We start from the raw sequence: 59,639 nt of genomic DNA, 5'->3' as shown, positions 1-59,639 counted from the left end.
TGTTGCACTCCAAAAATCACATGATCAACCAACTAATTCCAATGGTGTGAAAACCACAACAATTGGAGCTGATGGATTTGTTGTAGCCTTCGTCTGCCTTCACAGTTGTTGAGTTCAGAATCTCTTTGCCTGCCTGTTCCACCATTGAGGACTTGGTTGGATTGTTCCTTGTCAGGGACCTCTCCCTCGACCTCACCACCATGGGTGGCCCTACCAGGAGCACAGCTCCAGATGGCATCGCTCTCGGGATCTCGACCACACAAGCTTCTCCACCACGACAAGGCGACAATCCATGGAGAAGCCCAAATATTATGGGGCCCTGAAATGAATATAATCCAGAATCTGCACTTTAATCATGTGAATTGTTTGATTACAAATTTAAAACTGTGGAGCACAGGGGCAAATAAAGGAAAAAAAGTGTCTTTGTCCCAAACATTATGGAGGGCCCTGTGGATCAGTCATGCAGCCAAGTGTGAGGTGTTGCCTGTTAGGGATCAAATGTAAGGGGACTGTGTACAGTTAATGGTAGGACTCGTGGAAGCATTAATGTGCAGAGGGATCTGGGTGTTCAGCTCCACACCTCCTTGCTTTGCCTGACTTCATTGGGTAGGGCATTAAGTTTGAAAGTTGGACAGAGCAGAATAATAGTTCAGCATGGATTAGAAGATCCGAAGGGTCTGTTTTCTGTGCTGTAGTGTTCTATGGTTCTAAGGAAATTGTGTTGCAGCTGTATAAAAGTTTGATTAGGCTGCACTCTGAATATTATGTGCAATTTTGGCTTTAATTTTTAAAAAAATTTAGACATACACCATGGAAACAGACCCTTCCGGCCCACAAGCCTAGCTGCCTAATTATACCCCATGAACCTACAAACCCCGTACATTTTGAATGGTGGGAGGAAACCGGGGTCCCTGGGGAAAACCCATGCAGACATGGGGAGAACATACAAACTCCTCACAGACAGGGCAGGATTCGAACCTGGGTCATTGGCGCTGTAACAGCATTGCGCTAACTGCTAAACGTGGATAGGTAAAGAACAGGTTTTCCGGGATATTGCTTGGATTTTGGGGGGTGGAGGGGGGAAAGGAAGGTATGAATAAAAAGATGTTGGACAATCTTGGGTTATTTTGAATGTCAGTGGTTCAAAAGACAAATGATGCTTTTTTCCACTAAAGGTGGGTGAGATACAAACCAGAGGACATGGGTTAAGGGTGAAAGGGGAAAAGTTTAGGGAGAACATGATAGGCAACTTCACACAGAGAGTGTGTGGAAAGAGCTGCCAGCTGAAGTGGTGAATCGGGGCTCAATTTTAACATTTGGGGTTTTGGACAGGTACATGGCTGGGAGGGGTATGGGGGGCTATGGACTGGGTGCAGATCAGTGGAACTAGGCAAAATAATGGTTCGGCACAGAATAGAAGGGCCAAAAGGTTAATAAAATTATGAGGCATTGATAGGGTAGACAGTCAGCATCTCACATATCAGAGGACATGTGCTTCAGTGATGGGGAGAGGGAGTTTAAGGGTAATGTGCGGGGCAAGTTTTACACAGAGAATGGTCGTTATCTGGAACAGACTCCCAGGGGTCGGCACAGAAACTTATATGACAGTTCAAGGGTTTTCTAGATAATGGTAACGTGTTTAGTGGCCGATACGTGATGCAACAAACAGATGCATCGTGATTCTTGCGAGCTCCAATTGAACAGGTACTTAAAAAGAATTAGAGTAGTAGACAGGAAATTAAATGAGAGATAATGCAAAAGTTAGATAATGAATCATTATTATTAAAGGAAGTGTTCCAAATGTTCAGACAGCTGCACTTTCGGAGCACTCCCTGATTAGTGTAACTGGTCGAGGTTCAAGAGTCTGATGGCTGTTGGCAAACCTGGTTTTGAATGTGGCTGTGCTGGTCTTCGTATAAACATGATGATACAGGGAACAGTGGGACGTGCATAAAGTTGGAGTATATATTGCTGACCTGTGGTCCAAACACTAGGTTGCTGTACTGTTCGATGGTTATGTTCGAACAGTTACAATCATACATCCTCTACACCTCCTCTGGCAGCTCATTCCATAGACCAACTGCTGTAGAATACTACAGCACGTATACAGGTCTTTCAGCCCATCTAGTCTGTGTCTAGTCCACTGACCTGCAGTCAGTCCATCCCTCACCCAACCATGGACCTGTTCAAATTCATATTAAACGGTAAAATTGAGCCCAAATTCCCCACTTCGTTTGGCAGCTAATTCCACACCTCCACCACTCTCTGTGTGAAGAAGATCCCCCTCATGTTGCCCCTAAGCCTTTTCCCTTTCACCCTTAACCCTTTATTCCCTCGAGTGTAGCAGAATGAGGAGAGATTTGATTGAGATATGAAAAGTCTGATGGGTATCGATCACGAGATATCGGAGCAGAAGGCAGCCCATGCAATGCGCTCCGCTATTCTGCCATGAGCTGATCCATCCTTCCTCTCAGTCCACTCCCCGGCCTTCTCCCTCTAACCCTTGATGCCATGACTAATCAAATACCTGTCAATCTCTGTCTTAAATACGCCAAATGACCTCCCTTCCACAGCCGCCCGTGGCTACAAGTTCCACAGACTTATCCCCCTCTGGCTGAAGAAATTTTCCTGCGTCTCTTTTTTAAATGGATGCCCTTTTATCCTGAAGTTGTGCCCTGTTATTCATGAATCCCCTACCATGAGAAACAACCTTGCCACATCTACTTTGTCTAGGCTTTTCAACCAGGCCTTCATCTCCTTGTCTCCCATTACAATTCCTCCAACCTCGTTGTCTATGGGTCCGAAGTGTACTTTGGTCACTTTTGCTCTTTATATATTTTAAAAAGGTTTTGGAGTCCTCGTGGACATTACCTGCTCTCCTCCTTTCATAATTCATCATTTCACACGCTTGGTGTGGAGGTGAGCTCAAAACCTTTACAGCGCCAGGGATCGGGACCGGGGTTTGGATCCCGCGCTGACTGTAAGGAGTTTGTACATTTCAGCCCATGAGTCCGTGCCACCCAATTTGCACCCAAATTAACCTACACCCCTGTTATGTTTTGAATGATGGGAGGAAACGAGCCCCCGGGGAAAACCCACGCCGACACAGGGAGAATGTACAAACTCCTTACAGACAGCGCGGGTTTCGAACCCAGATCCTGATCATTGGCGCTGCAAAGGTACTGCACTAACTGCTATGCCAACTGGGCTGCCCATCTTTCCGATTATCTAATATTGTTGCTCACCAGCAGAATCACCCCCCATCCCCACCTCCACCCATCTCTCTGCCTGTCCTTCTAAAACATCGTGTCTCCTCAGACATTCAGCTGTTAATAATACTCATCCTTTAGCCACAACTCAGTCATGAGCTGTACATCGTACCTTCCAACCTGTTTCTGTACAGCACAATCTCCACCTTGTTTCGAATGCTGCCTGCATTTAAGTATAATATTTTGGACCAGGTTTTGAATGCACTGCATCTCTAAATGTAAGCAGGTTTTTTTCTACTCAGGTTAGGAGAATTAAAAACTGGAGGAAATGGGTGAAGTGTGAAAAGGGAACACTAGGAGGAACTTCTTCAGGCAAAAATGTGGCGAGGGTGTGGAATGAGCAGGCAGCTGAATTGATAACTGCAGGCTATATTTTGACGTAAAACAAAAAATGTCGACAGATACATGGATAGAAGGGATATAGAGGGATACGGGCTGAGTGGACTTATTTAAAATGCCCCTACCACAGGTGAGGTGTCGGAGGATTGGAGGGTAGGTCATGTTGTTCCATTGTTTAAAAAAGGCTCCAAAAGTAACCCTGGAAATTACAGGCCGGTGAACCTGATATCAGTAGTAGGTAAATTATTGGAATGTGTTCAAGAGATTGGGTATACAAGTATTTGCATCGATAGGGATAGTCAACATGGCTTTGTGTGTGGTAGGTCGTGTTTAACCAATCGTGTAGAGTTTTTTGAGGAGGTTGCCAGGAAAGATGATGAAGGAAAGGCTGTGAATGTTGTCTACATGGACTTTAGTAAGGCCTTTAACAAGGTCCCACATGGGAGGTTAGTTACGAAGGTTCAGACGCTGGGTATTCATGGTGAAATAGTGAACTGGATTCGACAATGGCTGGACGGGGGAAGCCAGAGAGTAGTGGTGGATGATGCTACTCAGACTGGAGACCTGTGACGAGTGATGTGTCTCAGGGATCAGTGCTGGGACCATTGTTGTTTGTCATCTGACATCTCCCCTCAACCTAGTTCCACTTACCTGAGACAGGTGTCTTCTGGGATTGGCCTTTGCCACCCTAGGAAAAGTGCTACTGCTCAACCTATCTATGCCTCTTATGCACCTCTATTAAGTCGCCTGCTCAATAATCGGCGTAGCACACTCAATCTTTCCTCATAAGACATGTTCTACAATCCAGGCAAGGTCTTGGTTGACCTCTTTAACAACCTCTCCAAAGCTTTTGCATCCTTCTTACAATGAGACAACCAGATTTAAGCGTAACACTTTAAATGTGGTCTAACCAGAACTGAAACATTACCTTGCAGCCCCTGAGCTTGATCCATTCACTATACACCTTCTTAATTACCCTATCAACTTGTGCAGCCACCTTGAGGGGCCTCAAGATCCCTTTGTTCCTCCACCTTGCTCAGAAACCTGCCACTAACCACAGACCTTTCAAGTTGCAAAATACACCACTGTTCCAGATTACACACCAGTTGGGACGATTTCAGCCTGCCCAGCCCCATCTCAAGAAAGTGGCCTTCCCACATCTCATGGATTCCCCTTGTGTGAAACTTCTGTTTTCACCCCCACTTCCTACCCCCTCCCCCTCCCCAGTCTCTGTGGATTGTGCTGGTTTTATCCCAAATTTGAGTGGATGCTAGATGGGGTAAAGGTGGGTGAATCAGACTTGACGCTAGCTCCCGGCCACCTTTCTTCGACTCTGCTGGTTGTTTGCCAAGGCCAGAGTGAATTGAGCAAATGCACAAACGTGCTGGAGAAACTCAGCAGGACACATGCAGCGTCTCGAGGAAGTAAAAGGCAGCGTCTTTTTGGGCCTGAGCTATTTGAGCCCTTCAGTGGTGCTGAAAATAACAAGGTGTGGAGGGGAAGGGGAGGATCGCAGACTAGCAGGTGGTAGGAGGTTGTAGGTGGGAGGTTCGAGCAGGAGCGAGGTACAGGGCTGAGGAAGATGCTCTCATTTAGGAGAGAGGAAGGAAAGGAGCTGGGGAGTTGGAGAGACAGAGCGAGATTGGGAAGGGGGTTCACAGAAATTGGAGGTCGATATTGATGGCACCTGGGTGGAGACCTGCTGAGATGCAAAGTAAAGCACTGCCCTCCAATTTATGACGGGCCTCAACCCAACAATAGGTGAGGCCAAAGACAGGCATGTTAGTGTGGCGATGGAGTTTCTCCTGAAAGTGGTTGACCACTGGGAGGTCGTTCACTTGCAGCAGACAGAGCGAAGGTCTGCAATAAAGCAATCCCCTAATCCATGCCCAATCTCCCGACGTAGAGCAGGGCGCATTGTGACCTCTGGATGCAGTAGATGGTCCCTTCAGATTCACAGGTGATTGAGGCTCTGAATGGTGGTGTGGGTGCAAGTGTTCCACTTCCTGCGGTCACAGGATGAGTAACAAGAGGGCAAGGGAGTGATCCCTGTGGAAAGCGAGAGAGGAGGGGAAGAGGGGTGGTGGTGGAGGCTGGAACAATGGGCATAGACTCTTCGACAGGCAAAGGATGAAAGAAAAATGGAGGGTTATGAGGTAGAGAGGGTTCAGGTTTTTTTTGTAGGAAGATAAAGGTTGAACAGCATCGTGGGCTGTGATGTTCTGCGTGTCTGCTAGTGGGATCCCACTGTGGGTAGCAGAAATTGTGGAGAATGATGTGTTGGACCTGGAGAGCATTGCGTTGGCTGTGGAGGGTGATGCGTTGGACCATAATGTACCACAAATATTCATACAACTTCAGTTGATTTGCTGTGAGGAAATATCTAATCAATGAATGTTCAAAGATAAATAAGTTAGTGGGAATAAAATAATAACATATTTTTCCATTTCCAGTTCCCCAGTATGAAGAAGTGTTTTGATTTCCAAGCTCACGAAGGGGAAGTCGAAGACTTGGATATTAGTCCAGATAATAAGGTTTGATTTCCAGTGAATTCCTTCCTCCGATCAGAGGGCATCTTTCTCAGCCATCGGCCACTTTCCCCATCTCCTTCACTCCATTTGTTTCCTCCCTCTCCCACCAGCCTCTGTGCTCCTTTCCTAACCCTTTATTCGGGCGACTGTGTTGATTCCTGGAGGTGGTGCATGCTGCCTTCAACTTTGAAAAAAATTAAACTGGAGATTTCCTGAGGCCTTGACAAGATATTCCCTTGTTACACCTGCTTTTTGCTCATACCTTGAAGAAGGGCTCAGGCCCGAAATGCTGGTTTCATATTGTACCTCCTCTGGACGCTGCAAGACCTGCTGAGTTCCTCCAGCATTTTTGTGTGTTTGAGTCATAAATTCTTTCCTTTAGGGTCCTTTCCTCTCCCTCATCATCCTCTTGTTTTTAACACCAATTCCTTGGGATTTTCTTTAACCCTGCTCACCAAGGACTTCCATGGCCCTTTTGGCCTTCCGAATGTCCTGCTCGAGTTCTCTCCTGCAATCCTTATATTGCCTGGAGCCCCTTCCCGCACCTAGGAGACCAAAACTACAAACAACATGTGAAATGCGACTTCATTTGTCTGTATTTGTCCATATCCCTCCAAACTCCTCAAATCCATACATCTGTCCAAATCTCTTGTGAAAGTTGTAATTGTGTTCCTTCGACATTTCCTCAATCCGGATACAGCCCACCCTCTGAGTGAAAAGGTTGCCCCTCCGGTTCCTCCTAAATCCCCCTCTCACCTGAGAGAAATGTTCTCCAGTTCTAGAACCATCACCCTGGGAAAAAGACTAAGTGTTCACTTGGTTCCTGTTACTTATGATTCTATGAACATCTGTAGGATCTGCATTCAGCCTCCCATCGTTCTAATGAGTAAAGGTCCAGCCAATCTAATCGCTCCATATAACTGGCAGCCTCCTGGTAAAGCTTCTCTGCACCCCTCCATATGTGTCCTGTAGCTTGGTGTCTGGAACTGCACGAAGGACTCTGTGTGGCCTTGCTTTCGACCCAACTCTGTACCCCACCCAATGAAAACAAACACAACTTCTCCACCTTGTCCACTGAGTTGGTAATTTGTACGTGGTATTCCTTGGCTGCCATGATCTTTCCAAGATTTGAGAGAAATATTCTTGCAAAAACCCAACTATCTCTTGTGGCTCCACACAGACAGCTCTGTTTAATGAGATCAATTCTCTCCTGCCACCCTTTTAATATCCCTGTGGAATCTCAGGATTTTTCTTTATCCTGCCTGCCAGCTCCATTTCGTTTCCTCTATTTGCCTTTCTGATTTCCTTCTTAACCAAATTCCCACACTCCTTGTATTCATCAGGGGATTTATTTGATCCAGAATGCTTAAATCTGATGTAAGCCTTTTTCCTGATGAGGGCCTCAATACCATCAACCAGGGCTCTTTAAACAGATGTTTTGCCCTTCACCTTGACAGGAACATTCAGTGCCTGAACACGAGTGACCTCCCCTTTAAAAACATCCTATTTCCAGCTGTCCCTCACCTGAAAACATTTCTCTCAATGAACATTCCTGCCTCATTGCCTCAATGTACAATGTGTGGACCCGTCTTCTCTCACACGGCATTTCCTCCTACTTCATACAGATGTGCTGCTTTAACACTCCAACCTCCGTATCCTCCATGTTGAAGCTCTGTCTGACTTCTAAAATACTTTTTGTGAATCTCTTAATCCCACTTGTCAAAGCCTTCCATCACCCTCTTAATTTTCTGGTTTATATCCCCCTGTAACCCAAATGGATACCAATTTCTTAGACTTTATGAACACTTCCTGCCCTTCTCTGATCAAACCTTCAATATCCTTTGTTAACCGTGGATCCCAATACTTACCATCTTTTACTCTTATTCTTATGGGGACATACTGATTCTGAACTCTTATAAATGTAGTTTCCTCTCCCTATGACAGGGAGATCAAAGGCTATGAGCAGAGTTCCTTGGAGTGGCAACTCGGCTGCAGGTTAGCGAAGAAAATGCTTGGCCTGCTGGCCTTCATTGGGTAGGGTACAGAGTAGAAAGATGGTGAACATGTGAGTCAGCTGTACATGGCACTGGGGAGACCACAGTATGGGGGGAGTTTTGGTGGCCCAACTACAGGAAAGGCATCGATAAATTGGAAAGGGTGCAGAGGAGATAGAGCAGTGTGTTCCTGGGACTGGAGGAGATAGTGGCAGGGAGAGGTTGGATCGGCTGGGTGAAGGATGCTGAGGAGTGATCTTTGAGAAATTTACAAAATCAGAAGGGGCATGAATTCTCAATAGGTGATTCCAGAACAAGAAGGGCATGGTTTAAATTGAGAGGGGAAAGATTTAGGAGAGACCTGAGAAGGAATTACTTCACTCAGAGGGCGATCTGTATCTGGAACAGGCTGAAAGAGGAAACTAGAGAGAGCATAGCTACAATATTCAAAAGACATTTGGGACAGAGTTATGAATAAATCTGAGGACCTTGGATAGGTATAGACCAAGTTCAGGCAAATGGGATTAGCGCAGAATACCATCTTAGTCAGCATGGACCAGTTGGGGGAAATGACTCTGTAACTACCCTGAAGCTCACCGGACTGCTTGTCATTGTTACCAGTCACTTCCTCCACAGAGAGGCCAATCATTTGCCTGTCCTCATTCCCACAGATCAGCACCGACCTTGGTCAGACTTTCAGCATATTGCTTCAGAAGACCCTCTTGAATGCAAAGTCCAAGAGGTGAATAGCATGGAAACGGGACCCTTCTACATCAATGCTGATGTTTTTGCCCATATATGGTAACCCCATTGTCTCACATAAAGTCTGGATTCTTCCCGATTTAAATGTCCCCATGTCTTTTAAATGCAGTGATTGTATCCGACGCTTGGATGAGTTAAATATCGATTGCTTCCCGCTCCAATTCTCTTCAATCCTCCTCCCTTTCACTTTGACCTTGTGGCCTTTTATTTTAGATACCCACTTGGAGACACCAACTACTAACTGCAGGTCCACCATCCTTGGCGCTCCTTCCCCATTGCTCGGTCAAAATTCTGCAATTCATTGACTAGACCACTGAGAAGAATAGTTTTGAATACTAATTAATAATGCTGTGTTCCCCTGGACAGATAGTAACTGTGGGGCGAGACTTCAAATGCTGTGTTTGGAAGAATGACCAGTTCGTGACAGGATTACGTTGGAATGAGAACATGCCTCAGATTACAGACAAGATGTACCGATATCAGGCATGCAGGTGTGTATTCCACCATTAAACCCAGTACCCGTGTGTACACGGGAAATACTGCAGCTGATTGCACACAGGATACTTGGCTTTACAATGGAGATAAGAGTGTAAAAGCAGGGATGTTGTTTCTTTTTGTTATAAAGGAGTTTGGTTCTTACCTGTGTGCAGTTGTGGACATCCCATTTTTTAGTTGGAATGGGGTAAAATAGTATGGAAATTCACCAGAATGGTTGCATGCTGTACCATTGTAAGAGGACCTGTGGTACTGAATGTCAGAATGGGAGAGGCTCCATCACAGGTGGTACTTCTTTTGCTGTTGCATTCTGTCTGACACACCTCTGGTTGCTTACAGCCTCACGCTCTGTTGTTTGCAGATTTGGAAAGGTTGAGGATAATAAGGAAGCTCTCCGCCTCTACACTGTGCAGATCCCACACAAGCGAGAACGGAAACCCCTTCGATGCTACATCAGCAAATGGGATGGAAATAACTTCTTGCCGCTTCTCAATCGAGAGTGTGGGAATGAGGTGGTCTCTACAATGTCAGTCAGGTACAAAGGTGGTGGGCATGAGGTAGTCTCTACAATGTCAGGTACGAAGGTGGTGGGCATGAGGTAGTCTCTACAATGTCAGGTACAAAGGTGGTGGGCATGAGGTGGTCTCTACAATGTCGGGTATCTAGGTTGTGGGCATGAGGTGGACTCTGCAATGTTGTGTACGAAGGTTGTAGGTATGAGGTGGTCTCTACAAGGTCGGGTATGTAGGTTGTGGGGATGAGGTGGTCTCTACAATGTCGGTCGGATACGAAGATTGTGGGCATGAGGTGGTCTCTACAATGTTGGGTACGTAGGTTGTGGGCATGGGGTGGTCTCTACAATGTCAGTTGGGTATGAAGGTGGTGGGCATGAGGTGAACACTACAATGTCAGGTATGAAAGTGGAGGGCATGAGGTGGTTTCTACAATGTCAGTTGAGTATGAAGGTGGTGGGCATGAGGTGGTCTCTACAATGTCGGTTGTGTACGTAGGTGGTGGGCGTGAGGTGGTCTCTACAATGTCGATCGTGTACGTAGGTGATGGGCATGAGCGGTCTCTACAATGTCGGTTGGGTATGAAGGTGGTAGGCATGAGGTGGTCTCTACAATGTCGGGTACATAGGTTGTGGGCATGAGGTGGTCTCTACAATGTCGGATACGAAGTTTGTTGGTATGAGGTGGTCTCTACAATCTCGGGTACCTAGGTTGTGGGCATGAGGTGGACTCTGCAATGTTGGGTACGAAGGTTGTAGGTATGAGGTGGTCTCTACAATGTCGGGTATGAAGTGGTGTGCATGAGGTGTTCTCTACAATGTCGGGTATGTAGGTTGTGGGCATGAGGTGGTCTCTACAATGTCGAGTAAGAATGTTGTGGGCATAAGGTGGTCTCTACAATGTCGGGTACCTAGGTAGTGGGCATGAGGTGGTCTCTACAATGTCGGGTAAGAATGTTGTGGGCATGAGGTGGTCTCTACAATGTCGGGTCCGAAGGTTGTTGGCATGAGGTGGTCTCTGCAATGTCGAGTATTAAGTTTGTGGGCATTAGGACATCTCTACAATATCGGGTACGAAGGTGGTGGGCATGAGGTGGTCTCTATAATGTCGGTTGGGTATGGTTGTGGGCATGAGTTGGTCTCTACAATGTCGGGTACATAGGTTGTGGGCATGAGGTGGTTTCTACAATGGGTTCACAGGTTGTGGGCATGAGGTGGTCTCTACAATGTCGGATACGAAGTTTGTTGGCATGAGGAGGTCTCTACAATGTTGGGTATGAAGGTTGGGCATGAGCTGATCCATTCTCCTATTCCCCAGTCTTCTCCCCATAACCTTTGATACCCTGACTATTCACATATATCAATCTCTGCCTTAAATACACCCAATGACCTGGCCTCCACGGCCGTCTATGGCAGCAAATTCCACAGATTCACCATAAAATATAGAACACTGCAGCGCAGTACAGGCTCTTTGGCCCTCGATGTTCTGCCAATCCATATATTCCATTTAAAAAAGTACTAAACCCTCCCTACCCCATTTCCCTCTATTTTTCTTCCATCCATGTATCTGTCTAAGAGTCTCTTAAATGCTCCCAATGTTTCAGCCTCGACCACTACCCCTGGCAATGCATTCCAGGCCCCCACAACTCTCTGTAAAAAAACATACCCCTGACGTCTCCCCTCAACCTCCCTCCCTTCACTTTGTACACATATCCTCTGGTGTTTGCTGATCCCGCCCTGCGAAACAGGCAAAACATAACCTTATTTCTGCCTCTCAGAATCTTGTAGACCTCTATCAGGTCTCCTCTCATCCTTCTATGCTCCAAAGAGAAAAGTCCCAGCTCTGCTATCCTTGCCTCATGAGACTTGTTTCCCAACCCAGGTAACATGCTGGGAAATGTCCTCTCAAGGTCCCTCTGTTCACCCATACTCTCAAGTAACCGACCACTAACCCTGGCCTCGGCCTTCTGGTTTGTCCTTCAAAATGCATCACCTCACACTTATCCGGATTGAACTCCATCTGCCACTTTTCTGCCCAACTCTGAATCCTGTCTCTATCCTCTTGTAACTTTCAAGAACCTTCAGCTTCATCCACAACTCCTCCAACTTTCGTATCATCTGCAAACTTACTGACCCATCCGTCTGCCTCTTCATCCAGGTCATTTATAAAAATCACAAAGAGCAGGGGTCCCAGAACACTAGTCACCGACCTCCAGGCAGAAACTTTCCTTCCACTACTACTCCCTGCTTTCTTCCTACAACCCAATTTTTTATCCACACAACCAAGGTTCCACTGATCCCAAACCTCATGACTTTCTGGATGAGTCTCTTGTGTGGACCTTGCGAAATGCCTTGCTAAAATCCAAGTCGACAATGTCTGTCGCCCAATCCTCATCAATTTCTTTTGTTACCTCCACAAAAAAACTCAATTAGACTCATGAGGCACGACCTTCCCTTCACAAAGCCATGCTGACTATGCTTGAGTAGACTGGACTTCTCCAAATGCTAATAGATCCTATCCTTATGAACCCTCTCCATTAGTTTACGTCCCATTGACGTAAGAATCACTGGTATAGAATTCCCAGGATTCTCCCTGTTACCTTTTTTAAACAAGGGGACTACATTTGCCATTCTTCAATCCTCCGGCACCTTCCCAGGGCCAAAGAGGATTCAAAGATCATAGCTACTGCCCCACCCAGCTATCTCTTCCCTCCCTTCCCACAGCAGCCTGGGGTTTATCACATCCGGCCCCGAATACATATCAATCTTGATGTTTTTACGAAGATCCAACACTTCCTCTTCCTTAATCTTATTGACCAGCACACAGACCTGTTCAATTCCAACTTCACCTTGATCAAGGTCCCCCTCTCTTGTGAATACTGACATAAAGTGTTCATTTAGGGCCTTCCCAACCTCCTCTGCCTCCAGGCACATGTTGCCTCCTTTATCCTTTAGTGGCCTCACCTTCATTCTCATCATCCTTCTGTTCTTCACATACACATAGAACGCCTTGGGGTTCTCCTTAATTCTACATGACAAGGCCTTCTCGTTCCCCCTAAGTCCTTCCTTAAGCTCCTTCCTGGCTACCATGTACTTCTCGTGACCCCTTCCTGTTTCCTGCTTCCTATATTTAATGTTTGCTTCCTCCTTCCCTCTTGACTAGTTGCCTGACCTGTTTCATCAGCCACGGTTTCCTTTTCCCACCATCTTGTCCCTGTCCCAGTGGGACAAACCTATCCTGAACCCTGCCCAAGTGATCCCTAAACTTCCTCCACGTTAATTCTGTGCTTTCACCCTGAAGCTTCTTTCTATCACTACCTCTGCCTCCTGAATGATCTGGAGTCCATCCAGCTCCAGCTCCCCAACTCGGTCTCCCAGGAGCTGCAGCTGGATGCAGCTCTTGCACGAGTAGTCAGGGACACTTGTGCTCTCCAGGATTTCCCACATCCTGCATTCAGAGCATCCATTGCCCGAGCTGCTGTCTCCATTAACTCTTCCTACCTTAAAATCAAAGACCTTACCTCACTGGAATCAAACTGGTCCTCAGCCTCCGCTCGCCAAAGCCTCTAATCCCACTCCTTCACTGGGCCTTGTACACACACATACTGGCTGTTCTTTGGCTAAAGAAATCTCTCTTCATTCTGAAGTTGTGCCCTCTTATCCTACCCCTGAATATGGGAGACAACTTTGCCACATCTAGTCTGTCCAGGCCTTTCAACATTTGAAATGTTTTTATGAGGCACCCCTTCACTCTTCTCAACTCCAGGGAGTGCAGTTCAAGAGCTGACAAATGTTCTTCATGTGCTGATCCCTTCACTCCTGGAATCATTCTCTGAACCCTCTCCAACACCATCACATCCTTTCTTGAATAAGGAGGCCAAATCTGTCCCCCGTCCTCCATGAGAGGCCTCACCAGGCCCTTATGAAGCCCCAACATCACATCCCTTCCCTTGTTACCTATCCCTTTAGATATGACCAACACTGCATTCACCTTCTTCACCACCGACTCAATTTTTAGGATGTCCTGTACGAGGATCCCAAGATCCTCTGCACCTCATCCAAGTCATAGACGGCCCTTTCATTCCTTCGACTACAGTGCATGACTGAATATTTCCAACTTTGAATTTCATTTGCCACTTCTTTGCCCATTCTTAGAGCATAGAACAATATAGCACAGTACAGGCCTTTCAGCCCTCGATGTTGTACTAACCAATGTCCACCCTCCACCACCATCCCTGGCAAGGCATTCCAGGCCCCCACAACTCTCTATGTAAAAAAAAACTTGCCCCTCACATCTCCCCGAAACTTCCTTCCCTTCACTTTGTACACGCGGTCCTCTGGTGTTTGCTGATCCTGCCCTGGGTAACAGGCACTGGCCGTCCACCCTATCTATGCCTCTCAGAATCACGTAGACTTCTATCAAGTCTCCTCTCATCCTTTTACGTTCCAAAGTGAAAAGTCCCAGCTCTGCTAACCTTGCCTCGTAAGACATTTTCCAATCCAGGCAACATCCTGGTGAATCTCCTCTACCCCCTCTCCACAGCTTCCACATCCTTCCGATAATGAGGTGACCAGAACCATAGAACACTACAGCACAGAAACAGGCCCCTTTGGCCCTTCTAGTCTGTGCCAAACCATTTTTTTTGCCTAGATCCACTGACCTGCACCAGTCCATACCCCTCCCATCCATGTACCTGTCCAAATTCTTCTTAAATGTTAAAATTGAGACCATATTCACCACTTCAGCTGGCAGTTTGTTCCACACCCCCACCACTCTCTGTGTGAAGTTTCCCCTCATGTTCTCCCTAAACTTTTTCCCTTTCACCCTTAACCAATATCCTCTGGCTTATATCTCACCAACCCTCTGGAAAAATCCTCACAGTTGTCTGCATTAAATTCCATCTGCCATTTTTCAGCCCATTTTTCCTGCTGGTCCAGATCCCTCTACAAGTTTTGAAAACCTTCTTCACTGTCCACAGCGTCTCCAATCTTAGTGTCACCTGCAAACTTGCTGATCTAATTTACCACATTATCATCCAGATCATTGATACAGATGTCAAACAACAATGGTCCCAGCACCGATCCCCAAGGCAACACCATGAGTCACAGGCCTCCAGTCTGAGAAGCATCATCCACCACTACTCTCTGGCTTCTCCCGTCCAGCCATAGTTGAATACAGTTCACCATGAATACCTCGCGTCTGAACCTTCCTGACTAACCCTCCATATGGGACCTTGTCATTCAACACCAGCCTCCAATTCGACAAACAATTTTCCACCATTAATCTCTGGCATCTCCCATCCAACCATTGTTGAATCCATTTCACTACTTCATCATTAATACCTAATGCTTCCACCTTCCTTACTAATCTCTTATGGGGAAACTTATCTAAGGACTTACTAAAGACCATATAGACAAATCCACCATCTTCCCCTCATCAACCTTTTTAGTAACCTCCATGTAAAACTCTAAAAGATTTGTTAGACATGATCTACCATGTTCAAAACCACGATGACTACTCTGATCAATCCCTGTCCTTCCAAATAATTGTATATACAATCTCTAAGAATACTCTCCATTAATTTACCCACCAACATCAGACTTGCAGGCCTATAATTACCAGGTCTACCTTTGGATCCATTTTTGAATACTAGTACAACATGAGCCACCCTCCAGTCCTCCAGCACTGGTCCCGTGGCCAGTGACATTTTAAATGTTTCTGTCAACGCCTCCATTATTTGTTCATTAATCTCCATCAGGGTCCGAGAGAATATTTTGTCGGGACCTGGAGATATATCCACCCTGATCTTTTTCAATATAGCCAACACTACTTCCTCATTAATTCTTATATTATCCACGATCTCCCTACCATATTTCTTTACTATTCTTTTCCTTGGGGAATACTGAAGAAAAAAATTGTTTAAAATTTCATTTATCTCCTTTGGCTTCTCACGATGCCTCCCCACCCCCTCCCTTCTTCTCCGATCTTCCAATTTTATCCCTCACTATTCTTTTACATTTAATGTACCTGTAGAAACCCTTAGGATTTATTTTTATTTTTCCTGCCAAAGCAGCTTCATTTCTCCTTTCAGCTTGTTAGAAATTAAAGTACCTTTAAAGAAATTGCTCGAGACAAAAATTGAGAACAAAGAACATTTATTACTACAACAATGCAAAGTTGGGTGCTTCCCCTTACCCTGGGAATACACACACATACTGGGGCTCACCCAACTTTTATACAGTCAATTTCAGTATCAGAATGCCCTCCCCCTTACATTCTTCTGCCCCCCTGGATGGGTTTGGCATAGGTAATCCTTCCTGCCTACGTGCAGTTTCAGTACACTTGGAGGACCAGGGGGTATCCTGTGGGTGCCCCATCATGTCATTGTCCTTATTCACACCTTCCTGATTCTCTGGGCTACAGTCTCTTGATATGCAGAGTTGACTCATTCTATCTAGGGTTGGCTAATTTCATATGTATAAATCTGTGTATGGTTAGCTAATTAGAAATGTATGACTTGGTACTTCTGTCCAGGGCTAGGAGACCCTTATCTGATCCAGACTACCTCAACTTCCTACATTCTATTGTACCTTACCATTCCTTATCTTAGTCCTATGGTCTTGTCACAAAGGATAGAAGATTCTTATGTTAATCGTGCTGACTCTGTTTTCCTGCATCCTAAGCCCCAAACTTATCCTGTTTGAACTGGTTTCAGCCATTTTACTGATGAACTTTAGTTTCTTCCATGTTCATAATTTTAGGTCAATTTTCCCATCTCTCACAATCCTCACTTTTCTTTTAGATCAGTAATACTGATCTTTCACCATGATCAGTGTTACTGATCTTTGGTTACTAGTGTCAGTGTGACTGATCCCCCCCCCCCCTCTCCTCACTTTTCTTTTAGATCAGTAACACTGATCTTTCAAGTGTAAGGTGTAGTTTTACCCAGCTGGTCAATAACCGAATTGTAATGTCTGTGTAAAGTCTTTAGGTAGGGGAGCACCATGAAGGTCAGGGGAGTGAGTCCAGCTGCTTATTAGGGTTTGGAGTATCAGGCTCCAGTTCTCAGTAAAGAGTCTAGTCCATCCCATACGTTGAAATATTGAAGCAGTGTCTTTGAAGCACACGACCTTTGTAAGTGTTGTCCCGACGAAGTCTGTGAGAGGCGCTGCCTTCAGCAGCGAACGAGTAGCAGTCTATGAGAAGCGCTGCCTTCAGCAGCGAACGAGTAGCAGTCTATGAGAAGCGCTGCCTTCAGCAGCGAACGAGTAGCAGTAGTCAGGCGGTTCCGTTTGATTGTGGCTCGTATCTGATGTCCTCTTCAGCCCCGAACCCTAGGGCCACCGATCTCCGAAGGCTGTTTGGAGCCTGATATTAAAGTGTCAAGCAGCTCACGTTGTTGGAAACTGGTGCTCCCTTTCATGGGGTGATGAAAAGTGACCAAGCAGGGGGGGGATTGTTTCTTGTGATTTAACTGTGTGTTGCAGCTTGTCTGCTAACATTAGCATATATATCATTGAACTTGTGAGTTGCAGCCTGTCTGTGTACATTAGCATATGTATCAACTCTCTCTCTCTCTGCTACATGTACAATCCTGACTACCATTCTGTCTGTCTTTGTCCCACCATGTCCTTTGTGCTATCGCTTCAAAACTCCTGTCTTTAATACCTGTGTAGGCTATGATACAAATTAGATGTACTCCACTAAAGCTGTTTAATTCCCCTGGTCCGTATTGGGATCCCTTATATCCCATTATGACTATACATTAAATCTATGCCCTGTCTACATTCTAAAGGAGCTGAATTGTAACCTCTGCTGCCCCTATTCCAGGGGGGCTTAAAACATTAACGAACAATATTCCAAAGAAATTAGTAAACAACAATGAACAATACATGTAAAGCTCATTAAAAACAGCATTAAAATACAATAAGAACTGAATAAAACCACAATAAATGTCAAGCTCATTGAAAACTGCAATAAAATACAATAAGAACTGAATAAAACACAATAAATGTAAAGCTCATTGAAAACTGCAATAAAATACAATAAGAACTGAATAAAACACAATAAATGTAAAGCTCATTGAAAACTGCAATAAAATACAACAATAACTGAATAATCAAAAGACAAGTAAAATACAACAATAACTGAATAAACCATTAAAGAAACGAAAAAAATGCTAAATTACGGCACTTTGTAACAATCTGACTTTCCTTTGTGTTAGTGTAAAAATTGTAAAATGAAACACAAACCATATTTGCATGGGTTTTGAATATGTTAGACCTTATTAAAATGCAGTTGGAGCTGCTTGTCTGTATGGGGCACAACCCTCCAATTTGTTAGAGTGAGTACATAACAGACATTGCAGCACAAGAGCCCCTGCAAGAGAACTTGAAACATATTCAACCTTTAGTTCTGCCTTAAGTAAAATGCCTTGTGCCACAGCTCACAGGAGCTGGCCTTATTTAAAACAGTCTGTAAAACAGGCACCAAAAAAAAGTTAAAGATGTTCTTATGAAGATTGCACACACAATAATTTAAGTACAGGCTAGTTTCTATTATATTCCACTTAAAAGTTCTGCTGCATGAATCCTGGAGCTTGTGGAGTCATTATTGAATCAAGAAATATTGGTACCATGCCAATCTCATTCTAACATGCCAATTTCTCCAGTCCTTAAGTCAAGATGTACTGAATAGCATCTGGTACAAGATCTGTGAGTTCTTAATGATATTATTATTCCTATGCGCCCAATTGTTCTGAACGATGCCACCAATTTAAATCATATTCCACCTATTGCAGTACTCACACACCACCATAGACCAGTTCGCAGGTTTATTTCTCCATTAAGTTGAATCCAGTTGCGCAGGGTTTACCTCCGTGATTATTTACAATGTAACTTCTGCACTACCAGATTTAAATATAAACCTGATGAATGGGGAAAGTTATCATGAATTAAATAACAGCGGCAATACAGAGAAATTGTGCTGAGGCATTAATTTCACTCCAGAGGAAAATGCACCAGAGAAATGAATGATTAAACTTATAGGAATCCCCATAGGAATCCCCAGAGGTATCTTTATTCTCCAGAGGTGGGTGATCTTTAAACTCACGGACCTTGACTGCTGAATGTGTAGAAGAAATGTATTAAATGTGTTGATAGGGCTCCATACCTCTAACTGCAAGACAAGAGCCTGAAGCCTCAATTTCAAGTGCCACAGTGCACTTAAAGGGACATGCACACTCCCCCTTCAACTGGCTGATCCAGCCACTTTACACATCAGATCCTTTCTTTATCTCACATACACTTAAAGTTAAGATGTATAGAACTCACCCTATTTGCGCAAACATTTCTCCCTGCAAATGTTATAACATCACTATTCTCAGGTAGTCCCTGTGCAAAATCACATTTGAATACAATTTATTTCATAAATTGGAATTAACTGGTAGTTAAATTCGCTAATTCTACAGTATTGAAAAATGATCCTTTATGACATTTAAATTTTAGCATGAATTTTAATCAATATTGGTCAGTGACTGAAGTGGGAAGTCGTGATTTATGAAATTATCTCTGGTCTCTACTCTCCCACTCCCTGCACTTCTCCCAACATTCAGGAGCTGGCACACAGTCCCTGCCTTTTCCATGTTACTCATCTACTATTACTTTAACTGCTTGCATCAAAATGTTAGCCTTTGCTTTCTGCTTATCCTCAGATGTCTGGACAAATGCTTTTTGTGTGATCTGTAGAAGCTGGGTTATTCCCTGCTCATGCCAATTTTCTGTCTTTTGTAATTTTCTCTTAATGTCTGGGGCTGAGTTGGTAACAAAACCTGTTAGTACCAATTGTTCCCCTGCTGGGGATTCTATGTCGAGACCCCCATATTGTATATATATATGGTCCCAAAAATTGGTCTAACTGTTCGGCACATCCCTGGGGATCTTCTATCAGGGAGGTCAGTTCTTTCTTAAAGTTACGCACTTCAGTACTGGTCAGGGGCACATTTACAAAACCGAGACCCTCTCCCATGGGAACTTCCCACAGTGGTCTCATCCAATTGGTTTCTTAGCTTATTAGGTCTGGGTTCCTGCTCCCTGGGAAATGAATCAAAGGGTTCTGCCCTTTCTTCCTGAAGAGTTTCACGCTGTTCTGAATTAAAGTTACCTCTCTCTCCTGCCAACAGAGGTGGTAATCGAGTGCTTTGTGAGCAAGTTATCATACCACTCCTGCTCTCTTCTCTCTTCTCTAGTGGTGGGGGAGGTGGGGAAGGTGCAGAAGGGTAGGTCATAGGAGGGGAAGGAAAGATAGGAGCTGGCATAGGAGGAACATAGGGTGGAGGGAGGGAATGTAACACATCCCAACCCTGTGATTCAGGGACAAGAGGTTCCTCCTCTCTCTTATCCCTGGATTCTTTCTCATTCAAAACCAGCTGTTCAATGGATCCCTTGAGCCAGCAGGCTGCATATTCCCTGCTCTCAACATTGTCTGGCTGGTTTTGATAGAGCCATAAGTTCAAAGCTTCACACATCCATTCATCCTCGGATCCGAATTTTGGCCAGTACACGGAGCTCCCTTTAACCGGGTATCTCACCCATTCATTACAACAATACCTGACCGTCGTCAGTTTGTCTTTACCGCGGGTCTTTCCTGTGCCCCACTCAGATAACATCATCCCAAGCGGGCTGTACGTAGCTATCTGGTGGTCACGTCCTGTGTCAGGACTCTCATCTCTACTGCCCGCTATTCCCATACTTAGGAACAAGTAAAATACTCTTACCGAGTTCTGGCAGTACTGCTCTAGCGCGCGTCCTTCCGCCGTTTGTTCTCAATGCCTCTTCTCGGATATCACTCGCTTCTTCCACTGACCAGCCACCCGTCGCCCGTGAGTCCAGCTGAATCAGCCGGGGTGCACCTACTCTCGTCGTCGGGGCACTCTGTCAGTGGAGGGAGTGTGATCCCGGACGAGCCCCCATTTGTTAGAAATTAAAGTACCTTTAAAGAAATTGCTCGAGACAAAAATTGAGAACAAAGAACATTTATTACTACAACAATGCAAAGTTGGGTGCTTCCCCTTACCCTGGGAATACACACACATACTGGGGCTCACCCAACTTTTATACAGTCAATTTCAGTATCAGAATGCCCTCCCCCTTACATTCTTCTGCCCCCCTGGATGGGTTTGGCATAGGTAATCCTTCCTGCCTACGTGCAGTTTCAGTACACTTGGAGGACCAGGGGGTATCCTGTGGGTGCCCCATCATGTCATTGTCCTTATTCACACCTTCCTGATTCTCTGGGCTACAGTCTCTTGATATGCAGAGTTGACTCATTCTATCTAGGGTTGGCTAATTTCATATGTATAAATCTGTGTATGGTTAGCTAATTAGAAATGTATGACTTGGTACTTCTGTCCAGGGCTAGGAGACCCTTATCTGATCCAGACTACCTCAACTTCCTACATTCTATTGTACCTTACCATTCCTTATCTTAGTCCTATGGTCTTGTCACAAAGGATAGAAGATTCTTATGTTAATCGTGCTGACTCTGTTTTCCTGCATCCTAAGCCCCAAACTTATCCTGTTTGAACTGGTTTCAGCCATTTTACTGATGAACTTTAGTTTCTTCCATGTTCATAATTTTAGGTCAATTTTCCCATCTCTCACAAGCTGTTCTAATTTCCTTCTTTTTTTTTATAATTGTTTATTTTTCACACTGTGAACCAAAATATGTACAAACTTTTCTCATTAAAGGGGCATTTTACCCCTTTTTTCCACCTTCCCACCCCCTCCAAAACCAATAAATATTCAACATATACAATAAAACCATAAAACAATGTATTCACACAAAGGAAAAACAAACAAGAAAAATGTCATCTACTTTTACACACTAAATCAAATTGTTTTATCATTTTATCATTTTAGGGGGTGGAGGTCCGAGGCAAACTCTCTCTGTTATGTTCCATGTATGGTTCCCAAATTTGTTCAAACAATGTGACTTTATTTTTTATATTATATGTTATTTTTTCCAATGGAATACATTTCTACATTTCCATGTACTATTGCTGTATTCCCAGGCTCGCTTCCATTTTCCACGTTGACATTATACATTTTTTTGCTACTGCTAAGGCTATCATAATGAATCTTTTTTGCGCTTTATTCAATTTGAGGCCTAATTCTTTACTTCTTATGTTACTTAGAAGAAAGATCTCTGGATTTTTTGGTTTGTTGTTTTTGTGATTTTATTTAATATCTGATTTAGATCTTCCCAAAACGTATTTATTTTCGTACATGCCCAAATTGCATGTACTGTTGTTCCCATTTCCATTCTTTATCTTTATGTTTAAATTCTTTTCTCACTTTTGTTTGGGTTTATAGTTTATTTCATCATTTTCTTTACTTTGCAGCTTAATGTACATGTTCATTATAAATCTTTTAATTATCATTGTGTCTGGAATCACATATTCAAAGCTGCTTCCTTCTGGTAACCTCAGCCTGTTTCCCAATTTAACCTTTAAATAAGCTTTCAGTTGATGATATGCAAACATTGTACCATGAGTTATTCCATATTTGTCCTTCAACTGTTCAAATTTTAATAAATTATTTCCCAAAAAAAAATTCTATTCTTTTGATTCCTTTTCTCTCCCATTCTCTAAAGGAAAGGTTATCTATTGTAAAAGGGATTAGCGGATTTTGCGTCAGTAATAATTTTGGTATTTGGTAATTCGTTTTTTTCCTTTCTAAGTGGATCTTCTTCCATATATAAAGTAAATGATGCAATATTGTTGAGCTTTTATATTGCACCAGCTTTTCATCTCACTTATAAAGTATATGTTCCGGTACCTTCTCCCCTATTTTATCTAGTTCTATCTTAGCCCAGTCTGGTTTTTCTCTCATCTGGTAAAAATCTGATAAATACCTTAATTGAGCTGCTCTATAATAATTTCTGAAGTTTGGTAACTGCAAACCACCTTGGTTATACCTCTCTGTTAATTTATAACCATATAACCATATACAGCACAGAACAGGCCAGTTTGGCCCTACTTGTCCATGCCAGAATAAATCCCCACCCTCCTAGTCCCACTGACCAGCACCTGGTCCATACCCCTCCAATCCTCTCCCCTCCATGTAATTATCCAGTCTTTCCTTAAATGTAAATAACATCCCTGCTTCAACCACCTCCGCCGGAAGCTTATTCCATATCCCATCCACCCTTTGCATGAAGAAATTTCCCCTCATGTTCCCCTTATAATTTTCCCCCTTCAATCTCAAACCATGGCCTCTGGTTTGAATCTCCCCCACTCTTAATTGAAAAAGCCTATCCACGTTGACTCTCGGTATTCCTTTTAAAATCTTGAACACCTCCATCAAATTTCCCCTCAATCTTCTACGCTCCAGAGAAACAGCCCCAGTCTGCACAACCTTTCCCTGTAACTCAAACCTTGAAATCCTGTCAACATTCTCGTGAACCTTCTCTGCACTCTCTCTATTTTGTTTATGTCCTTCCTATAATTTGGTGACCAAAACTGCACACAGTATTCCAAATTTGGCCTCACCAATGCTTTGTACAATTTCATCATAACATCCCAACTCTTGAATTTAATACTCCGATTTATGAAGGCCAACATTCCAAATGCCTTCTTCACCACTCTATCTACCTGAGTATCAACTTTGAGGGTACTATTTACCTTAACTCCTAAATCCCTTTGAGGCTCTGCACTCCTCAATTGTCTACCATTCAATGTATATGACCTATTTAGATTTGCCTTTCCAAAATGCAATACAGAGCCGTTGTCATACCCACACTCCTGTTCGGCTCCGAATCGTGGGTCCTCTACCGGCATCACCTACGGCTCCTAGAACGCTTCCACCAGCGTTGTCTCCGCTCCATCCTCAACATTCATTGGAGCGACTTCATCTCCAACATCGAAGTACTCGAGATGGCAGAGGCCGACACCATCGAATCCACGCTGCTGAAGATCCAACTGCGCTGGGTAGGTCACGTCTCCAGAATGGAGGACCATCGCCTTCCCAAGATCGTGTTATATGGCGAGCTCTCCACTGGCCACCGTGACAGAGCTGCACCAAATAAGAGGTACAAGGACTGCCTAAAGAAATCTCTTGGTGCCTGCCTCATTGACCACCGCGAGTGGGCTGATCTCGCCTCAAACTGTGCATCTTGGCACCTCACAGTTTTGGCGGGCAGCAACCTCCTTTGAAGAAGACCGCAGAGTCCACCTCACTGACAAAAGACAAAGGAGGAAAAACCCAACACCCAACCCCAACCAACCAATTTTCCCTTGCAACCGCTGCAACCGTGTCTGCCTGTCCCGCATCGGACTTGTCAGCCACAAACGAGCCTGCAGCTGACGTGGACATTACCCCTCCATAAATCTTCGTCCACGAAGCCAAGCCAAAGAAAGAAAAATTATTGCTGTCTTACATGAGTCTGGCAAGTTTTGTGTTTCTTCTACCTGATTCATTACTTCCAGGAGAGGAGGAATTAATAACTCTTTCAATGTTTTATAGAATTCTATTTGGAATCCATCCTCTCCTGGTGTTTTATTGTTAGGCAGCTTTTTTAATATATTCTGTATTTCCTCTATTTTATATGGTTTTATCAGTTTGTTTTGTTCCTCTTCTTGGAATTTCGGCAGTTCAATTTTAGCTAAAAACTCTTCTATTTTATCCTCTTTCCCCCCGTTCTCAGTTTGGTGTAATTGTTCATAAAATTCCTTAAAGTTTTCATTAATCTCTGTTTAGTTTATATGTGATTTGTTTGTCCTTTTTCCTTGATGCAAATACAGTTCTTTTTGCTTGTTCTGTTTTAAGTTGCCAGGCCAATATTTTCTGTGTTTTTTCTTGTACGTTTGTATTGTTTCGTATTTTATGTTTTTGACGCCAATTCTCTCTTTATCTTTATATCATCCCTTTTCACTATTTCCTTTTCTGTACTTACTATCTCCCTTTCCAAATGCTCTATTTCCCGATTGTGGTCCTTTTTCATCTTAGTTACATAACTTATTATCTGCCCTCTAATGAAGACTTTCATTGAGTCCCATAGCATAAATTTATCTTTTGCCGATTCTGTGTTTATTTCAAAATATGTTTTAATTTGGCGTTCAATAAACTCTCTAATTTCCTGCCTTTTAAGTAGCATGGAGTTTAATCTCCATCTATATGTTCTTGGTGGGATGTCCTCCAGTTCTATTGCTAATAACAGGGGCAAATGATCTGAAGGTAGTCTAGCTTTATACTCAGTTTTCCTAACTCTCCCTTGAATATGGGGCGACAACAAAAATATATCAATCCTTGAGTATGTTTTATGCCTACTCGAATAATATTCCTTCTCTTTTGGGTGCTGCCTCCTCCATATGTCCATAAGCTTCATTTCGTGCATTGATTTAACCATAAATTTGGCTACTTTATTCTTTTTACTTTTGTCCAGTTTTATCTAACATTGGGTCCAAATTAAGGTTAAAATCCCCTCCTATCAAAATATTTTCTTGTGTGTCTGCAATCTTCAAAAAATATCCTGCATAAGTTTTTAATCCTCCTCGTTAGGTGCATATATTTTTGAAGAGGTGACTAAGAATGTGGATGAGGGTAGCGCAGTGGATGTTGTCTATATGGACTTCAGTAAGGCCTTCGATAAGGTACCACATGGAAGGTTAGTTAGGAAGGTGCAGTCTTTAGGTATAAATTTTGAGATAGTCAAATGGATTGAACATTGGCTGAAAGGGAGAGGCCAGAGAGTGGTAGTGGATAATTGTCTGTCAGGTTGGAGGCCGGTGACCAGTGGTGTGCCTCAAGGATCTGTATTGGGCCCATTGTTGTTCGTTATATACATTAATGATCTAGATGATGGGGTGGTGAATTGGATTAGTAAATATGCAAACGATACTAAGATAGGTGGAATAGTGGCTAATGAAGAAGGTTTTCAAGGATTGCAGAGGGATTTGGGCTGCTTAGAAAAGTGGGCTGAAAAATGGCAGATGGAATTTAATGCTGATAAGTGTGAGGTGCTTCATTTTGGTAAGAAGAATCAGAATAGGACATACGTGGTAAATGGGAGAGCATTGAGGAATACAGAAGAGCAGAAAGATTTAGGAGTGACGGTACATCGTTCCCTGAAGGTAGAAACTCACGTGAATAGGGTGGTGTAGAAGGCTTTTAGTATGCTGGCCTTTATCAATCATTGCATGGAATATAGGAGTTGGGAGGTGATGTTGAGACTGTATAAGACGTTGGTGCGGCCTCATTTGGAGTTCTGTGTGCAGTTCTGGTCGCCTAATTATAGGAAGGATATAAACAGAGTGGAGAGAGTGCAGAGAAGGTTTACCAGAATGTTACCTGGGTTTAAGCATCTAGAGTATAGGGAGAGATTGGACAGATTAGGTCTTTATTCTTTGGAGCGTAGAAGGTTGAGAGGGGATTTGATAGAAGTATTTAAGATTATGAAAGGGATAGACAGAGTGGATGTGGATAGACTATTTCCGTTAAGAGGAGGAAAGATTAAAACAAGAGGAGATGAGTTAAGAATTACGGGGCAGAGGTTTAGAGGTAACATGAGGGGGAACTTCTTTACTCAGAGAGTGGTAGCCGTGTGGAATGAGTTTCCGGGAGAAATAGTGGTGGCGGAGTCATTTTTATTATTTAAGAAAAGGTTGGACAGGTATATGGATGAGAAGAAGATGGAGAGTTATGGGCATTGTGCAGGGTGGTGGGACTAGAAAGGGGTGTTTGGTTCGGTGCGGACTAGAAGGGCCTAATGGCCTGTTTCTGTGCTGTAATTGTTATGTTATGTTATATTCAGCAAATTCCAAAATTCTGAGTATATCTGACACTTTATCATTACATACCTCACTGCTGGATCTGTTATTTCCTCCTCAATCTTGATTGGTACATTTTTGTTAACTAGCTTTTGAATTATATGATGCTGCCACTACGTGTCCTACCCAGTCTCTCTTTAATTTATGTTTCACTTCAGTTAGATGCGTTTCCTGCACAAATGCTATATCTTTTTTCACTAAATTTAGTAGCCTCTTCCTTTTAATTTGGTTATGTATTCCATTAATGTTTATAGTCATATCATTCAACATGGCCATCTTATATCTTGTTTACACCTCTTTTCCGCCTCCTCGCCACCTCCATCCCCCTTTTCCCCATTTTCATCTCTCAGTTTTCCCTTTTTAAACTCAGTGTATAACAACACATTTAAAACATAAAATACTCCAACAATTCCCACACCCAATAACACCAAATGCACCCCATTTTTCTGAGTTGTCCCTTATCCCTTGCCGGGCAACCACAACTCCCCTTTCCATTTGGTTTGCGATCTTGCTCGCAAGCGTCAACTGATTTCGCAGTGACGGTTATTCTCTTCCCCCCCAGCCCCCCCCAGAAAACCATTTTTTTAATACATATAACAAAGCTCTCTTTTTCCCCGATAAAGTATGAAGATGTAAAAATAATGTATATGTAAAGAACTAAAGATGGAAAAGAGAAGGAAGGGTCCTGTCCTTCAATCTAGCCCCTAACTCCCTGAACTCTCCTCGCAGGACCGCCTCACCCTTCCTACCCACATCATTGGTCCCTTCATAGACCACGACATCTGGCTGCTCACCCTCCCTCTGGAGAATGCTGTGAACTCGATCTGAGATATCTTGGACCCTGGCACCAGGGAGGCAACAGACCATCCGGGATACTCGATCTCTCCCACAAAATCTCTTATCTGTCCCCCTAACTATGGAATCTCCCATCACTACAGCTCACCTCTTCTCCTCCCTTCTCTTCTCAGCCACAGAACCAGACTCCGTGCCAGAGACCTGATCTCTGTGTCTTGTCCTTGGTAGATCATCCCCGCCAACTTTATCCAAAATGGTATATGTGTTATTGAGGGGAACGGCCACAGGGATGCCTTGCACTGCCTGCCTGTTCCCTTTCCCTCTCCTGACTGTCACCCATCTACCCTCCTCCTGCCTCCTAGGTGTGATGGTGTCCCTGTAACTCCTGTCTGTCACCCCCTCTACCTCCCGAAAGATCTGGTGTTTATTCCCCTCCAACTCCAAACCCTTAACTCCACTTGTCAAGAGCTGTTGCTGGATGGGCTTCTCACAGGTAAAGTTGTCAGGGATCCTGCTGGCTTCCCTGATGACCCACATTCTGCAAGAGGAGTGTCCCCCTACCTTGGCTGCCAATCCCACTGATTCTGACTAGAGCAGGGATCTGCCACTCGCGGCTCCGGAGCCGCATGTGGCTGTTTTATCCCTCTGCCGTGGCTCCCTGTGGCTTTGAAAAAACAATGTGAATACAGTAAATGGCTATTTTATTTAAATTGTTTTTTATTTAGTTAATTTTATCAATGTAATAATTATTATTTTGGAGATTAAGGTGATCTTGAAACATTAAAACAAAATGTGTTATTTTGTCGATCAAAATTTGCGTCACAGTACTGTAGTGATTGTCGCCGCCCGACAAGTGACTTGTTTTGAACTTTCGACCCCCGGTAAGCTAACCGTGGATAAATCCAAGAAAAGAAAAGTTTCTGATGAAAACAGAACATTTAATTCTTCATGGACAGATTCATTTGGTTCCACTGCTGACAAAGCTGGTTTAGCTGTTAATATGTGGCGAGAAATTAGCAAAAAATCAAATGTTGAAAGACATTTCCAGAATAAACACACAGCTTTTGCTGAAAAATACCCGTCTGGAGATGAAAGAAAAAGAGCAGTTTCAGAACTGCTGCGGAAAGATGATCAGAAGTGGATGAAATCTACAAATTCAAGTACTTCTAGTTTTGTGGCAGCTCGGGAGATCGGCAGGCATGGGAAGCTATTCACAGATGGGGAAGATATAAAAGAATCGTTTATCAAGATATCAGAACACATATTCTCGTACTTCAAAAACAGAAGTGAAATTGTTCAGAAAATCAGAGATATGCCACTCTCTGCAAAGACTGTCAAGGACAGGACCATAAAATTGGCAGAAATGATCACCAGTCAACTAATTAGGGACATTAATTCAACTCCAGCATATTCAATCGCCCATGACAAATTTTAGTGTAAGTGATATTCAGCAAATAGCGCTATGATGCAGATGTGTGAACTCTTCTGGGCCACAGGAAGAAATCATTGAGCTGATATCACTTAAAGGCCAAACATGAGGGGAGGACATCTGTGAGGCAGAGTTAGATTGTTTAAAGACCAAAGAAATAAACCACCCACTGGGTGTCAGTGGCTTCTGATGGGGCACCAAGTATGACAGGAGCACAGAAGGGGTTTGTGACTTGACTTCAGAAGTCGCGAGATAGAAAACTGCTGATGTTTCACTGCACTCTGCACCAAGAGGCATTGGGCGCTCAAACCTTTCCTCCAGAATGAGAGGGTGGCCTGGGAAAATTATGAATCTTGTCATACAGATAGCGAACAAAATAATGGCAAAAGGATTAAACCACCGCCAGTTCTGTTCATTATTGGAAGAAGTTGAAAGAACATACTCTGATCTCCTGCTGCACAAGGAAGTCCGGTGACTGTCCAAAGGGGAGGTGCTGAAGCGGTTTGCTGCATGTCTGGAGCTTGTAAAAACCTTCCTGGAAAGCAAAGGGCTCACCTTTCCAGAGCTGAAACAGCCAGATGGGCTGGAAAAGCTGCACGTCATGGTGGATCAGACAGTGCCCCTTAACTTGCTGAACAAAGGTTTTCAGGGGAAAGAAGGCACAGCCCTGCAGATGCTGGAGGAGATTTTGGCATTTGAGCTCATGACAATGTTTGCTGGAGATGTACAGAAAGGTACGCTGTCTCACTTCCCCTCTTTCAGAGTTCAAAGGAGCTCACAATCAGATCAATTACGAGCATTTACAGCGTGCAATCATTGCGATGCAAACTGTGTTTGGGGAGAGATTCTGTGAGTTCAGAGAGGAAAAAACACTTTGTCCTTCCCTCTCACTCCCCTAAACGTCGATTTATCTCTGATGAATATGACTGCATTTACAGATGTAAGTCATAGAAACATAGAAGATAGGAGCAGGAGTAGGTCATTCGGCCCTTCGAGCCTGCTCCGCAATTCAATGAGAGTCAACCCGATCTTGAGATCGAACTGGCCGATATAGTTGACAAAGACTTTTGGGTGTCTAAGTTCAGAAGCTTGACAGCTGATCTTGAAGATGTTGCTCATCAGAAGGTCATTCTTGCTCAGCACAAATGGAGTGAAATTGAAAACCTCCCCAAACCGGACAAACTTGTGTTCGAAACATGGAATTCAATTCCCGAATCCTATATGAACATGAAAAAATATGCATTCAGAGTCCTGTCGATCTTTGGATCCACATACCTATACGAGGAGGTTTTTTCCAGCATGAACTACATAAAAAGCAAACATCCTTGCACCTCACAGATGACAGCATGCAATCCTGCGTGACGATCAAAGTGACGTCTTACAGCCCTGATATTGGTCAGCTGTGCAGTGAGGTTCAGGAACAGAAGTCACATTAACCAAGTGAAAAAATCATTTAAAGAGTTATTATTTTGGGTTATATGGCGAGCTCTCCACTGGCCACCGTGACAGAGGTGCACCAAAGAAAAGGTACAAGGACTGCCTAAAGAAATCTCTTGGTGCCTGCCACATTGACCACCGCCAGTGGGCTGATAACGCCTCAAACCGTGCATCTTGGCGCCTCACAGTTTGGCGGGCAGCAACCTCCTTTGAAGAAGACCGCAGAGCCCACCTCACTGACAAAAGGCAAAGGAGGAAAAACCCAACACCCAACCCCAACCAACCAATTTTCCGCTGCAACCGTGTCTGCCTGTCCCGCATCGGACTTGTCAGTCACCAACGAGCCTGCAGCTGACGTGGACTTTTTACCCCCTCCATAAATCTTCGTCCGCGAAGCCAAGCCAAAGAAGATTTTGCAAATATATATTTTTATATTGGACCCTGAACTGATGTAGTTGTGCTTTATATATTTAGGTTGGCGGTTGACCTGCTGTAGCTACGTGACTAAGAAAATCAACGGATGACGGCAACCTTCAGAATAAAATACAAACTGGCATTTTTTTATTTGCTCTTTTTAATTAAAGCGAATATTTCTTTTTTAAAAAATTCCAAAAGTAAGGGATGGACTCAAACAGACCCGCATTGTGTATTTTATTTGAAAGTTATACACGCCAGTGTCTTTTTTAAGAGTTCAAAAGAATTTGTTGTTTTGCAGTCATTTTCTGTTTGTAGTTCCTTTATTTCATAAATGTAACAAATTATAGTCCTTATATACATGGCATAAGTGTAATGAAACGATATATGCGGGGTTTTCTTCATTCTAGGGATCAAACTGGTTTTCGGCTCCAGGTGGGTTTTATTTGATGGGAAATAGGCCCAAATGGCTCTTTTAATGCTGAAGGTTGCCAACCCCTGGACTAGAGGAACAAAATATATATCTAAAACCTGTGCCTGCCTGCTGAATCCTTTTTGTTCCTTGAAAGGTGTGGCCCTTCTGACTCCTACTATCCCTTACCTGATGTTGCCAAAGCCTCACTACTCTGACGGAGGCCCCTCCCTCTGTGGCCCCTCCTTTGATGAACTGCTCTACTACACAGTCCCTCACTTTTACAGTGATGCTCAGCTTCTTCCTCCAATCTGCTTTGAGCTGCTGCCCTGCCCCTTTTTAAAATTCTAACTGCCGCCATGTTCGTGTCACCTGACCTCTCTTGTACTCGGGGATCCTCTCGGTAAGAGTGATCACATGTGATTTGATGTAGGGTAGAACAGTGGAAGATTTTTTTAAAGTGCTCAGGAAAATTATATTCCAGTTCAAAGCAAGGACAGTAAGTGTGGGGACAGTCAGGCTTGGATAACTAAGGAAAATAAAGCAAGGCAGCAAATTAAAAGCTCATACATTCAAAGTGGCCAAGGGGAGTGGGACACTGGATGATTTGGGAAAAATTTAAATGCAACCATATATGGTGCAGGAGCAGAAATAGGCCATTCATCCCATCAAGTCTGCCCTGTCATTCAGTCATGAGCTGATCCATTTTCCCCACTTAGCCCCACTGCCCAGCCTTCTCCCCATAACCTTTCATGCCCTGGCTAATCAAGAACCTGCCAATCTCTGCCTTAAATACATCCAATGACCCAGCCTCCACACTCACCTGTGGGAACAAATTCCATAGATTCACCTCCCTTTGGCTGAAGAAATTCCTCCACATCTCTGTTCTCAGTGGACGCCCTTCAATCCTGAAATTGTGCCCTCTTGTTCTGAACTCTCCCACCGAGGAAAGCAAACTTTCTAAATTTACTCTGTCCACACCTTTCAACATTCAAAATGTTTCAATGAAATCCCCCCCACCTCCCACATTCTCCTAAATTCCAACGAGTACAGGCCAAGAGCTATTAAACGTTCGTTATAAGATGAGCCTTTCATTTCCGGAATTATCCTTGTGAACCTCTCCAACAGCAGCACATCCTTTCTTAAATGAGGAACCCAAAACTGCTCACAGTCTCCACATGAGGTCTCACAGGGCCTTATTAAACCCAACATCACATCCCTGCTCTTAGATTCTATTCTTCACCACCCACTCAACCTGCAAGTTTCCCTTCAGGCTCCTGCATGAGGACTCTCAATTCCCTTTAGATTTGGGGATTTTCAATTCTTTTCCATAATTTAGAAAATAGTCTGTCCGTTTATTTCTTCAACCAAAGTGCGTGACTATATATTTTCCCACATTATATTTCATTTGTCCCTTCTCTGCCCATTCTCCTCATCTGTCTTAAGACCTTCTTCAGCCTCCCTGTTTCTTTTACACGACCTGCTCCTCCACCTCACTTGGCCACAAACCCATTCATTCCAGAATCAAAATCATTAATATACAACATAAAAAGAAGTGGCCCCAACCCCGTCCCCTGTGGACACCACCAGCAACTGGCAGCTGACCAGAATATGGGCCCTTTATTCCAACTCTCTGCTTCCTGCCAGTTGGCCAATGGTCTCCCCACACTAGTTTGTTTCCTGTTACACCGTGGGCTCTCATCTTGTTCAGTAGCCTTGTGTGCAACACCTTGTCAAAGGCCATCTGAAAATCCAAATACACAACATCCACTCCATCTCCCTCACCCAGCCGGCTGGTCACTTCCTCAAAGAATTCCAAACGGTTTGTCAAGCAAGATTTTCTCTTAAGGAAACCCTGCTGCTTTGGCCAATCCTGTCATGTGCCTCAAAGTTCTCCGTAATCTTATTTTTGACTATCGAACATCTTCCCCAGCACTGAGGTCAGGCTAAGTGCCTGATAATTTCCTTTCAGCTGCCTCCCTCCCTCCTTGGTGACATTTCTGATTTTCCAGTCCCCTGGGACCAGGCAAGAGTCAGTTGATTGCTGAAAGATCATGACCAATGCCTCCACAATCTCTACCGCCACCTCTTTCAGATCCCGAAGGGTAGCTTGATGCTATCATGAAAGAAGAAATAGGAACATGGTTAGAAATCGTTCCATCAGGCAGACACAGCAGGATTCAGGAAGGGCAGGTCTTGTTTAACAATTTTACTGGAGTTCTTTGAGCGAAGAACAGATGGATGTTGAACTTGGAGTTTCAAAAGGCATTCCCTAAGGTGCCATGAAAAAAGCTTACTCAAGAAAACAAGGATGCATGAATTGGGTGCAAAGAATGAGTCTGGAGAGGGGCGAAGATTTGGAATAAATAGGTATTTCTCTGGTTGGCAATCTGGTGAGCAGAACGTCACAGGATCGGGGCTGTTCACATATACAGGAATGATTTGGAAGAGTGGACTAAGTGTGACATCTCGATTTGGTATTGACACTAAATTATTTGGCTTCAAAAAGATGTAGATAGATGAAGTGAGAGGGCAAGCGTCTGACATGAAGTACAATGTCGGTAAATGTGAGGTCATCCACTTTGGAAGGAAAAATAAAGATCAGATGATCATTGAGATGGTGAAACTGTAAACAAGAGGGACTTGGGAGAGCTTGTGCATGAATCACAATGTGTTGGTTTTCAGACGCAGCAAGTAATCAAGAAGGCAAATGAAATGTTGGCCTTCATTGCGAGAGGGATTGAATTTAAGAGCAAGGAGGTCATGCTGCAACTGTACAGAATACATGTGTGGATGCACCTGGAGAACTGTATGCAGTTCTGGTCTCTATACTTGAGAAATTATCTACTAGAATTTCGAGGCGGTGCAGAGGATGTTCACCAGGTTAATTCCAGAGAACGTTTGAGGTATGAATGTTTTACGGCTCCGCGACTGGACTCTGGAGTTCAGAAGAATGAGGGGGGACCTCATAGAAACATTTCAAATGTTGAAAGGCCAGGACAGAGTAGACATGGAAAAGTTGTTTCCCATGTTCAGGGAACTAGGACAAGAGGGCACAACTTCAGGATTGAAGGGTGTCCATTTAAAACAGATGGGGAGGAATTTCTTCAGCCAGAGGCCCTTGAACCTTTGGAATTTGCTGCCACAGTGGCTGTAGAGGCCAGGTCATTGAGTGTATTTAAGGCAGAGATTGATGGGTTTCTGAATAGTCATGATGTCAAAGGTTATGGGGAGAAGGCCAGGGAGTGGGGCTGAATGGGAGAACGGATCAGCTCCAGATGGAATGGCAGGGCAGACTCAATGGGCTTATTTTCTGGAATCCTACAACACTTGAAGTAGGTGTGTCAGGAACTGAGTCCCTGTAAGAATTTCTTATCAGTGGTGGCTAATCCCAGTGAACGTTGGTTCCTGTGGAATTGCCTCAGCGAGTGGCAGTGACATTATCTATCTGCAGCATGTATCCCCATGAGGATCAATGTGTGTGAAATCCATTCTTGAAGGCATGCATACCCCAGGAAGTATTGGTGTGTTGGATCTGTACTTGGTTAATAGTCCATGTCTTTGGCATCATGCTCCACTGTGGTTACAGTGTGGAGGACGTTTGGCAGCGTGATGCCATATCTGTGAATCCTGTCCCACGGTGGATCTTGGTCAACGAAAACAAGTATCTGTGGGATTCAGCTCAGTGAGGGTTGATGCTTTTGTGAAGAGACTATGGAGAATCAGATGGCCGGTGTGACCACATTTTGGTCGAAAGCCGTCTCGTGCTATATGTAAGGTGCTTAATGTTTACAATGTGTTTTTTTTCCCCTTTTTCAGTGATTTTGGTACATTTATTGGTCTTGGTACAGTGACTGGATCTGTAGCTATCTACATTGCGTTCTCTCTCCAGGTAAGCCAACCACTTGCTCGTTCCTTCTGCTTGTGCGTCCCATTTTATTTTTTACACCTCATATGAACATGTACAGACTTTTCAGAGAAAGATGTGGAACGTGCTTCCCGTGAGGATGGGCGAAGAAGCAGATTAAAGATTCTACAAGAAAAATGGTCAGAAAATGTAAAACATTGCAGCACAGAACAGGCCCTTTGGCCCACAGTGTTGTGCTGGCCTATATAAACCTACTCCACAACAATCTAATAACCCTCTGTTATTCTTATATCATGTGCCTGTCGGAATCTTTTAAATGCCCCTAATGTACCAGCCTCCACCACTACCCTAGGCAATACAGGTACACGATCCTTTATCCGGACATCTAAAATCTGGAAAGTCCCAAAAACCAAACTTTTTTGGAGCACTTGTTTGGTGACCTGACTTGCGCAGGTATGACGTGGCAACGCTTGAAAGATATCCCGCCACTTAACGTCAAGCGTCAGTTGTGGTTCAGCAGTCATAGAGAGTAGATGTCCATTTGCTGTTTGCTGTCTTTGTGTTTCTTGTGACTTTGTATATAAAGAAGTCAAAAAGAATTGCAGAAACCTCAATGGATAACAGCGAGAAAAAAAGGAAACATTTTTCATTATCAATAACGCAGAAAGTGGAGTTACTACAGAAACTTGATCGATCGGGGTGTGTCTGTGCGCCGACTCCCTGAGAATATGGTGTTGGAGTTAGCTCTGTGGATGACTTAAGGGAACAGAAAGACAAGTTACTGAAGTTTTACAGTGACATAGAAGATAAGAGCAGGAGTAGGTCATTCGGCCCTTCGAGCCTGCTCCGCCATTCAATGAGATCATGGCTGATCTTAAAGTTCAGTACCCCGTCCCCGCCTCAGTACCCCATCCCCACCTCAGTATCCCGTCCCCGCCTCAGTACACTGTCCCCGCCTCAGTACCCCGTCCCCGCCACATGACAGTGGTGATCACAAACTTATGAAAAATAGGAAAACACTAGATAGGGCGAAAAATGAAGATATCGACCGTGTGATGATGGAATGGATTCGAGAACGAAGAAGGGAACATGTGCCGCTGAATGGCTTGTTGGTCATGAAACAAGCTAGAATGTATCATAAAGAATTGAACATTGAAGGAGAGTGTTAATATTCAGAAGGTTGGCCTGCACAAATCTAAGAAGCGTCAAGGTGTAAAATCTCTGAAAAGCTTTTGCAGATTATGAAGCTGCAGAAAATTACGTTGACGAATTTTCAAAGATCACATTCGATGGGAAAACCTTTCTCCTGATCAAATTTACAAAGTTGATGAAACAGCTTTGGACTGGCACGACGTTCCAAGAACAAAGGCAGATGACTCAGCACCAACAGGTTTTAAGGATGCTCAGGAAAGGTGAACTATTCTTGGATGTGTTAATCCAGCAGGCACACACGAGGTGAAGTGGTCGTCACTGGAAAAAGCCAACGACCAAGATGTCTGAAAGATGTACTTAATTTCTTCTTCTTTGGCTTGGCTTCGCGGACGAAGATTTATGGAGGGGGTAAAAAGTCCACGTCAGCTGCAGGCTCGTTTGTGGCTGACAAGTCCGATGCGGGACAGGCAGACACGGTTGCAGCGGTTGCAGGGGAAAATTGGTTGGTTGGGGTTGGGTGTTGGGTTTTTCCTCCTTTGCCTTTTGTCAGTGAGGTGGGCTCTGCGGTCTTCTTCAAAGGAGGTTGCTGCCCGCCAAACTGTGAGGCACCAAGATGCACGGTTTGAGGCGTTATCAGCCCACTGGCGGTGGTCAATGGGGCAGGCACCAAGAGATTTCTTTAGGCAGTCCTTGTACCTTTTCTTTGGTGCACCTCTGTCACGGTGGCCAGTGGAGAGCTCGCCATATAACACGATCTTGGGAAGGCGATGGTCCTCCATTCTGGAGACGTGACCCATCCAGCACAGCTGGATCTTCAGCAGCGTGGACTCGATGCTGTCGACCTCTGCCATCTCGAGTACTTCGACGTTAGGGATGAAAGCGCTCCAATGGATGTTGAGGATGGAGCGGAGACAACGCTGGTGGAAGCGTTCTAGGAGCCGTAGGTGGTGCTGGTAGAGGACCCATGATTCGGAGCCGAACAGGAGTGTGGGTATGACAACGGCTCTGTATACGCTTATCTTTGTGAGGTTTTTCAGTTGGTTGTTTTTCCAGACTCTTTTGTGTAGTCTTCCAAAGGCGCTATTTGCCTTGGCGAGTCTGTTGTCTATCTCATTGTCGATCCTTGCATCTGATGAAATGGTGCAGCCGAGATAGGTAAACTGGTTGACCGTTTTGAGTTTTGTGTGCCCGATGGAGATGTGGGGGGGCTGGTAGTCTTGGTGGGGAGCTGGCTGATGGAGGACCTCAGTTTTCTTCAGGCTGACTTCCAGGCCAAACATTTTGGCAGTTTCCGCAAAGCAGGACGTCAAGCGCTGAAGATCTGGCTCTGAATGGGCTACTAAAGCGGCATGGTCTGCTAAGAGTAGTTCACGGACAAGTTTCTCTTGTGTCTTGGTGTGAGCTTGCAGGCGCCTCAGATTGAAGAGACTGCCATCCGTGCGGTACCGGATGTAAACAGCGTCTTCATTGTTGGGGTCTTTCATGGCTTGGTTCAGCATCATGCTGAAGAAGATTGAAAAGAGGGTTGGTGCGAGAACACAGCCTTGCTTCACGCCATTGTTAATGGAGAAGGGTTCAGAGAGCTCATTGCTGTATCTGACCCGACCTTGTTGGTTTTCGTGCAGTTGGATAATCATGTTGAGGAACTTTGGGGGACATCCGATGCGCTCTAGTATTTGCCAAAGCCCTTTCCTGCTCACGGTGTCGAAGGCTTTGGTGAGGTCAACAAAGGTGATGTTGACTAAATAGAATAATACCTAGTGTCGCCGAGAATATTCTCCCAGAATCACAGTGCGGCTTTCGCGCAAACAGAGGAACTACTGACATGGTCTTTGCCCTCAGACAGCATTATTACACAAACAAGAAAGCATGGATAACCCAAGAAATATTTTCTGACAAATTCAATAACCACTTCATACCAGCGGCACGAGCTCATTGTAGACAAGCTGGACTGGAAGAAAACTGTAAAATTCTATTGTTCCTGGACCACTGCTCTGCACGTCTCCCTGCAGCACTTCTTGTGAAAAATTATGTTTTTGGCATTTACTTGTCTCCCAATGTGACATCTATTTTACAGCCTTGTGACCAAGGAATTTTACGCTCCCTGAAGAGCAAGTATAAAAATCAATTCATGAACTGTGTGCTTGAAGCAGTCAACAAAGGAGTAAGAATGCAAGACTACCTGAAAGAGTTCACTCTTAAGGATGCCATTTACGCAGTTGCTCCTGCTTGGAATGATGTTGATCAATCAACATTAACAAATGCTTGGGACAGAATTGGGCCAATAACGATGTTTGTTGAAAACGATCCTATCGATGATGAGTTTGAAGGATTTTGTGTCACTCATGAGAAGAAGATGATATCAGATCTCCTAACTTACGCTAAAAGTCTATCGGATGGAAGTCTAAGTAAGCGAGAAGAAGCGGACATTGAAGAAATGCTAAACATTGACAATGATGCACCTGTTGTGCATTCCTTGAGTAATGGGGAAATTGGTGTTAAATACAGATAAGAATGAAGATAGTGGTGAACACAGGTGAAAAAATTCCTAATTTGGAGTTCTGTGTGCAGTTCTGGTCGCCTAATTATAGGAAGGATATAAACAGAGTGGAGAGAGTGCAGAGAAGGTTTACCAGAATGTTGCCTGGGTTTAAGCATCTGGAGTATGGGGAGAGATTGGACAGATTGGGTCTTTATTCTTTGGAGCGTAGAAGGTTGAGAGGGGATTTGATAGAAGTATTTAAGATTATGAAAGGGATAGACAGAATGGATGTGGATAGACTATTTCTGTTAAGAGGAGGAAAGTTTAAAACAAGAGGACATGAGTTAAGAATTAAGGGGCGGAGGTTTAGAGGTAACATGAGGGGGAACTTCTTTACTCAGAGAGTGGTAGCCGTGTGGAATGAGCTTCCGGGAGAAATAGTGGCGGCGGAGTCAATTGTATTATTTAAGAAAAGGTTGGACAGGTATATGGATGAGAAGAAGATGGAGGGTTATGGGCATTGTGCAGGGAGGTGGGATTAGAAAGGGGTGTTTGGTTCGGTGCGGACTAGAAGGGCCTAATGGCCTGTTTCCGTGCTGTAATTGTTATGTTATAGAGATGATGTGGTGAAACTTTGTGATCAGTTCATAGCTGGCCTTAAACAACGGGCATTTATCAGTGAGCAACAGATTATGGGAGTTGACTCTATTAAAGAGACATTGCTTGGACAAAAATCTACGCTGATGAGACAGATGACACTTGAAGTCTGTAAAAATGCCTTCTCTCATCGTGCTACTTCATCACTTAAGAATCGTTGGAAGTCTCCCTGCAATCTGATTACGACATTGGTGACACTGACGGACCCTCTTCCACAGTTTAACTGCAGCGACGTATTTAGCCTAGTTTGAACAAATTTATGGCTATAGCATATAAATAAACTGTAATAGTATTTGTATTTCTTTATTCAAATTAGTGTGAATACTCCTGCGTCTCTCTACAGAAATATTGCGTTAATGTGTATATTTATGGATCGTGTATTTTCATTTCAAATGATCCCACTACATGTATTTCATTATTCATTACCAGTATATTACTGTATAAATAAATTGAAATCACATTTTCCCACTGATTGTGAGTATTGATATGTTCTTGCTGCCCTAGTAGGACGTCTAGTTTACAGTCAGGCTTTCGTTCTGAAATCCGGAAAAATCCGAAATTTGGAACATGCTCTCCCCCAAGGGTTCCGGATAAAGGATCATGTACCTGTACATTCCAGACACCTACCACCCTCTATGTGGGAAAAAAAGCACTTACCCCTGATTCCTGCCCTAAACAGTTCCTCCAACATTGTCCCTCCAACATTTCTGCCTGACAGAACTTGTACTCAACCTCAGTGAATTCTCTTTTGTTTCTTCCCATCTTCTCTGCCAAAGATGCAGCCCTGATATCTGCCTGGAGCCCAGTTCTACCTGTGGAGCAAATCCACACTGCAGGCCTATACAAGCCAGGCTCCTCAACTCTTCCTGCACTAATGATATCATTTGGTGATGCCTCCTGCACTCATGCTGAGCTTGTCAACTTTATTCACCCTGACCTCAAACTCACTTGGTCCATCTCTACCAACACGCTCCTCTTTCTTGATTTCTCTGTCTCCATCTTAGGAGACAAACTATCTACAAACCCACTGAGCCCCACCTTTAGCTTGACTACACCTTGACCCACCCTGTTTCCGGGGTGATGGAGGTCCTTGACGATGTTTCAGGAGGCAGCAGCTGACGTGGGCTCGGTCAGTGGGTGGGAGGTCGGAGCTAACAGTTTTCCACCTTCTCCAGGGGACTTGGATGAGCAAACCAGGCTGTGATGAAACCAATCGGTTTACTTTCCACGGGGTACCTGTAGAATATTTGACAACGTCCCAAATCTTCTTACTGTTAGAGAGCAGGGGTGTTGGCATGCCACCTCTATTTATTTATCTGTCTGTCTGTCTGTCTAATTAGTAGTTATTTAATTTTCCCTCAACATGGAGTTACAAAGCAAACAAAATCAGAGAAACATCACAGACATTTACAATAAAATGCCAGAACTGAACTGCATGTTGATGCACAACGAAGGAAGCATCAACACATTTTATCACAATTATCAAATTCTCCACTATTTATAAATACAAAATTACAAACTGGGCCCATCCTTCAAAGAAAAGTAGGAAAACAGAAAAGAAAAAGAGAGAAGGACCCCCTCCCCAAAGGGAAAGGAAAAAGGAAAAGGAGAGGATATTCTCCCACATGATGGGACAACATCATCTGTTTCCCAAAAGCATAAATTACATACAGATGCAACATGACGAGATTCACCCAGAGCTATTTCCTCCCTTAAGGGATACATATCTTCACATAGACATTGCTAGAGTTATTGGAGATCGTCGTATTGGAGATGGAAGGGGGGAATCATCACGTTAACCCCCGTGTATCTTAAATATGAGTTCCATATCCTTACATACATGTTGTAACACTTTCTGATCTTCTCCAGGGGAACACAACCAAGCATTTCTAACTTCCAGGGGGTCAGACTCAGATGGGAATCAGATTTCCAAGTCCTGGCTACACATCTCCTGGCCATTTTAACAAATTTCATTGGATATTTCAACAGCCTCATTTTAGGTCTTCTTTTTTTCTTTGGCTTGGCTTCGTGGATGAAGATTTATGGAGGGGTAATGTCCACATCAGCTGCAGGCTCGTTTGTGGCTGACAAGTCTATGCGGGACAGGCAGACACGGTTGCAGCGGCTGCAGGGGAAAATTGGTTGGTTGGGGTTGGGTGTTGGGTTTTTCCTCCTTTGTCTTTTGTCAGTGAGGTGGGCTCTGCGGTCTTCTTCAAAGGAGGTTGCTGCCCGCCGAACTGTGAGGTGGCAAGATGCACGGTTTGAGGCGAGATCAGCCCACTGGCGGTGGTCAATGTGGCAGGCACCAAGAGATTTCTTTAGGCAGTCCTTGTACCTCTTCTTTGGTGCACCTCTGTCTCGGTGGCCAGTGGAGAGCTCGCCATATATAACACGATCTTGGGAAGGCGATGGTCCTCCATTCTGGAGACGTGACCTACCCAGCGCAGTTGGATCTTCAGCAGTGTGGATTCGATGCTGTCAGCCTCTGCCATCTCAAGTACTTCAATGTTAGGGATGAAGTCACTCCAATGAATGTTGAGGATGGAGCGGAGACAACGCTGGTGGAAGCGTTCTAGGAGCCGTAGGTGATATGTATACGCTAATCTTTGTGAGGTTTTTCAGTTGGTTGTTTTTCCAGACACTTTTGTGTAGTCTTCCAAAGGTGCTATTTGCCTTGGCGAGTCTGTTGTCTATCTCGTTGTCGATCCTTGCATCCGATGAAATGGTGCAGCCGAGATAGGTAAACTGGTTGACTGTTTTGAGTTTTGTGTGCCCGATGGAGATGTGGGGGGGCTGGTAGTCATGGTGGGGAGCTGGCTGATGGATGATCTCAGTTTTCTTCAGGCTGACTTCCAGGCCAAACATTTTGGCAGTTTCCTCAAAACAGGACATCAAGCGCTGAAGAGCTGGCTCTGAATGGGCAACTAAAGCGGCATCGTCTGCAAAGAGTAGTTCACGGACAAGTTGCTCTTGTGTCTTGGTGTGAGCTTGCAGGCGCCTCAGATTGAAGAGACTGCCATCCGTGCAGTACCGGATGTAAGCAGCGTCTTCATTGTTGAGGTCTTTCATGGCTTGGTTCAGCATCATGCTGAAGAAGATTGAAAAGAGGGTTGGTGCGAGAACGCAGCCTTGCTTCACGCCATTGTTAATGGAGAAGGGTTCAGAGAGCTCATTGCTGTATCTGATCCGACCTTGTTGGTTTTCGTGCAGTTGGATAACCATGTTGAGGAACTTTGGGGGGCATCCGAGGCGCTCTAGTATTTGCCAAAGCCCTTTCCAAAAAAAAAGGTCTTATATTTCCCCAGTAAAAACATTTGTGGCACCTGAGGGTATTGAATTCTGGTAACTTGTTCAGGAGATTCCTCAAATCTCACCTTAGGGCATGACCAGATTGAACACAAAAAGGTCCCTATAATCTTGATCGTATTGAAAGCATAAATTGGATAATTCGGATTGCAGCATATTTAATTTTTGGGGAGTAAGGTACAGCTGATGCAAAAAAATTATATTGCTTCAGCCTTTACCTGCATTAACTGTATGGCTCCTGCTGTCCCGACACAGGGCAAATCAGCAAAATGCATCCATTTCTATCCCCAGTCTGATTCCCATCTCCTCTTGACTTATCAAGCCCTTGTTTAGGGGCTTCCTCATTTTTGGGATAAATTTCTTTGTGATCCCCTTTCGAACCAGAGTCTCTATTTCAGTACATTGCGGTAAGGTCAGGGATGGACTTAATTTATCCCTTAAATAAGATTTTAACTGAACAAGGCATTGGTGAGGCCAAATTTGGAGTACTGTGTACAGTTTTGGTCACCAAATTCTTTGGCTTGGCTTCGCGGACGAAGATTTATGGAGGGGGTAAAAGTCCACGTCAGCTGCAGGCTCGATTGTGGCTGTCAAGTCCGATGCGGGACAGGCAGACACGGTTGCAGCGGTTGCAGGGGAAAATTAGTTGGTTGGGGTTGGGTGTTGGGTTTTTCCTCCTTTGTCTTTTGTCAGTGAGGTGGGCTCTGCGGTCTTCTTCAAAGGAGGTTGCTGCCCGCCGAACTGTGAGGTGCCAAGATGCACGGTTTGAGGCGATATCAGCCCACTGGCTGATAAACAAAATAGAGAGAGTGCAGAGGAGGTTCACGAGAATGTTGACAGGATTTCAGGGTCTGAGTTCCAGGGAAAGGTTGTGCAGACGGGCTTTTTTCTCTGGAGCGTAGAAGATTGAGAGGGGACTTGATAGAGGTGTTTAAGATTTTAAAAGGGATAGAGTAAATGTGGATAGGCTTTTTCAATTAAGAAAGGGGGAGATTCAAACTAGAGGACATGGTTTAAGATTGAAGGGGGAAAATTATAAGGGGAACATGAGGGGAAATTTCTTCACGCAGAGGGTGGTGGGGATGTGGAATGAGCTTCCGGCAGACGTGGTCGAGGCGGGATCATTGGTTACATTTAAGGAAAGACTGGATCGTTACATGGAGAGGAGAGGACTGGAGGGGTATGGACCGGGTGCTGGTCAGTGGGACTAGGAGGGTGGGATTTGCTACGGCATGGACTAGTAGGGCCGAACTGGCCTGTTCTGTGCTGTAAGTGGTTATGTGGTTATATGATACCAGAAAATGGATGTATTTAAAACTCTAAATCTCTAAATGTCATAAATTGTCCCGATTCATAACAATCCTTGATTATATTTGATCCCTCTCTGGGACAAGTTTCTAGAATTTTACTATCAACTGTTAATGGAACTAATTTATTTTGAGCTCAGGATGTTTTGGGTAAGGGCCTCCCCCAACACCATTTTGACCATTGAGTTTATTCCAAGTTGTAATAATATGTTTAGTAAGGGGGCTTCCTTCGGACCAGATTGTAATTTAGAATTCCATTTGTATCTAAAACTTTCTGCTAACTTCTCACCAACCTTGTGCAGTTCCAATTTTACCCCAGAAGACCTGTCTCCTCCATCAACGAGGGAGGTGACGAACTGCATTTGGGTTGTCCAATATTTTTTAAGTCTGGGAGCTTTGATCCTCCCAATTCCTAATTCCTGGTTAATTTGTCAATAGAGACTCTGGGAAACCCGCCCTCCCACTGAAACATCCTGATATATCTAATTAAACTCAGAAAGAATTGTTGTGGTCCTCAAACAGGTAGGTTTGGTGAGCCTTTTTCATGATTTGGCTCCAGGAGAGGCCCTCCAACGAGTGGACTAATCCCCTCCACCTCTCCCCTCAGTGCCTGGCTCATCAACCTCTCCTTCTTCAAATCCACAACAGGGTCATTGCTCATATTGACACGTCCCACAGCTGAGGCCTACATGCAGATGCATTTTAACATGCTCTGATCTAGGTTGGCAGGATGAATAAAGAGGGCCAGTTTTTAAAGCTGTAATGAAAGGAAAACCTCGGTGTAAATTTCTGAATGTGCCGAGACAAAGAGTGGTCCTGGGTTTGGGAAAGAGCAATGGGCACATTTCCTTGTCCACGTCCACAGTGCTGAGGTGGATATAGTAGACCCGTTCTGGTCCGACCACGTGGACGTGATGGCCAAGGAAACACACTAGTCCCTCTATTTCGTTAGAAGCCTGAGGAGATTTGTCATGTCACCCATGGGCCTCACGGTTGGAAGGATCCGGTCAGGGCACATCACTGTGTGGAACAGGAACTGCTCCGCCTAGGACCATGAGAAGCTGCAGAGATTTGCAAATGCACTTCACACAAATGCCTCTCACCTCTATCAACCTCAACCACACTTGTGCTGGCTCTGAACAGATCCATCATCCCCCCGGCCACACACTCTTCACCTCCTCCCATCGGGAAGCAGATTCACGAGTGTGAGATCACACACAACCAAATCCAGAGACTATTTCTTTCCTGTTGTGATCAGACTCCTGAATGAACCTCACTCTTCTCAAACAGTGTCGCTCTTTCTCTGTTCCAACTGATCTCACTCTTTGTACTGTGTCTTGCTGATGTACTACATACGAGTTGACCTGCTGGATTGGTCACAACCTGTATTTCTCACTGTATCTCAGTACAAGTGGCAATAAATTAATACTTCAAACTCATTAAAATGGCTCTTAAAAAGTTTTATGGATATGAAGCAGAAAAGAGCCTGAAAGAGATGAGGCAGGAGATGCAATCAGAATGACTGTCCCCTTTTGTCTTTCCTGAATGCAGCAAGTTTACTACATGAGAGAAACACATGGCATCGTGGTGACAGATTTGGCCTTTCTACCAGATGCTCATGGAGCCAGGGAGGTGATTGGAGAGAATGAGGTTGCGTTGCTCAGTGTCGCTGTGGACAGCCGATGTAAATTACATCTGGTTCCAAGCAGGCGTAAGTCTCAGATATATTCATGATGAACTTCCCTCCGGTACAGGGTGTGGACACACTCAGTATGACCGATTGTATGTCCCAGATATATTCATGATGAACTTCCCTCCGGTACAGGGTGTGGACACGCTCAATATGACCGATTGTATGTCCCAGATATATTCATGATGAACTTCCCTCCTGTACAGGGTGTGGACACGCACAGTCTGACCGATTGTATGTCTCAGATATATTCATGATGAACTTCCCTCCGGTACAGGGTGTGGACACACTCAGTATGACCGATTGTATGTCCCAGATATATTCATGATGAACTTCCCTCCGGTACAGGGTGTGGACACGCTCAGTATGACCGATTGTATGTCCCAGTTATATTCATGATGAACTTCCCTCCGGTACAGGGTGTGGACACGCTCAATATGACCGATTGTATGTCCCAGATATATTCATGATGAACTTCCCTCCGGTACAGGGTGTGGACACGCTCAATATGACCGATTGTATGTCCCAGATATATTCATGATGAACTTCCCTCCGGTACAGGGTGTGGACACACTCAGTATGACCGATTGTATGTCCCAGATATATTCATGATGAACTTCCCTCCGGTACAGGGTGTGGACACACTCAGTATGACCGATTGTATGTCCCAGATATATTCATGATGAACTTCCCTCCGGTACAGGGTGTGGACACGCTCAATATGACCGATTGTATGTCCCAGATATATTCATGATGAACTTCCCTCCTGTACAGGGTGTGGACACGCACAGTCTGACCGATTGTATGTCTCAGATATATTCATGATGAACTTCCCTCCGGTACAGGGTGTGGACACACTCAGTATGACCGATTGTATGTCCCAGATATATTCATGATGAACTTCCCTCCGGTACAGGGTGTGGACACACTCAGTATGACCGATTGTATGTCCCAGATATATTCATGATGAACTTCCCTCCGGTACAGGGTGTGGACACGCTCAATATGACCGATTGTATGTCCCAGATATATTCATGATGAACTTCCCTCCTGTACAGGGTGTGGACACGCACAGTCTGACCGATTGTATGTCTCAGATATATTCATGATGAACTTCCCTCCGGTACAGGGTGTGGACACACTCAGTATGACCGATTGTATGTCCCAGATATATTCATGATGAACTTCCCTCCGGTACAGGGTGTGGACACACTCAGTATGACCGATTGTATGTCCCAGATATATTCATGATGAACTTCCCTCCGGTACAGGGTGTGGACACGCTCAATATGACCGATTGTATGTCCCAGATATATTCATGATGAACTTCCCTCCTGTACAGGGTGTGGACACGCACAGTCTGACCGATTGTATGTCTCAGATATATTCATGATGAACTTCCCTCCGGTACAGGGTGTGGACACACTCAGTATGACCGATTGTATGTCCCAGATATATTCATGATGAACTTCCCTCCGGTACAGGGTGTGGACACACTCAGTATGACCGATTGTATGTCCCAGATATATTCATGATGAACTTCCCTCCGGTACAGGGTGTGGACACGCTCAATATGACCGATTGTATGTCCCAGATATATTCATGATGAACTTCCCTCCTGTACAGGGTGTGGACACGCACAGTCTGACCGATTGTATGTCTCAGATATATTCATGATGAACTTCCCTCCGGTACAGGGTGTGGACACACTCAGTATGACCGATTGTATGTCCCAGATATATTCATGATGAACTTCCCTCCGGTACAGGGTGTGGACACACTCAGTATGACCGATTGTATGTCCCAGATATATTCATGATGAACTTCCCTCCGGTACAGGGTGTGGACACGCTCAATATGACCGATTGTATGTCCCAGATATATTCATGATGAACTTCCCTCCGGTACAGGGTGTGGACACGCTCAATATGACCGATTGTATGTCCCAGATATATTCATGATGAACTTCCCTCCGGTACAGGGTGTGGACACACTCAGTATGACCGATTGTATGTCCCAGATAGATTCATGATGAACTTCTCTCCGGTACAGGGTGTGGACACGCTCAATATGACCGATTGTATGTCCCAGATATATTCATGATGAACTTCCCTCCGGTACAGGGTGTGGACACACTCAGTCTGACCGATTGTATGTCCCAGATATATTCATGATGAACTTCCCTCCGGTACAGGGTGTGGACACACTCAGTATGACCGATTGTATGTCCCAGATATATTCATGATGAACTTCCCTCCGGTACAGGGTGTGGACACGCTCAACATGACCGATTGTATGTCCCAGATATATTCATGATGAACTTCCCTCCTGTACAGGGTGTGGACACGCACAGTCTGACCGATTGTATGTCTCAGATATATTCATGATGAACTTCCCTCCTGTACAGGGTGTGGACACACTCAGTCTGACCGATTGTATGTCCCAGATATATTCATGATGAACTTCCCTCCTGTACAGGGTGTGGACACGCACAGTCTGGCCGATTGTATGTCTCAGATATATTCATGATAAACTTCCCTCCGGTACAGGGTGTGGACACGCACAGTCTGGCCGATTGTATGTCTCAGATATATTCATGATGAACTTCCCTCCTGTACAGGGTGTGGACACGCACCGTCTGACCGATCGAATGTCCCAGATTTATTCATAATGAACTTCCCTGCTGTATCGGGTGCTGACACGTGCATTCTGACCGATTGTTTTTACCCATGTTTGCAACTTGCATGTTAATTTGGAAAGCTTGTTTGGCAGAATTTTTAAGGACTGGGGCAGATTGGGCTGTTCTTATACAGTGTGAATGCAGTGCACTGGATTTCCGCAGGGCCAGGTTGGTTAAAACAATGTCTCAGGCAGCCAACCCGTGTACCATCTCCCTGCTGCATAGCCTGATGGTGGCATTGCGTTCCTGTCCCGGAGGCTCTGAAGCGATTGTTGTGAATGTGTTCACAGGTTGGATGTTACTCTATGATGAGTCAATAATGACTCTGTTTGTTTTACAGAAATGTTCCCAATCTGGGTGGTCTTGCTGCTGTGTGGACTGATCGTGGTGCTCACAATCCTCCTTTTGCAGCATCTGTTTCCTGGACTGCTGTAATCCTCTCTCACAGGAAGATGATGCCACATTTCATGTCACCTTAGAGGAACTGGCCTGAAATTCATCCTGAATCGAAGAGCTACATTGTGGGCTTTTCCACGCTTCTTGTGCAATATGAGGTGTCGATGAAATCGTGCAATCCAGTGTCCAGGGATATGTTTCACACTGCACAGCCAGCACCTCATTCACAACGGCTCTTTCCAGCAGTAAATTCTAATTATATTTCACTGGATTTCCTCTCTTTTTATGCATCTTTCTATTAACCAATCCTCTCTGATGGCTAGTCGTTTTTCTAATTAAGTAGGTCCTGATATTTTACGTACATCGTCGATAAATTCAGTGTTAATTCTGACACAATACAATCGATGGTTGAGAATTTCCTTTGAGAGTCAATCCCAGGTCATGCTAGACCTTCAAGCAGCCATTGACTTGATTCTTGTGCCTGAGTACACACATTTGGCTCTGCAGTTTATGATGCAAATGTGAACCCAGGCAGCAGACATCGACCAAACTTCTTCCCTTCCCTCCGACAGTTAATCATGATGAATTATAGCAAACAAGGCTACAACAGTTTGTGCTGCGATCCTCTAAACTGCATTCTCTCCATATCCAGACATCGAGTCATTGTTGTCCACTCAGAGTTCTACAGCATGGAAACTAAACCTTTGGCGCATCATGTCCGGGGTGTCATGGTTAGCGTAATGTGGTTACAGCACCAGCGACTGGGACCTGGCTTTGAATCCTGCCCTGACTGAAAGAAGTTTGTACGTTCTCCCCGTGTCCATGTGGGTTTTCCCCGGGGGCTCCGGTTTCCTCCCTTCCTCCAAAATGTACCAGGGGTTGTAGGTTAATTGGGCAGCACGGACTCGTGGCTGAAAGGGCCTGTTACCGTGCTGTATGTCTAAATTTAAAATGTAAATCAAGCTAGTATCATTTGCCTGTGTTTGCCCCATATCCCTCAAAATTTTTAAACTTTTCTGTTCACATATCTGTCAAAATGTCTTTTGATTGTTACAGTTGTTTCCACTTTACCACTTCCTCTAGCAGCTCATTCCATACACCCACACCTGTGTGAAGAAGGTGCCCCTCAAGTCTCTTGTATCTTTCCCCCCTCACCTGAAATCTATGCCCTCGAATATTAGATTCCCCTACCCGGGAAAACCTAGCCCCATCTTGCTCCAAAATGCCACACTTTGCTGCCCTATTTCTTTGCGCTTTGTCGATTCTGCTCTCCCCCTGCCCCCAGTAGGGAACCGTGTTAAGGTCAACACAAAGTGGTGTGAATGTGAGGACGTGAAAGTCGAGCAGCGGTGAACGTGTTATTCGTCTCCTGGTGCAAATGTGAGAAAACGAGACCAAAGACAAGAAATAAGAGAGGTAAAGGAAGGAAGCAGTGAGAAGCTGTCAGTCAAGGCCTGAATCAGGACCAGAGAAACACATAACATAAAAGTGCAGATGCAGGCTATTCACCACAGCGAATCTGCCCTGCCATTGCATCATCAGCTGATCCATCCTCCCACTCAGCCGTACTCAGCCCGGCTGTCTCCTCATGATCTTTGATACCATGACTATTCAGATACTACCAATCTCTGCCTTAAATACTCCCAACGACCTGGCCTCCATAGCCGCCCATGGTAGCAAATTCCAGAGGTTTACCATTCTCTGGCTAAAGAAATTCCTCCACACCTCTGTCTTCAATCCTGAAGTTGTGCCCCTTTGTCCAAGATTCCCGAACCGTGGGAAACAACTTTACCACATCTACTCTGCCCAGTGCTTTCAACATTCAAAATTCTTCTTTGAGGTCCCCCCCTCATTTTTCTGAACTCCAGGGAGTCCAGTCCTAGAGCCAATAAATGTTCCTCATGTACCAATTCCTTCATTCCAGGAATCATTCTGGTGAATCTTCTCTGAACCCTCTCCAACGCCAGTTCATCCTTTCTTGAATAAGGAGCCCAAATCTGTCCCCCGTCCTCCAAGTGAGGCCTCACCAGGGCCTTATAAACCCCCAACATATTAAATCCCTGCTCTTTTCCCCTATCCCTCTGGATATGACCCCAACACTGCATTTGCCTTCTTCACCATTGACCCAACCTGGAGGTTAACCTTTAGGGTGTCCTGCATGAGGTCTCCCAGGTCCTTTTACACCTCTGAATTTTGAATATTGTCCCCATCCAAAGAATATTCTCTTATTCCTTCTGCCAAAGTGCACGATCGTCCACTTTCCAACATTGTATTTTATTTGCCATTTCTTTGCCTGTCCTGATCTGTTGCCGGGGTGGTGATGGAACCTGGAATAATAGGGGCATTCAGGAGGCTCTTAGACAGGCACATGGATGAAATAAAAATTGAGGGTTCTGAGGTATGGAGGGTTTAATTTTTTTTTAGAGGTATAACATTGTGGGTCAAAGGCCCTGTATTGTGCTGCAATCTTCTATGGTCTCTCCAAGTCTCTCTGCATCCTCTCCATTTCCTCCTCACTACCAACCCCTCCACTATAATTTGTGGCAGATTTCACCACAAAGCCATTCATTCCCAATCCATGTCATGAAAAAAGAAATGACCCAATACTGACCCCTGCAGAACACCTCTGGTAACCAGTCGCCAACCAGAATAGGATCCCTTTAATCCCACTTCATTTCCTGCTGCTCAGCCACTGCCCGACCTTTGCTAATCCCTGTCCTGCAATTCCATGGGCTCTCATTTTGTGAAGCAGGCCTCATGTGCAGCATCTTGTCAAAGAGTGAGGGGATTGGTGGTGTCAAAAAGAGATGATGTGTGGGTGTTTACCTGATGGTGTTTCACCTAGTATGCGCCATGAAAAAACAACCTCTTACATCCCCCCGTACTTACTCACAGCCACACTCGTGGCAGCTAATTCAACCTCGGGGAAAATACTATTGGCCCTCCACATTAGCATCCCTAATCAATCCCTAACTGTCTAAATACTTGATTATTTGATAACCTACCCACTACTGACATCAGACTCACTGGTCTCGATTTCCTTCATTATCTTTAGAACCTTTTTAAACAACATCCTCCAATCCTCCAGCATCTCTCCCATGGATAAGGACATTTTAAATATTTCTGCCAGCACTCCTGCAATTTATACACTATACTCCATCAAGGCTGGAGGGAATATCTTGTCAAGCCCAGGGGATGTATCCACCCTTATTTATCTCAAAACAGCAAGCACCTCTTCTTCAATCTGTGTAGGTTCCATGACCTCATTGCTTGTTTGTCTTAGTTCTATAAACTCTGACAGTGTCCTGAGTTGATACAGATGCAGAAACGTTTTTAAGGCCTCCCAGATTTCTTTCAGCTCCATTATATGACCATTCTGATCTTCAAGGGGACCAAATCCCTTGGCATCCCTTTGCTCTTAATATACCTGTAGAATTCCTCTTCACATTTTTCTGTGAAGCTTCCCTTCACATTGTCTGTCTAAGCAACTTCGTGTCTTTTACCCTTCCTGATTTCCTTCCTAAGTTTCTTGCATATTTTATACTCAAGTACCCCATTTGCTCCTTGTTGTCTTTACCTGCTGTACACTTTAACCAGGTCCTCAATATCCCTCAGACACTAAGATCCCCTATGCTGTTTGCCTTTATTCCTGCCAGGAACATACTCTCAAAAATTCATCTTTGAAGGCCTCCCACTTACCAGAAAACAACTAGTCCCAATCCACATTTTCTAGATCCTTTCTCATTCCCTCATCATTGTCCTTTCATCCATTTAGAATCTTAACCCCAGGTCCAGACCTCTCCTTTTCCATAATTATCTTGAAATTCAAGGCATTATAATCTCTGATGCAAAGTGTTCCACTCCACACACTCCTGTCACCTGTCCTGTCTTGTTCCCTAATAGGAGATCCAGTATTGTCCTCTCTCTAGCTGGTCCCTCTAGATACTGAGTTAGAGAACTTTCCTGAACACATTTGACAAACTCCAAGCCGACCAGTCCTTTTACAGTCTGGGAGTCCCAGTCAATACGTGGGAAGTTAAAATCCCTACGATCACAACCTTCTGTTTCCTGCAGCCGTCTGCTATCTCCCTACAGATTTGCTCCTCCAATTCTCATGGACCATTGGATGGTCTATAATACAACCCCATGAATGTGGTCATTCCTCAGCTCCACCCATAAAGCCTCAGATGAGCCCTCTGGTCTGTCCTTCATGAGCACAGCTGTGATTTTCCCTGACGAGCAATGCCATTCATCCCCTCCTTCCCCATTCTATCACGTGTAAAGCAACAGAAGCCTGGAACATTGAGCTCCCAGTCCTGCCCCTCCTGCAACCAAGTTTAACAGCCACAATGTAATAATTCCACGTATCAACCCACGCTCTAATACTCCTTGCAGTGAAATAGGTGCAACTCATTCCCTCCATGCACAGCCTTTTGATTCCTGTGTTTGTATACAGGCTTAACATATTTTTCCACATCCTCTCTGCTGTCTGCTCTGGTACTCTGATTCCCATCCCCCTGCAAATCTAGTTTAATCATGAAAGGTTGCACCATGTTGTGCCTGTGCATGAATTACAAAAGGTTGGTTTGCAGGTGCAACAGTTTGGGATTGGAATCCAAGAATCCAGATTGGATATTGGCCTTCAAGCTAGAAGGATTGAATTTAAAAGGCATTTGTTTCTGCTGCAAATGTACAGGTGACTGACGAGGCCACTCCTGGTCGACTCGTGTGTAGTTGTGCCAGGCAATTGCACCCAATTAATATCCAACCACCTGGTATGTTTTGAACAGTAGGAGGAGATTGGAGCACCTGGAGGAAACCCATGCAGTCAAGGGGAGAACGTACAAACTCCTTACAGACAGCGTGGGATTCGAACCCTTGATGCTGTAACATGCCGCTAACCGATCTTAATATTAAAATCCGTCTTAGCCAGGTAAATGGTTAAGGTTCCATTACTGTCATGTAATTCTACATTTAGAATGTAACATAAATGAAATTCTTCCACTTTTATCTACTGTAAGGAAGACAGAGTCACCACTTTGCCCAGACTCTCATCCCCTGATTTACAAGGCCAATGTTGTAACTTCTGAACTATCAGAGCCTCTGGGAATCTCCTACAATGTAGAGAGGGATTGGCTCTGTTTTTATCCATGTTCTCCGTATTTGGGATTACATGTCATTTCATGGAATAGTGGGAAGGAGCATTACTGTGCAAAATACCTATGCTGCCCTGTCCTGGGCTTGTGTGTTGGGACAATGTAGAGGGGACTTCACCTGGAAGTGGGTAGAGGTCTTTATATTGAGCATCTTTGCTATGTCTTGGAGGGGACATTTTCAAATAACTCAAAAACTAGAATGTAATGACATGGAAGTTTAGTGAACACCAGATGCCCCTTCCAGTGTTGCCTCTCCAAGAAAGTACCATTAGATGAGGGCAGGAGAGGGATGAATGGCCATTTTAGTCAGGCCCTGGGCAAGACTGACAAGAAGATTCCTTAACAGGCCTGTCTCTCTGCACCATGTACCCAAAGGGGTGGCACAGTTAGTTTGGATCCTGTAAGTCTGTAAGGAGTTTGCACATTCTCCCTGTGTCTGCATGGGTTTTCACCGGGCACTCCGGTTTCCTCCCACTGTTTGAAATGCACTGGTGGTGTAGGTTAATTGGGTGGCACAGACTTGTGGGCCGAAATAGCCTGTTACTGTGCTGTATGTAAATTTTTAAATTAAAAATTAAAATGTATAAATTTTAAAAAAAATAAACATTTACAATCTGAAGTTGGGGAGCAGTTCTTCAAAGGTGGCTGTAAAGGGCTCACATTCTATACAAATTGACATGGACTTCCCTAAAACACAGAAAGCTGGCCTGGAAAGCTACAAAACTTGTTTTTAAAAGCCTCCGTTGATTAGGACGGCAATGGAGTGCAGTTTTTCCCCCGAAGGCAGAGGTCACCTTCCTGAGGCAGTAATGCCCATGGTAGAAGGTGTCCTGGTTGCCACCCTTATGCCAGGATATTCACCCACTCGCTGCCAGGACACCAAGAAAGCCCAGAGGAACTGCACAGCAAGTTCATCCAGCCAACAGGGGCTTGATAATTGAAAAATGGTTGAGGACACTGGGCAGACTAGTCTTTAGAAGGTTTCTGACAAACCCCTGGTATCTTCATGAATAAATCCACAGAAAACAGAACCTCAAAAAGGTCAATGTGGCGAAGGAACAGCCTTGCCATTACACTGACCATCTGCACTAATTCCATCTGCCAGTAACATGCTCCACCCTGACCACACTCTGGTGATTCAATGTTCATGTCAGTGTAGATCAAGATGCTGGATTTGTAAAGGAGGAGGTGTATCAGCCAGCAGTTCAAAGAAGAGCTTCAGCCTTTCTCTATACATCTTACAGAGAATTGTGTCACAAAATAGGAGTGGGGTGGGGTTGTGGCAAGAAGGCAGAGAAGACAAACGTCCAATTTTATCCTTCACCAGCTAGTCTTTTAAATACCCGTTTTTGAAATTTATAAAAGCGATTAAAAGTAGTATTAACAATTATTGGAATACTAGAGGACTACAATGGCTACTAATGTGAAAAAAACAAAAGCTCAATTACAGAAGAAATTACCTCTCAAGAATGCTGAAGAATTGAGGCCTACCTGTCCAGTTGAAGCCACAGAGTCATCAGTGAGAATCCCCGAGGATCAGAGGACTCCTGCCCTGTTAACTATGATGCCGGCGCCGATCCTGCCTCTTAAAGATGGCACCGGCTTGATGACAACCTTGACCGGCACTGAACTGCGTGCCCATGAAGTTGGGTGCGCGGGCAGTCCGGCTGAGAGAGGGGCCCTCGAGCCCGCGATGTTGTCAGTTTTTCTGAATGTCAAAATCAAGTTGAATGTAATAGGGAAAAAATTGAAAAAGTGGAAGATTCATCTGTGGACTGGGACATTCTTTTGTGGATTGGGGAATTCAGAAAAAGGAATTGTTGAAGAAAATTGATTCATTGGTAAATCAAAGTCAGAGGAATATGTGAAAATAGTGGGTCCTCCCGAAGATATTGAAGGTTCCGACTCAATAAAATTTTTAAAGAAATGGATTCCTGAGATGTTGAGCAAAGAGCTTTTTCCGGAAGGTTTGGAGTTAGATCGAGCACATAGACCATTAAGGAAGAAGCTGTTTACAGGACGGTTTTGATTAGTTGTTTGAAATATCAAGATAGAGAAATGATATTACGACAGGCGGAGAAAAAGGTCCGACAAAGTCAAACTCGAATGATGAATCAAAATAATAGAGTATTTTTAATGCAGATTTGAGTCAAATTATTAGGCGATGTCGGGAATTAAATTCAGCTGAAGAAGTATTGTGGCAGAAGGGTTATAAATTTGCTTTTCGCTGCCCTGCAGTGTTAAAAGTTTTTTATGGTAATTTTCAAACTCAATTTTTTGAAAATGACCACGATGCATTAACTTTTGCCAATTTGTTGCCAGATTTGCGAGGAAATGGCCGATCTCCATTGTTGTCACCTAAAAGAAGGGCAAATAGGAATGGGCATAGGAATGGGAAGAATGGAAAGAAAGAAGAGCTGACACAGTCTTCTTGATATTGAAGACCCGGAACAATCATTGGGACTGGAAGCACTGGGTTGAATATATTTACTGTATTTGATTATCTTTAAATGAATAATGTCTGTATGTCTGGCTGGGGTGGGGGTGGGGGGGGGGGGGGGGTGGGTGGATGGCACTGAAATCTTTGACAGTCACCTGCTGCTAGTGGGGTTTACCACACCCAGATTTTTAGGGTGTTACTACCTTTGGGTGTTCTTTTTTTAAGGGGCAAATTTTTTTCTTTAATTTTTTTGTTGACATTTTATAGGGGAGGGATGGTGTTTTTAAGGATTTATAAGGGGAGGGATATTTAATAGTGTGTGATTATATTGTTAGTTTGTAGAAATGTCTAATTTGAAATTTGCAACTTTTAATGTTCGGGGGTTGAACAATCCAATTAAGCGGAAACGAGTTTTGGCCTATATTAAAAAAATGAAAGTTGACATTGCTTTTTTGCAAGAAACACACTTGACTGAACAAGAACACTTGAAATTGGAGAGAGAGTGGGTTTGTCATGTGTTTTCTTCTTCTTTTAATTCTAAGGCGAGGGGTGTAGCAATTTTAATTTATAAGAATTTGCCTTTTGAATTACAATCTATGGAAGGAAATGCTGGGAGAGTTTTGAGGGTGAATTGTAAAATTTTTGCTGAATCTTGGATTTTGCTTAATGTTTACACACCTAACGTAGATGCAAATATCTTAGTTGGGGGAGACTTTAATGTACGATATGGAATGGTTAATGATAATTTTTTACATCAGTTATATTTAACTCTGGAGAAATTGAAAAAAATTTGGTTTTAGTAATTCGGATTCTTGTTTTAGATGTGGTTTATGTGCTGGAACTATTTTACATGCTGTTTTGACTTGTGTTAAGGTACAATCATTTTGGGAAGAAATTAGGTTAGTTTTGGAAAAATTATGTAATATTAAATTACCATTAAACTGATCTATTTTTCTAATGGGTTATATGGTTTCTTTAAGGGGATTAAAGTTTCAAATTGCATTTGTACAATTAGTGTTGACTGTGGCATGAAAATGTGTAACTAGTACATGGAAAGATAATATAACGATTAGTAAAATGTGTTGGCTAATGAATCAAAAGTTTGTGTTATTATGGAAAAATATTACATATAATCTGCATGATCATTCTTTTTTGTTAGTGTCTACTGTATTTGCAATATATGCATTTGGATGTATTTTTGATTTATTAAATACTTTTTTTTGTTTATATTCTTGGCTCTCCTTAAGAGAGCTGGCTGATGGGGGGGGGAGAGTTTGTTTTTTTTTGTTTTGTTTTGTGTGTTTTTTATAGATATACTTATACCAAATTGTTCTTATTGGATTGTGTACTGTTTTTTCTTAATGATCTTTTAAATAAATAAAGTTTTTTAGAAAAATAGGAGCAGGGGTAGGCTGTCTGGTTTATTGAGTCTGCCATTCCTTTCTATAGGACCATGACACAGCTCCACATATCAGCCTTTTCCCTATAACCTGTAATTCTTCTATGATGCAAAACTCATCCAGGACTTAAATACAATGAGGCAGCCTCTACTACTTCTCGGACAGAGAATATGACAGATTCACGACTCTGGGAAAAGCAGTTCTTCATTTCTTTTTGATGACATTCCCTCCAGTTCTTGCCTCACCTGCCAGTGTAAGAAACTCTCCTACTTCGATCTTGTATATTCCATCCACGATTTTGTTTCTGTACGATCCCCTCTCATTCTTCTTCTTTGGCTTGGCTTCACGGACGAAGATTTATGGAGGGGGTAAAAAGTCCACGTCAGCTGCAGGCTCGTTTGTGGCTGACAAGTCAGACACGGTTGCAGCGGTTGCAGGGGAAAATTGGTTGGTTGGGGTTGGGTGTTGGGTTTTTCCTCCTTTGCCTTTTGTCAGTGAGGTGGGCTCTGCGGTCTTCTTCAAAGGAGGTTGCTGCCCACCAAACTGTGAGGCACCAAGATGCACGGTTTGAGGCGTTATCAGCCCACTGGCGGTGGTCAATGTGGCAGGCACCAAGAGATTTCTTTAGGCAGTCCTTGTACCTTTTCTTTGGTGCACCTCTGTCACGGTGGCCAGTGGAGAGCTCGCCATATAACACGATCTTGGGAAGGCGATGGTCCTCCATTCTGGAGACGTGACCCATCCAGCGCAGCTGGATCTTCAGCAGCGTGGACTCGGTGCTGTCGACCTCTGCCATCTCGAGTACTTCGACGTTAGGGATGAAAGCGCTCCAATGGATGATGAGGATGGAGCGGAGACAACGCTGGTGGAAGCGTTCTAGGAGCCGTAGGTGGTGCCGGTAGAGGACCCATGATTCGGAGCTGAACAGGAGTGTGGGTATGACAATGGCTCTGTATACGCTTATCTTTGTGAGGTTTTTCAGTTGGTTGTTTTTCCAGACTCTTTTGTGTAGTCTTCCAAAGGCGCTATTTGCCTTGGCGAGTCTGTTGTCTATCTCATTGTCGATCCTTGCATCTGATGAAATTGTGCAGCCGAGATAGGTAAACTGGTTGACCGTTTTGAGTTTTGTGTGCCCGATGGAGATGTGGGGGGGCTGGTAGTCATGGTGGGGAGCTGGCTGATGGAGGACCTCAGTTTTCTTCAGGCTGACTTCCAGGCCAAACATTTTGGCAGTTTCCGCAAAGCAGGACGTCAAGCGCTGAAGAGCTGGCTCTGAATGGGCAACTAAAGCGGCATGGTCTGCAAAGAGTAGTTCACGGACAAGTTTCTCTTGTGTCTTGGTGTGAGCTTGCAGGCGCCTCAGATTGAAGAGACTGCCATCCGTGCGGTACCGGATGTAAACAGCGTCTTCATTGGTGGGGTCTTTCATGGCTTGGTTCAGCATTATGCTGAAGAAGATTGAAAAGAGGGTTGGTGCGAGAACGCAGCCTTGCTTCACGCCATTGTTAATGGAGAAGGGTTCAGAGAGCTCATTGCTGTATCTGACCCGACCTTGTTGGTTTTCGTGCAGTTGGATAATCATGTTGAGGAACTTTGTGGGACATCCGATGCACTCTAGTATTTGCCAAAGCCCTTTCCTGCTCACGGTGTCGAAGGCTTTGGTGAGGTCAACAAAGGTGATGTAGAGTCCTTTGTTTTGTTCTCTGCACTTTTCTTGGAGCTGTCTGAGGGCAAAGACCATGTCAGTAGTTCCTCTGTTTGCGCGAAAGCCGCACTGTGATTCTGGGAGAATATTCTCGGCGACACTAGGTATTATTCTATTTAGTAGAATCCTAGCGAAGATTTTGCCTGCAATGGAGAGCAACGTGATTCCCCTGTAGTTTGAGCAGTC

General features: G+C 44.2%; 1 protein-coding gene across 1 annotated transcript; it reads left to right on the top strand.

Moving 5' to 3' along the window:
• The first annotated feature begins 6,040 nt into the window (after positions 1–6,040).
• Positions 6,041–54,527, top strand: preb (prolactin regulatory element binding). Its single transcript, XM_069930602.1, has 6 exons — positions 6,041–6,142; positions 9,262–9,386; positions 9,752–9,925; positions 35,034–35,106; positions 45,538–45,697; positions 48,697–54,527. Exons 1-6 carry the CDS (start codon positions 6,071–6,073, stop codon positions 48,789–48,791), a joined length of 699 nt encoding a protein of 232 aa, XP_069786703.1. The 5' UTR covers positions 6,041–6,070; the 3' UTR covers positions 48,792–54,527.
• Positions 54,528–59,639: the final 5,112 nt, after the last annotated feature.

This window comes from Narcine bancroftii, chromosome 4 (assembly GCF_036971445.1).
Source record: "Narcine bancroftii isolate sNarBan1 chromosome 4, sNarBan1.hap1, whole genome shotgun sequence".
Taxonomy (NCBI): domain Eukaryota; kingdom Metazoa; phylum Chordata; class Chondrichthyes; order Torpediniformes; family Narcinidae; genus Narcine; species Narcine bancroftii.
The sequence above is the reverse complement of the archived record's forward strand: the minus strand, read 5'-3'. Positions and strand labels throughout refer to the sequence as shown.

Coding starts and splice junctions, on each gene's coding strand:
- preb (XM_069930602.1), top strand. CDS start 6,071: ATGAAGAAGTGTTTTGATTTCCAAGCTCACGAAGGGGAAGTCGAAGAC. Junction 9,387..9,751: donor TACCGATATCAGGCATGCAG/GTGTGTATTCCA, acceptor TGTTGTTTGCAG/ATTTGGAAAGGTTGAGGATA. Junction 9,926..35,033: donor GTCTCTACAATGTCAGTCAG/GTACAAAGGTGG, acceptor CCCCTTTTTCAG/TGATTTTGGTACATTTATTG.